The sequence below is a fragment of the Cyprinodon variegatus genome, unplaced genomic scaffold (genome assembly GCF_000732505.1).
Source record: "Cyprinodon variegatus isolate N-32 unplaced genomic scaffold, C_variegatus-1.0 Scaffold234, whole genome shotgun sequence".
NCBI lineage: Eukaryota > Metazoa > Chordata > Actinopteri > Cyprinodontiformes > Cyprinodontidae > Cyprinodon > Cyprinodon variegatus.
This window is the reverse complement of record NW_015150687.1, coordinates 945,721-1,004,507: the sequence shown is the minus strand read 5'-3', so window position 1 is coordinate 1,004,507 and position 58,787 is coordinate 945,721. Positions and strand designations below refer to the sequence as shown.

At 38.7% G+C, this 58,787-nt stretch overlaps 5 protein-coding genes across 8 annotated transcripts in view; 2 read left to right on the top strand and 3 right to left on the bottom strand.

Moving 5' to 3' along the window:
- The first annotated feature begins 3,671 nt into the window (after positions 1 to 3,671).
- sec16a (SEC16 homolog A, endoplasmic reticulum export factor) lies at positions 3,672 to 22,496 on the top strand. Of its 3 annotated transcripts, XM_015381457.1 has the most exons (31): positions 3,672 to 3,746; positions 5,524 to 8,971; positions 9,102 to 9,253; positions 10,966 to 11,054; positions 11,147 to 11,261; positions 11,391 to 11,589; positions 11,685 to 11,865; positions 11,993 to 12,135; positions 12,339 to 12,400; positions 13,292 to 13,430; positions 13,518 to 13,760; positions 13,848 to 13,945; positions 14,028 to 14,109; positions 14,189 to 14,306; positions 14,408 to 14,519; positions 14,610 to 14,715; positions 14,839 to 14,979; positions 15,064 to 15,177; positions 15,388 to 15,589; positions 15,680 to 16,140; positions 16,307 to 16,351; positions 16,914 to 17,075; positions 17,163 to 17,237; positions 17,326 to 17,382; positions 17,458 to 17,578; positions 18,181 to 18,318; positions 18,645 to 18,727; positions 19,201 to 19,272; positions 19,624 to 19,683; positions 20,967 to 21,035; positions 21,131 to 22,495. In XM_015381457.1, exons 2-31 carry the CDS (start codon positions 5,594 to 5,596, stop codon positions 21,197 to 21,199), a joined length of 7,086 nt encoding a protein of 2,361 aa, XP_015236943.1. In that variant the 5' UTR covers positions 3,672 to 3,746; positions 5,524 to 5,593; the 3' UTR covers positions 21,200 to 22,495. The 3 variants fall into 3 exon arrangements, with proteins under 3 accessions (XP_015236943.1, XP_015236945.1, XP_015236942.1); XM_015381459.1 differs by lacking the exon at positions 19,624 to 19,683; XM_015381456.1 differs by lacking the exon at positions 3,672 to 3,746 and having other exon boundaries at positions 5,594 to 8,971; positions 21,131 to 22,496.
- A 1,764-nt stretch (positions 22,497 to 24,260) lies between these two features.
- On the bottom strand, positions 24,261 to 27,321 carry LOC107088958. The gene is made up of 6 exons (XM_015381434.1): positions 26,908 to 27,321; positions 26,659 to 26,773; positions 25,637 to 25,749; positions 24,952 to 25,051; positions 24,704 to 24,825; positions 24,261 to 24,611 (listed from the first exon to the last, which is right to left on the bottom strand). The coding sequence occupies exons 1-6, from the start codon at positions 26,996 to 26,998 to the stop codon at positions 24,502 to 24,504; spliced, it is 651 nt and encodes a 216-aa protein (XP_015236920.1). The 5' UTR covers positions 26,999 to 27,321; the 3' UTR covers positions 24,261 to 24,501.
- A 268-nt stretch (positions 27,322 to 27,589) lies between these two features.
- Positions 27,590 to 30,204, top strand: rpl28 (ribosomal protein L28). The gene is made up of 5 exons (XM_015381438.1): positions 27,590 to 27,635; positions 28,053 to 28,140; positions 29,598 to 29,721; positions 29,873 to 29,991; positions 30,078 to 30,204. The coding sequence occupies exons 2-5, from the start codon at positions 28,060 to 28,062 to the stop codon at positions 30,165 to 30,167; spliced, it is 414 nt and encodes a 137-aa protein (XP_015236924.1). The 5' UTR covers positions 27,590 to 27,635; positions 28,053 to 28,059; the 3' UTR covers positions 30,168 to 30,204.
- Positions 30,205 to 35,221: 5,017 nt separating this feature from the next.
- Positions 35,222 to 39,849, bottom strand: pdcl (phosducin like). 2 transcript variants are annotated; one of them, XM_015381422.1, is made up of 4 exons: positions 39,778 to 39,849; positions 38,909 to 39,096; positions 36,449 to 36,630; positions 35,222 to 36,206 (listed from the first exon to the last, which is right to left on the bottom strand). In XM_015381422.1, the coding sequence occupies exons 2-4, from the start codon at positions 39,081 to 39,083 to the stop codon at positions 35,643 to 35,645; spliced, it is 921 nt and encodes a 306-aa protein (XP_015236908.1). In that variant the 5' UTR covers positions 39,084 to 39,096; positions 39,778 to 39,849; the 3' UTR covers positions 35,222 to 35,642. The 2 variants fall into 2 exon arrangements, with proteins under 2 accessions (XP_015236908.1, XP_015236910.1); XM_015381424.1 differs by having other exon boundaries at positions 38,909 to 39,109; positions 39,778 to 39,845.
- A 1,105-nt stretch (positions 39,850 to 40,954) lies between these two features.
- Positions 40,955 to 58,787, bottom strand: part of LOC107088990 (prostaglandin G/H synthase 1-like) — a 21,536-nt gene continuing 3,703 nt past the window's right edge. Inside the window, exons 3-11 of the mRNA XM_015381489.1 lie at positions 58,213 to 58,329; positions 51,965 to 52,105; positions 51,744 to 51,887; positions 50,355 to 50,536; positions 50,037 to 50,120; positions 49,569 to 49,815; positions 48,173 to 48,459; positions 46,131 to 46,278; positions 40,955 to 42,234 (exon numbers count right to left, since the gene is read on the bottom strand). Of these exons, the coding sequence (XP_015236975.1) occupies positions 41,879 to 42,234; positions 46,131 to 46,278; positions 48,173 to 48,459; positions 49,569 to 49,815; positions 50,037 to 50,120; positions 50,355 to 50,536; positions 51,744 to 51,887; positions 51,965 to 52,105; positions 58,213 to 58,329 (1,706 nt within the window). The 3' untranslated portion in view covers positions 40,955 to 41,878. The remainder of the gene's footprint in view (positions 42,235 to 46,130; positions 46,279 to 48,172; positions 48,460 to 49,568; positions 49,816 to 50,036; positions 50,121 to 50,354; positions 50,537 to 51,743; positions 51,888 to 51,964; positions 52,106 to 58,212; positions 58,330 to 58,787) is intronic.

The following is a 58,787-nucleotide window of genomic DNA, read 5'->3' as shown; positions in this document are numbered from 1 at the left end:
TTAGGGTTAGAGTGAGGGATGCATGGTTAGGTTTAGGGCTAAGGTGTCAATCGGTTAGGGTTAGAGTGAGGGATGCATGGTTAGGTTTAGGGTTAGTTTTGGGGTTAGGGCATAGAAAGGATTGTAAATGACTCAAAGTCAATGGAAGTCAATGGGAGTCAACACATGGTCCTCACTACGATGCCAGAACCAGTATGTTTGTGTGTGTGTTTGTGTCTTGGGGTGTGAGTATAGACTTAGACAGATTTATTTTATCATTTTGTATACAGAACTGTAAACAAAAAGAAATTTCGTGTAGAACAGCTCTCTTGACAATTTCATTTTTTAAAGTGCAGCCTTGATAAGATAAGCAGCAGTTGTTGTTGAGCTGCTGCTACTGCCTCCAGCTCCTGAAGCACTCACTTCTTCTGGCTCAGGGTAGGAAGAGGACGATGATGATGATGCTGTGAGGGTGGTAGTCCCCTGGGTTGGTGCCATCGGCAGATTTAGCATCGACGGCCGATGCTGGAGAAGGTGTGGAAGCCGGAGGGGTCCGGGAGGAGCCAGCTGGGGATGTTTCAGCATTTGGCAGGGAAGCATCCAGAGTGCTCTCCTCATTTTCACCGGCAGAGGACTGTGCTTCCCGTCTAGATGCCGGAGATTGCCTGGAAACAGTCTCAGAGGAGTTTCCATCCATGCAGAGCTATTTGTTTCTATCGGCACAGTGAATCTATGTGTGGGAATTTGTCAGGACCAACCCTGTGACTTGTCTTGCAAAAGTCTTTCTTGAAGCATTGCTCCTCTCAGACATGTCAAAACAGTTTAATGTTAAGATAAGTTCATCAGGAGAAGGACCCGCCATCCCCCTGTTACCACAGCTGTTACCCTGTTACCCACCCCCCTGATTTATTGGTGAAATCTGCATTGTTTTTAAACTCACTTTCCTTGTTTATGAAAAGTAGGCCCAGCTAATCTGCTGAGGTCCTTACAGTATCTCTACCATAACTGTGAGAAATTTGTCCAGCTCCAGCTCAATGTGTGATTCAATCTGCGTTAAATCAGGATCTAATGTGACCATAATAAAAAAATGACACTACTTTTAAATCAAAATCATAGAATATCCCTGTGTGGGATTTTACTTTCCCAAAAAGTGAAAGTATCCAAATTACCTCTCTGTTTACCCTACAGTCTCTTAGCTCATTCCAATAATCTCCATAAAGGCAGAGCTGTTGTGATAAATCATAGTGGACATTAAATAAACCTCAAATCCAAGCCAAAGATCTTTCTTTGTGAATTTTGTATGTTCTCACTGTGCACGAACTGCTTGTATTCTGATTTTCTCCCACACCCTAAAAACATATGTTAATTGGTGTCTCTATATACCCTCAGGGGTCTCTGTTGATGGCCATGATGGCCAGTCCGGGGCGTACTCTTTACCTACAATTTTACGAAAGGGAAGAGCCACTGGTAGAAGAATGCACCTTTTGATAATCTTCAGTAATACCCTGAATTTATTTATCTTTGTTATACATTATTTATCTTCATATACATTTCTGTTTAAACCCTAATTAGCAAGCACCTACTACAAATATAGAATAGAATTCAACTTTATAATCATTACGCTGTCACAAGTCCATAGCAATGAAATAAACTCTCTTCATTAACCTATCCCCTTGGGGAGCAGTGGGCTGCCATTGTTTGGCGCCCGGGGAGCAGTGTGGGGTAGGGGTCTTGCTCAGGGACCCAGAGTGGCAGACTGTGGGAGTGTGGCTTGAACTCAGAACCTCTGGGATCCCAGCACAATGCCCTAACCACTAGGCCACCACTCCCATATGTTCATAAATATTCACATTCAATTATTAATACATTGCATATTTTATTTTTTTTATTACTCCAAGCAATGTTATTTTTCCATCTTTAAGGTGTGTAAATATATATACTACCCGAAAAGCTGAGGAATCAGGGTTGATCGACTGTTAAATGGCACTCTGGCGCCCCCCAGTGGGTATATAAAAATATATGACTACTACACTGAAGTAACTTCCATGTAATCTACGGTAAATACAGTAGTTGCATTCTAGGTTGATCAGATTTTATACCAAAAAAAAAGTTTAGTTGGTCAATTTAAAAGTAAAACTTACATTATAAGAATTCGTTACAGACTTAAAGGCAGAATTAAATTCCTATCTGGAACAAACTGTAGAAGTGCTGAAAGCCTGAGTTCTTTTAACCAAAGTTAAACCCCCATTTGTTTAGAGCTGCCTTTGACTGCTGAAGTTAAACTGTTAATTGAGGTATTATTATTTTAAGGGTGTGATCCAACTGTTTTATTTTCTTCTCTACCTGCTGTTATCATGTTTTTTTTTTTTTCCTTTTTAACTTGCTTTTATTCTGTTTTTTTGTGGTAAATTTTTTTTATTTGTTTAACAAATGTTTTTGTTTTGATTCTGCTTTTATTTTTATTTTATTTTATTATCTAATTCATGTAAAGCACTTTGAATTGTTCATGGACTGAATTGTGCTATACAAAAAAATTTGCATTCGCTCAAGCAAGAAACTTTGAGACAGTAGTAACAAAGGTTCTGATTTCTGAGCTAATATTCACAGATGTTTTTTGCTTCACAATTCTCACTAGTCAGTGATCATGATTGTGTCATATCCATCCTTTTCTAACATTCTTTGTCCTTCCACTCAAGTTTCTGTTAAAATGCTTGAAGATAGCACTATAAATTGCTAGTTTTTTTCAAAAAGAAATTAAATGGCTTAACCCTGCCTCTTGGGCAATCCATGACCGTCTGACAGATGTCAAAGAAAAGAAAAACAAAACAACTTGCATAATAAATAGAATACACTTAGGCTCTAAAAACTGATTATGCATTGAGCTAAGTCAAAACGCATGAAAAGAATTTGTATAAGTAAGCTTTTTTTTTTATTATTTATTTGAGTTGTTAAATGATAGCCAACTTGGAAAACAGTAGTTAAAGCTTATAATTTACACCAAAAGTATATAGAAGACATACATAAAAACAGAATAAATAAACAAGTGTGCTATAAAAAGATTGAGAGATTAAGTAATATGGTTATTTTGGTTGATTTATTGTTCTTTTCTCCTAGTTTTTTTAGCTGTATTCCGAATATGTTTTATACGGAAGAGGATTAGGGCCACTGAGGAAAAAAGAAAAAGTTAACTGATTTTTAAATTTTATTTCAGTTTAATATTGGGAAAAAAGTCAGAATTCTGACTTGAATCTCAAATTCTGACTTTTTTCTCAGACTTCTGATTCTAAGATTAAAGTCAGAATTCTGATTTTTTTTTCTCAGATTTCTGACTTTAATCTTAGGATTCTGAATTTTTTCTCATATTTCTGACTGTAATCTCAGAATTCTTATTTTTTCACAGAATTCTGATTCTTGGATTAAAGTCAGAATTCTGATTTTTTTTTTTTCCGTTAAACTGAAATACAATTTAAAAATCAGTTAACTTTTTTCAGTGGCCTTAATCGTCTTCCGTAGTTTTAAGAACTACTAATTTCAAGTTATATTTATTTCAAAGTTATAAAGGAGGGTGTGTGTTTGAAAAATCATTTTATGTAATGAGTAACCCTTCAGTGTTTGATTTGTTACCAATGCAAGAGCCTGACAAGCCCCGCCCATTTTTGGACGTAACTTTTGTTTGGGCCGTGACGGAGCTTGTACACGTAGCCTAGTAGAATGTGTTCACTGAAGATGGCGGCGGCCCTGTGTGAGACTTGCAGTCCTGCATATTTGTAAGAATCTGTTTTGATTAATTTATGTTTTTGACATCATTTTTAGATTAACCACACAACAAAGTTAGCCAAGTGGTATTATCAAAGTTTTAAAGTGTTGTCATGAAGAGGAGTCTCACTGATAACCTATAGTTAGCACAGGCTAGTTAGCTGGCGGTGCTAACTAAGCGGCGGTGCTAAGGCTAGCTGACCAGGCAGTGAACCTGTTAAATTGCCCTCGGAGATCGCTCAGGGACACGTAACTTAGCCGTGTGTTTTCCTGTCAAGAAAGACTTCCTGTTAAGTCAACATCCCGTCCATCTCCCTAATAGGTTTTGTATGATTTTAGCTCATTTGCAATAGTATTTTCTATGTGTTCCGTTGAGGATATGTAGCTTCCATGCTAGCTGTTGAGCCAAAGCACCCTTTCTGGACCCTTCGATCAAGACGGCTTACATTTTTAACGGTCATTTAATGTCTGGTCTGAATAAGGAGAGCTAGCCTCGGTTATGTAACAGCTGATTCTAGATATTGGTGACAAGTTGCAGATTTATCGCTAACTTTTGGGCTGTTTGTAACTTTGAATCTCGACATAGCTATCGTTAGCATACCGGGTTGTTAGTGGAAAAAAAAGTAATCTGATCGCTTAAAAGATCTTGGGTCACTCTCCTGGCTGACTGAGCTTCTTTACCATCCGTGTGAGCTGTGACTGTTATTGATCCGCTTCCCTAGCATTGCAATTTCATCCAAATCGCATGAGCTACCCATCTGACAGCTGCACAAAAACACAAGTCAAATCTCTTAAGATAATGCATTCTTGCACTGTATTTGATTTGACCGTAAGATAATATAGATTTTGTAATATAAGGGTATTTTTTTGTGATATCGTGATAACTAGTTAGTTCTTTTTACCTTAAAAAAGCCCCAAGAGGTTAAGCAATTGTTTTTATTTTGCATATCTGGTGACTCGGAAGAGGTGATTTAAAGTTTATGGTTTCATTTAAAGATAATAATGGCATATGGCCCTCTGAAATGAATGCTGATTTATTTAAATGAATCAATCATTGTTTCGATTTTTATCTTTATTTTATAATTTATAACACAAAGAAAGTGTTCCTTTGTGTTTTGCTAATCTGATGCCAGTTTTTAATTATAAAATCGACCCTCCCAAAGGAAGCTTCCTCATGCACTTATTTCAGATGACTGAGACCTTAATTTTATTATTTATTAAAATCTTTCTAAAGTTTTTCTCCCTCGTTTTATATTTTGGGCCTCTCAAACTGCTATGTTCTTATAACCCTAGAGATTGCATTGTTGACTTTGATTTACTTACGCTAAAGTATTTTTTCTTCAGTTCACTCATCAAAGCTTAATTTGTGAAATTGTGTTTAAGGAAATTAATATGTGGCTGACCAGCTGTGTTTTCAATCATCATTATATGCATGTTTGTGCTTTAATAAGCAACACCAATTCCAAAATACGTACTCTAGAGGTCTATAAGTGATAACATAATATTTACTTGCCATTGTAAGATGGAAGCATCTTTTTCATATTTGTTTTAAAATTTAAGGAAACTGAAAAGCATAATTAAATATAACTTTTCCCTTTTAAATATCAATTGCATTTTACAAATATGTGAAAAGGGAAATACCGACTGGACATATAAATAGTTAAAGCACTTTCTGATGCAGAAGCTGCCACGTTGTATTTTCTACACAAATAAAGGTGTGGTGATGTCCCATAAATGGAACCTGTGCAGCTTTCATTAACCACTCCCACCTTCTTTTTCTCCTTTCAGCTACGCCTGACTTTGGTTTCTTCAGTAACATCTCTCAAAGTGATCTGGTCCTTGGACTTGCTCTGCAGACATGCAGCCAGCTCCTCGGGGTGGCGTGCCTGGCGTCTCTGCCCCTAGTAGGTCAGGCAGGATAAGGCCTCAAAAGCAGGCAACGTCAGCGACAGCTACCAGGCCTCCTCCTGCTCAGCCCATTACAGACCCTTTTGCTTTTGGCAGAGCTCAACCCCCCATGGCGGCAGGAGGTCATCCTACAATACCTAACAGCAACCCTCCACAAATGCAAACTCAACCTAACGTCATGTACTCTCAGCTTGGCTCTGGACTCCCTCCACAACCGCAAATGCTGGAAAACGTTGGAGCTGCAGGAGCTGGTCCACCCCCACCCTCTCTACCAGGGGTGACTCTCTTCACCCCTCAGAGTGCAGCATCTCCTGGTGGTTTCCCATCGCCAAGTCCCACAGGCTATTCGTCGGCTAACAGCGAACAGGATTATTTCAATTCAAGAGATCCAACATCATCTATGCCTACAGATGCATCCCATACGGTACCAGCACCTAGTAACACACTTTTTAACCAGGACTTTCAGGCCCAACATCTTGGTCATTCTTTACCTTTTCAACCTCTCCCTCTAACATCTTCGTCTTCTCAGTGGGTTCCTGATCACTCTAGCCGCCCTCCCTCAGTTCAGAACTATTTCCAACCTACTACTGATCCACCAGCACGACCCTCTAATATACCACCACAGACCCAGATGTACCCCACCCACAGCCAATCACCCCACCACAATGCCCCTACCCCTTTAGCTCATCCCGCAAATCCCCAGAGTCAAGCCCCTCCTATTCCACTTCAGAACCCTGGACCAGCTGCCAGCTCTCTGTTGCCTGACCCAAATGGACCTCCGCAGCATAATTTAAATTTTCAAACCCAGAGTTATTTCAGTCAGAGTTCTGCGCCCCATGATATATGGTTCAACCAACCTGCACAGGACTCAGGCTACCACCAAATGGGTACTGGCTCAAGCCATCCTCCGCCCCCTACAGACTTCTCTGGATCCCCTCATGTTTCCAACACTGGGTACAGGCCTGCCAGCCAACCCGTGCCGAGTTCTGCCCCTTCCTCTGATGCATACGCTCAGGACTCGGGTACAATCTCAATGTTTTTCAAAGGCAGTGATGTGGAAAATGAAGAAACGCTTGCTGATGAAAGAAATAAGGCGTTAAACGGTGTTGCCACATCATTTCAGCCTAACAGTAACCCACCGGCCCAGAGCAGTCATCCAGATCTCTCTGTGGATTACCAAGGAGTTTCTGTTCTGGATCATTCATGCCTTCCATACATGAATGAAAGCAGTCATCCTTCACAGGGACACAACCAGAAGCCTCCAGAGAGTGACTTTGACCATGTTGAGAATTTGGAGTGTGTTCCAAACCAGGAAGTTCTGCCCAATGAATCCAGCAGCAGTGCTACTGCTGCACCTAACACAGTAGAACAGTTTGAAACAGGACCCAATCTGGAAACTCCAGATTCTATTCCAAGACCAATGAGATCCGCGAGTGTGTCATCCAACTACAGCAATTTAAGCCATGGAAGTGGAACTGGCCCTCGTCGGCACCAGGGAGTCGAAGGAACTTTTATTCAGCAGGAAAGCCCGCGTCTCGTCGATAATCCCAGCGCTCCTCCTGCTGCTGCCGCTGCTGGAGGCTACTTCGAACAGATTGATACATCTCCAGGTGGTGAGGTGGGCATCCACCAGGGTTCGGTAGAGCATATGTGGCACCCAACACCCAGCCCCCCGAAACCAACGGGTATTTTCCAAGCAAGTGCAAATAGCTCATTTGAACCTGTTCGCTCGCACGGAGTTGGAGTACGTCCTGTGGAAGTTGACCGAGCTAAAATGGTCGCTGAAGGAGGTGCTGATTGTACATCTGGTAACTTGGAACAGCCACCAGACAATATGGAAAACATTTTTGGGTCAGGACAAGCTGCAGCCTCTGCTCCTGCAGATGGGTTACCTAATCAAACACACCCAGTGGTGCATTCTTATTCTCGACCTTCCTCTCGTGCTTTTGGGGCCACACGGCCCTGTGAGAGTCCGGCCACTACTCTGTGGGCTCAGAACGATCCTGCAAGCTTGGGTGCTAACATCCTCCTTGCTCCTGCAGCACCGACGGTGTTGGCCCCTTTAAGAGAACCCAGTGCTGATGTTATCCAACCACCAGAAGATAGTCCACTGGACCTGCAGCCCTCTCAGAGAGTTCACACAGCCAGTCAGCAGCACTCAGAGAACCTAGAAAACCCACCAAAGGTGAGTGATGCAGAGCCAGCTGACTCTCAAAGCAGCCTAGGTTATGCATCTCTGCTTGTCTCCGGCTCACCCCACCAACCTGTTTTAATTGCCCCGCCTGTATCCAATTACAGTGTAATTCCTCCCAGTATTCCTACCCAATCGTCAGCTCAGCCTAATCATGGAGATGTGACTCCTGCCGAAAGATCTCTCACCCAGGGGCTGGGTGCTAATGCCTCCCAATCTTCAGCCCCACCTAAACAAAATCCTCTCCTTCCTTCTGGGTCCGGGCCTTTCTGTTCCTCTGCTCCCAGTCAGGCCCCACTCAATCTGACTCGTAATAAATCAGCCGGAGCAACATCAGAAATCCCAACTCCACCACTCTCTCAACAAGTCCATCCTCCTCTTTCACGGGGCCAATCATTGGGGGCGGAAAGCCATTGTAGTGTTAATTCACAACCTACTTCTCTTGCGACTACTTCTGTCTCTAATCATAATTCAACATTAAACTACGAACTGCTTGATTTTTCTATGCACCAATCATACGCCCAAAGCCATGCATATGGCCAGCCGTCTTCTCTGCATGAAGCATCACAGTCTAGTAATGGGTTTTACCTGCAGGTCACCAAAGATGCTCAACAAGGGGTACGAGATGTAGGGAATGCATCTGTCCAGACAACAGTTCCTTCATCCAGCTCACAGGCATCAACAGCACCCACTCAAGCTGCTGCTAACACTCAGCAGATGCAAAATGAACCTCCGAAAACATCTGATTCTCAGGTTGCAATGCAGGGACAGAGGGATGCCCCTCCTGTTCCTGTTAGTGGAACCCAACCTTCTCATGGTCAATATTCAACTTTGGTACAAGATCCTGCTGCAGGAAACACTCCTGCTCCTCCTCCTGCTGCTTCTGCAGCATATCCACCAGTTCCACAGGGACCACTACCTCCAGGGGTTTCTCAGCCAGCTCCAGCTGAGGCACCACGACCTCCTTCCTCTGCAGGCAGCCATCAAGGCTATGTGCATCCACCTCCTCCTGTAGCAGGACAGGCTTATAGTGGCTACTATGGAAATTATGGCGAGTACCCAGACAGCAGAGGACAGTATCCTCCTGGCCATTATCCACCTCCAGCTGGAGATCCTAGAGTGCAGCCATATTATCAAGTAAGTGTTGCAGCCATTTTCTTCCTACACTAAGAAGCTCTACTATAGCCTCTGACCAACTAACATGTTTGCGCATTTGTAGCCATGTGGAGCTCCTTAATTTATCAGCTGTTTTCTGCTTTCTGCTCAGGATACTACCTACCGGGGAAGAGCCGATCCTTGGTATGGCAGATACGACCCACAGAACCCAGGTTACCGTGATCCAAACTACCAATACAGAGAGCCACAATCTGACCGACCCAGTTCTAGGGCCAGTCAGTACTCCGACAGGCCCTCATCCAGGTTAGTAAAACGGCTAGTCTTATTGCAAAGATTATATATTTACACTGTCCTTCGCCACAACGATCTATAATCCTTTGAGAAAAGTTTTATTTTTAATGTTTGTTTTTTTTGGAAACTTGGTCCTAAGTATTGTATCAACATTCAGCTATTCCTAAAGGCCTGTTTTTTTTTTTTTTTGTATTCCAATTTGATATTTGAGTTGCATACAAATGCAGCATGGCAGTCAACTGTTATGAAGGTAATGTCCGGAGAGTACTGATAATTGTATTATAGTTAGGGATGCACTGAGATGAACATTCTTGGCTAAAAACGACAAATTAGCAAACAAAGGCGAAACACAGAAAGAAGTTATCCTGTTAAATAATGAAATCACAGCATTTTGGCTACAATATCTACTAAAAAAACAGACACAGAAGTACCAAAATATTTATTTACTGTTGATGTTTTTTGTTACGCCCTTTACCTTAGCAGAATAACCGGGGAACTTTTTCTGTTTTCAAACACCTCCGCCACATACGGAGTGGGCATGTTTAGTGTCTGCTTCCTTTTCAGTGTCGCATTCTTCTCATATTCAGAATGGTGATAGAGTTATTTGGATTTCTATTGCATTTTCTGAGAGTGCTGTGAGACCAACATGTAGCGTATAAACACCCCTTCATTCAAAATCAATCTGCTGCGCGCTGAACTCCCATCAAATCTGCTGCACTACCTGGGCTCTCTTGCTTTACAGCATGCGTTTGACAACGTTTCTGCATTTTGGCTGTGCTGTTTGTCGCATCAGCACAAGTTTCGGCCACTTTGTTTCTGTAAATGTCTATTGGCCAAAAACAACCCGAAGGTATATAAATATATATATAATTATTACTCTATACCTATACCTTCTGTCTTTTTTTTTTATGTCTCTTGGCCAATTAAGCCCACTGTTTTTTCTTTCAATCCTGTTGTTGGACGCAATGTTGCTCTGGTCCACGTCCAGCCACAGTAAGGCGATACACGCTGGTGCAGCAATAGAAGGTTTTATTGGATACAAAGACAAACAAAAAAACGCTCTTAGTTTTCACAGCTCAGCCGACTGGGAATCCCTCCTAACCTGCTCTCTTCACCCCTGCTGTAAAAGTAGCTCTCTGTCTGCAGGTGGTAATCCATGTGTTCACCTGCCTGCAAGTGTTTAGGGTGAGTCGATGACAATCTGAATGGCGCAGGGTTCATGTTTTCACAGCGCTTTCCTTATGTATATTTACAACTTTCAACATATCCAGCTTTTGTGCTGAAATACAGTTGACGGAGCCCTTTATTGGAATTTAAAATTATTTTTGAAAAATAGTTGAACAAATGGTTCTTAATTTAGATGAATATAATTTATGAAATAAATAGAAGAAGAAAGTATGAAGATTTCCCCTTTATATTCAGTTAGATCATTTTTAATCTTTAGTCTCTGTGATCAGCAATTTACCTTTGGCTTTTCTAAATAAGTACTTCTGAGAGGTTCTGCTCATTATTGGGAAATCAAAGTGCAATATTAATGCTTCCAGTAAACTCTGTGACCTTTTGGAGTTTGGGCACAGTTTGAGTCAGAAATGGGCATCTGTTAGAAATAGTCTGAATGTTGGGCCATATGCACAAATACGTTTTAATGCACATTGGGTTTAATCTGTATATGTTGTAGAAGGTTGGGTTTGTGTGAAATGTTACCTTGTGTTTTTTCTCATTAGGCAAGGCTATCCTGAAGATTACCAACGGGCAAACCGAAGCACCTACAGTGAATATTATGCAGATTACCCCAAACACTATGATTATAGAGGTATATGCTAAACTATTTGCTAATACAATATTGATTTTATATTTATCAAAGAAATTAAACCAATTTAATTTACTTTCTACCTTTATTTTAAGGGTACAGATACGGACAGTATGACCAACGATACGCGGGATACTACGATCAATCCTATTGGTCTTATTACAATGAATCCTACAAAAATGGCTATTATAACCAGCAGTATCCTGCCAGGTATGCTTCATTAAAAAAAGCTTTGTAGATGTTAATCATGTCTAAAGCAGCATCGCTGTGGGTGCTGCTATGAGGTGTCCTCTCTATTGACGCCTTTTGTTTTAATAAGTGCCGTTGGCTCGTTCACAGGAAAGATGGCTATGATGACCAGTGGCAGTACTACCCTGGGTATGATCCCAGCTTTGATGAGGACAACATGCGAGGAAGAGAGGCTTATGGGGATGACTTTGACCGGCGCAGCGTGCACAGTGAGCAGTCGGCACACAGCGTGCACAGTTCTACTAGTCATCACAGCAGACGAAGCAGCTTCAGCTCACGGTCACAGCAGGTAAGATCTTTAACTGTTTAAATGTAAAAAAAAATATATATATATATGTTTTTACTATTCATTGTCTAACTTCAGTTTTGTTCTCAACTTTGCAGAGCCAGGTGTACAGGAGCCAGCCTGACTTGTCTACAGTTTATGATGCAACCCAATCCACTCTGCCTGTTGACTACTCTCATGCGCACTACCCAAATCAAGCGGATGCCTCTCAGAACTACAGCCAGTACATGTATCCCTCAGAATACACTGCAGACAGTACCTGGATTGCCCCAGAGCAACGTAAGAGCACACACCCTCAGCTTTGCTGCAAATTTCTTTTCTAAGGACTATTTTAAGCACTAGTAGAAATGTTTCTTTATCTTAGCTTACTTGGGTACTGATACTATAAGTATTATTTCCCTTCCAGCTCCTCCTCGTCCTGCAACTCCAGAGAAGTATACCATGCCCCACCGTTGTGCTCGCTTTGGACCTGGTGGTCATCTGATCCAAGTCCTGCCTAATCTCCCCTCAGCCGGGCAGCCAGCTCTGGTGGAGATCCACAACATGGAGGTACATTAAAATTGAAATACCTAATCCTTTCTGCAAAAATCTGTTAAGTGGTAGTATTTGTTTACTAAGGTTTTTAAGCAGTAAGACTTTTAATATATTATTTTTCATTATATTCAGAGGCAACTTTGGGTTTCAGTAGTGTTTCAGAAAGCACGTTATGTTTCTAGAACATTTATGGTTTTCTTGTGTTCCTCTACTGTTAGACCATGCTGCAGGACACCTCTGATCAGGCTGAACTGCGTGGGTTCCCTGGACCTCTGATTAAGTAAGTCTAGAGTTTGATTTTTCCCCTTCTCTAATAGTTCTTGGTGAAACTAAACTCATTAAAATAAAACTAAATTAAAAAGCTCCCATTGATGAGAATCTGAGACAATAGCCCCTGTCAGAGTTCGGACCGAGCTTGGATCAGTTAACCATGCGAGCTTGGTTCCTTATGACCATTTACACATCACTCTAGCACCGTTCCTCGCCTCCTAGTGACAATCTACGGTAATACTGCTCTCCAGAGGTAAACAAGCAAATCACAATGGTAGCATCCGTAACATTAAGGAAGTTTGGTTATAATTGTGATTTTTTTTTTGTGGTTTGCTGAGAGTCGGGCGAAGAAGGCAGCCTTTGGGGAATTTACTTTACAGTTGGCTTTTGGGAAGTGGGTACGATAAACGATAGTCTGATCAAGGCTTACAGATGTAGGAAAAAATGACAGATGTTGAGGTTCATCACACTGCTAAGCAGAATCATTACTGGAAATCATGTGGCACCGTAGGGAAGCTTGTATTTTTATGAATGTATGAAATTTCATGATTATGGAGGCTGACTGTAAGGAGATGACGTGGTCTGCTCATGCACTCTTTGTTATCTAAAAACTGTGCCTGAACTGAGCTACGGCAAGCCCTACTGATGAACTAGTACAGGTTTAACGTGGTTCAGTTGTGGTTCGGCACGGTCCGGTGCCATTTACACTCAATAGTTCTCTGGATTACCGTGCTCAGACTGATCTCTGCACGTGTAAATGGGGCTTATGTATAACTATAACAATCTTTATGAAAAAAAAACCCAGACCATTTGTTGTACAAATGGAAAAAAAAAAATCTATTTGTTTCTTTCTTTGTTACTGAAATGCATTACATCCTAACATCTTGTGCTCTGCCATCAGGGAGGAGACCCACAAGGTTGATGTGATCAAATTCTCCCAGAACAAAGCAATGGAATGTTCTCGTGACAACAACCTCCTGGACAGAGACTCTGCTCGCCTGCTCTGGGACTTCATCATGTTGCTTTGTAGACAGAATGGAGTGAGTCAGCGTGCAATTATAAAACTATCAAAAATACTCAGCATTTGATTAGAATTTGGACTTTAATATCGTTTTGCATCTTCTCAGACTGTGGTCGGCACAGACATCGCTGACCTTTTGCTGAAGGAACATCGCTCCGTCTGGCTGCCTGGCAAGAGTCCCAATGAAGCCAACTTGATCGATTTTAACAACGAACCTCTTGCGCGAGCTGAAGAGGAGCCCGGAGCTGGGCCGTTGTCCCTCCTGTCCGACACTTTCATGATCGTCCCGGAGAACATTGGCAAGGAAACAGAACGCTTCAGGGAGCTGCTTCTGTTTGGACGCAAAAAGGTATGAAACAAAATGATCAGCTGTATGGCATGTAATTGTTTATAATTAAATGGATCTCACACATTTTTTTATTGTCTATCCGTACAGGATGCCCTGGAAGCAGCCATGAAGGGAGGCCTTTGGGGTCACGCTCTGCTGTTGGCTAGTAAGATGGACAACAGGACACACGCACGTGTCATGACGAGGTGAAGCACCTGTGGTTTTACATTTTTAAATGGAGTTTTTGGTTTTTCCTCTCATTAGTAAAACTGTTTTCTTCTTGATTAGGTTTGCTAATAGTTTGCCAATGAACGACCCTCTTCAGACTATGTACCAACTGATGTCAGGAAGAATGCCTGCTTCAGCAACTGTACGTCCTCAATCCATCACTTTTTTTTTTTATTGCTATTCTTAAGAATAGTTGATATATATTTTTTTTCTGTATACAGTGCTGTGGAGAGGAGAGGTGGGGTGACTGGCGCCCTCATCTGGCCATGGTGCTCTCAAACCTCACACACAATATGGACCTGGACACCCGTACTATCACCACTATGGGAGACACTCTTGGTAGGGTTATTTTTTAAAGCTACCATCAAGTAGAAGTAATTTAAAGTTAATTTGAAGCAGGTAGCCTCTTAACATTTTTTTTCTTTTCCTGCTTGGTCCAGCTTCTAAGGGTCTAACTGATGCTGCTCATTTCTGCTACCTGATGGCCCAAGTTGGCCTGGGAGTTTACACCAAGAAAAGCACCAAGTTGGTCTTGATTGGCTCCAACCACAGGTTAGCCCAAAATGCACACAGTCTTCCAGAGATCTTTTTTTTTTATTTTTTCCCCGGATAATAAGCTGTAACTATCTGTCTGTTCTTCAGTTTGCCCTTTAATCAATTTGCCACCAATGAAGCCATCCAAAGAACTGAGGCCTATGAGTATGCTCAGTCTCTGGGCTCCCAGCATTGTTCACTGCCCAACTTCCAGGTGAGAGTTTTAACTTTATTTGGTCATTCTAGCATTTAGTATTTAGTTTCACACCTTTTGTTGTAGTTCTAATGTTATATCCAACTATATTATAAGGACTATGCTCTTTCTGTCTTCCTGCAGGTGTTTAAATTGATCTATGCATGCCGACTGGCTGAGGCAGGCCTGTGTGCCCAAGCTTTTCATTACTGTGAAGTGATCTCAAAGACGGTCCTTATGCATCCCTCTTACTACTCCCCTGTGTTCATCAGCCAGATTATACAGGTGTGTAGTCGATTCTTGTTTACTTTTACAATCTTTGTCGTATTTTATTCTGATACATGACATTTTTGATATTCTTGCTTTAAGATGTCAGAAAAGCTGCGGTTCTTTGATCCACAACTTAAGGAAAGACCTGAGCAGGAGCTGTTCATTGAGCCTGAGTGGCTGATCCACCTCAAACAGCTGGATGGACAGATCAAGGTGAGGAAAGGAAGAGATTCTCCTTCACCTTTGATTACTTTGTTGATCTTAGCCAGTAATGGTGGACATTCTAGACATTCAGTTGACTAATATTAAATCATACATTTAATTGAAAATTGTTAAAGTGTTACTTTTGTTTACATTTATTCAAACATATGCTGTAAGTTTCATTTAGGCAAAATGTTTGATGTTTTCTTCTCTCTTGTGAAGACCGGAGTGATTACATATAATGTGGACAGAAGTACTCCAGCACAGTTTGACTGCAGCAGTGAAAGTTCAGACTTGGATCACCAGAGTCCCCCTGAACCTTACAACATGCCACTGGAAGTGGATGGTCAAGCCCCTGAAAACCCACTCATGAGCTCATTAGTGCCTGGGCCTCCTCCACAGGGAGTGCAGTTGATGCCTCCAGGTGTGTGTGAATGTGTTTAAACTTTTGCTCTCTGCTGTATGAATCCCTCTGATTTTTGACATATGATTGAATCTTTTTCACTCCCTTTAGCTCCTGCTTCTATTCTCCAAGACGGGATGGCTCCGCCTCAGCTCTCATCCTCCAGTGACGTTCCCCAGTTCTACCCTGTACCCCCTAATGGGCCGCCAGGCCAAATCCCCATGCCTGGATTTCATCCACAGGATCCTGGCCTTGCCCACCCTCCCTTCCAGCCTCAACATGAGCAACCAAATGCTTATCCTGGAGCTCACCAGCAACATGGTCCTCCTCCACAAGAGGGCCAAATGTCCCCTCACATGCCTACATCACAGGTGCCACATTCACCTGTCCAAATGACCCACCCACCTTTTCAGATGCCCCAGCACATGCCCCCCTCTCCTGGACACATGGCCCCCATGGAGCAGCCACCCCTGTCCCACCCAGAGATGCATCCGTCACATATAATGTCGTCCTCCCCACCCCGGAGCTCCTTCACTCCTCAGATGGACTTATATGACCACATGGCAAATATGGTCAGTATGGAACAGCCTGTATTTCTATCAGCCTAGCACATCTTATTTTACTTACATATTATTTTAACTCAGACCCCATTTCAAAATGTTGCCAATCTGGAACACCAGTATTGGCAAACTGGGGTTCACACAGGAAGTGCATAACCTTTTCTGTTTGGTGCCACAGGGCTCGAGAAGATCAAGGACAACTTCACAGTCTTCAATGCATTTGGTATGTTGATGTAACCTGGCAACATTTTTAAAGCATACATATCGCACCAAGGCTTTTAAGAAGAACATTAAATCAAGACAAATATTACTGACTTAAATTTAGGGAGTTTAAGTCAGTAATAAGCATCTGATACTGAGATTGACATCCAAATCCAGTCTGATAAAAAAAAAAAAAAAAAATGTAATCAGCCTACATTAAAAATCGGATAGAAACATTGTAACCCTTTAATCATTTATATATATGGGTCAGTGGTTCTCATATATGTTGTTGAGTATCGTTCTGACTAATAAAAATTTGTCACAGATTTCAGAAATAGTCTCTGGAAGACTGGGCATGAAAAAGTGTATAGCTTGAAATGTCTTTAGGCTTTAACGTTAGCTTAACTCTTTACGAGCAATGTGAGGCATGCGTGAAAAAACAAAAAAAGATGAATGAGAAGTGTATTTAGTTTTAAGTTGTGATATTTAATTCCTTAAACGTTGGTACGGTAGTCTATAATTGCTAAGGTATACCAGGTACACCTTTTGGTTGAGATAATAAAAGTGAATTTGTTTGTCATCAGCCATCAGGACGCAGCTCTCGCAGAGCCTCTGAGTCATCAACTCACTCCGGAAGAGAGCGGAGCAACTCTGCTGTGAAACAGGCCTCTCCACCGCCGCCCTCTATCCCCGAACAGCCGCGTAAAGAAGAGCCCAAGAAAGCCAAGAAAGATTCTCCAGAAAAGGTTCACTTCTTTCACATATAGCATTTTCAAAGCTGCAGACAAAAGCCATACTCTGTTTAATGTGGCTGTTTCTTTCCTGGCATGCAGAATAAAGGCTGGTCGTTTTGGCCCTTTGGGAAGAGGAAAAATGAGGCTCATTTGCCAGATGACAAAAATCCTTCTGTGAGTTTTATGAACTTCCCTTATTGCCTTCCACCTTACTGATAGATGTTCTAATGTATTATAATTGACCAATGTGTTTATCTGTCAGATTGTTTGGGATGAGAAGAAAAATAGATGGGTTGACTTAAATGAACCTGAAGAAGAGGTCGGTAAATTTAAAATATTTGAATATGCATCTTAAATAAGCCTCTTTCTAATAGGTTTTGTTTTCAATTCTTAGAGTAAGCCCCCTCCTCCACCTCCCACTGGTTTTCCCAAGATGCCTCAAATGCCTGGTCCTGGAGGGCCCCCTGCCCCTCCAGGTACTGGTTCTGCCGTCAATATGTTTTCCAGGAAAGCAGGTAAGAAGCATGTAAGGTTTACATACCCTCATGATCTGCAGTGAGGTTCTGTTAATCATGGATCTTTAAATGATGTGTTTGAACAATACGTTCTATTTTGTTGGAAGGCAGATAGCTTAAAGAACGTCTTCAACAGTATTTAAAAACAAGAATTGGTATTTATTTTCAGTCTAGCTTGGAGCTGGAACTTCTTGGTGGTGTTTGTTGATTCAGCGGTGTGTACTTTAACTAAAGGTTGACCTTTAGTGTAGTTGATTGTTCCTGATGATCTTCAACATTGGTCCTCCTCACAATTTCAAGTTTGATTCAGGTGGACATAATTAGAGGATGTTCATATCTAGTTTCTTCTACAGTTGAGCTGAAATGTTAGTTTTACCCCAAATATAATAGCCCAAAGTTATTAAACATTAAAAGATAGCATACCTATAGCTTATTTATTACTATTGACCTCTTATACAAACTTAAATATTCCATTCATGGCTAAAATATCCAATTTGGCCACAGGTGGAACATTCGACTGCTACTGTAAGCCTTTTCAGTGCAGATATCCTATGGAAATTTGATAATATTGTGGATCCTACATGTGTGTCTTGTCTCCTCAGGCACCAAAAGCAGATATGTGGATGTTCTGAACCCGAGCAGAACATCTAAACCGAGTGGAGCGGCCCCAGCTCCAGTGGACCTATTCGCTCCTTTGGCTCCAATGCCCATGCCTGCTAACCTGTTTGTGCCTAGTTCAGGTGTGTGTTATGATGCAACAATGAGCTAAAGAAGAACTTAGAATAAAAAACCCTGAGATGAGTGAATATCTTTTGCTTTGCTGCTTTACATTTCAGCATTGTAAGATGCTTAATACTTATAACTTCTTTAGAACTAGATACATTCATAGGATATGTAGCATCTGAAAGCTTTTTGTTGCCACTATACAAGGCAACAAGAGGAAGCTTTTCTTTTAAGTTATTTTGTTAAAGTTAGTTTAGTGCTTATGCAGTTTTTGTTTAGTTTTGGAAAACAAAGCAGAATACCATGGGCAAAATTTGATCAAATATTTTCTTTGCATGTGAAGCGCCTAATGACCAACAACCCCTGGAAGGCAGTGAAGGTGGAAATCAAGAGCAGAATTCACCAAGCAGCAGCGCTGCTCCACAGGTCTCTGTGCTTTTTGGTTAATAAATGTTTGCAGAATATTCAGGGCAGGACAGTATAGAATTTGTTTGAAATGATTTTCCAGGTATGGATAAATCTGGAAAAAATCAGAGGGGAGTATGGTGAAAATAATTGTATTTCTAGATTTTATTGTCCAATTGTCAAAATTCTATTAAATTCCCTGTTTGTATTTATTTAAGGCTTATTCTCTTTAAAAATCTTTAGTCTATATTAGATAGTGAACTTTAAAAATAGGCTCACAATTTGGTTCCCTGTAATTATATTCTAGAAAAGTTTGGGGTATTTTTTTCTGTGTTTAATTATATGAATATTTTCATAATTTAGATTTGCAGGTTTTAAGGAAAACCCTTTACCTTTTGCTGGCTGTCACTCAGCATGTTGGATATTGTGACCTTTCATTAAAGCTCTGACTTTACTCATTCCTAATCTTTTATTTTGCTGTTTGACGTCTGTAGGTGTTTAACCCAACACTGTTACCGCCAGCCCCAGAAGGACCTCCTGTTCCAGATGGTTTGCAATCAGGCGAGGTGAGATCCATCTTTCTCTGCTTTGTGGCTTTATTGCATAATGACATAAGGCTTGACTGCAAATGTCATTATGAATAGTTTGCTTCTTTTAAGTTATTGTAAGAGAAGTACTTGATGCATGCATGTCAACCTTAACTCTGTCTCATGCTGAATGCCATTCCACGTTTCTCTGTGATATAATTCCATCCATGTTATTTTGTTCTAGAAAGGCAGTTATTTAATGGACATTTAATTAGTTGCACTCATAACTTGGTTGTTAAAATTGATCTAATCAAATGCATGAACTGATCATTAATATTGGGTGATGGGTTTTTTTGTCTGCTTTCTTCCCTTCCTACTTGTTTTCTTTAGCTGTCACGTTCTAGCTCAATGAGTTCTTTATCACGTGAAGTGAGTCAGCATTTAAACCAGGTACTACTAGTCTGTCTTTAAATAATCCCCTCTCCATATCCTCCTGTCTGTCTTATAGTAGCTCAACATTATTAAAACCCCAGTTCCCTCATTTCCACCCAGTGCTTTGCTGCGCGTCGTTCCCAGAATGTCCCCATGTTGTTTCCACCTGCTGCCTCCAGCAATGACAGTTAGGACTCTGTACAGAGTTAAGAAAACACAACCCTAAAGAAAGGAAATAATTGTAATAGTGGCTGGTTTATGGTTAATTATTACACGGTCAAAAGATTTCTTGGATATAAAGAACGACCCAGTTTTCTCTAATCTAAACTTCTTGCATTTTGTCCCATTGCAATCACATGCTTGTCCAATTTGATTTTATAAGCAGTTCATGTGATAGTCCAGCACAAACTTGCACATAAATGTGTTGAGGAAGGAAAAAGATGCAGGGGTTATTAAATATAAATGAAAATCAGAAAAGTGCTATATCCATTTATCCCAGCTTTGCACATTTAGCTGTTCTTCTGGTGAAAAAGCTCCAGCTCAGTCAGATTGGCTGGAAAGCATCTATGAGCATTTATATCCAAATTTTACAGCAGACTGTTGGATTAAAATTAAAGTCTGGACTATTTTATTGCATGAATATCATCACATTTTCTTCTCGCTAAATATTTTTTTTTCTGTTAGAAGTAGTCATGGGTCAAAAAAAAAATTGACTGACTGAATGAATTAAATCACATTTGTGTCACCGTAGCTTCCGTACAGTAACTTTCACCACCTGGCTGGTCAGTTAAGCTTGGCAGCCATGTCTTAGTGGAGCTATGGAGCTCATGTCCTGTTTGGTCCCCTTAATACTGTAACATGTAATGTGATCACTAAAGAAATAGAAGAATATCTTAAAAAAAAAAAAAAAAAAAAAGAAGCTACCTCACAGTTGTGTTTTGTGTTAGTTTATCACTTATAACCCCACCGAAATACATCAGTGGTGGCAATGTGAAAATGAAAATGCAAGGGTTTGAATACTTGTGACCTTATAGAAAATGCTCAATTATATATCTGTGCTAAAATGTATGATAAAAGGGTGTTACACGATGAATCGTGCTGGAGACTGCATTTGTCCTTTTAGAGTTGTTCTAACCCTGCCGTCCAACTTGCACAGCTACTAAAACAAGTGCTAACAGCACGTGTAATGCTTCATCACTATAGATCCATTCTACATTTCCTGCCTTATTTGGGCATAGCTTTTAGATTTTCTCTCTGTCAACATGAAAGTAATAAACTGTTATCTGCTTCTTCCCGGACAGAGTCATCCTGCCCAGGGTACTGCACCCACCGGAGGTGTCACTTTTTATAACCCTGCTCAGTTTGCACAGGTGAGGCTTTTAAAACGGCACACATGGTCACTTATGACTTATTATCTGTTTGTTCACATTTTCTCTTTTCCGTCTTATTTCATTTTATTCCCCAGACAAGTGCGCCATCAGGAGGTGGACCACGGTCTAGTCGGTTGAGCCAGCGCTATCCAGTTTCGAAGTAAAGGAACATCCAAGAGAGACTAAATAACTGAACTAAATGGACAAAATGTGATTCTACCTTGAAGTAAATGAAGCACACGGACATACTGCTCTCTGTCTTAAAGAACTCCTCCTCTTGCCTTCATTTAAAAGCTTGATCTCATTATGTGGGTTTTCGTCCAAACAGCTTAACCAGTTTTTCATTTTGTTTTTTTACCATCAGCCCAGTAGGTTTCACTGGTGTGTTTGTCACAAACGAGAGTTTCCATGAAGGGCTTATTCCTGAAACCAAAACGGGGGTTAGAAAGTGATTTGCATCATGAATACATTCTTAAACAAACTGTGCTATCATGTTGGCATAAATAGTCTACAATAAATGCCTCGCTAAACTAAAGCTGCCAGATGTAACACTATTAGCAGCATGATCATCCAGTGTCCCATTTTACACTCGTTTTTTTTGTCCGAGCTCCATGTCAGGGTGGTTGTGTGAAGGATAAGAAGCAACTGGCACCTTTTTTTTAAATTTCATACAGGAGATTTCTAAAAGCAGCATCTGTGTTGAAGGTGGCATCTTGTGATCATTTTGCTTGTTTGTCTTGCTGTGTAGACATTTCCTTTAGGTCCATTGAAAGAACCCTGAAGAAACGTATGCAGTGATTGGTCGCTGCTTCTTTCAGGTATTTATTGAACCGCGGTCCCTCCCCAATTAGTTATTAAACTAGGGGGTCTTTTTGTCCAACTTCCTCTCCAAATTCGGAGCTGTCCACTTCAAATTGAGGGACGATTGTTGGAATAGCAAGAGCCGGAATTCAAAATGGATTTTAAATATTGCAGAAAATGAATCTATCCAAATATTTGTATATCAGATCGATTGTATTTATGACCTGTAGACAAAAGGTGAGTGCGTGTGTGTGTGTGTGAGAGAATATTAATTTTTTTTCCAAATAGTCTTTGACCAGATGCATTATTGATTAAAGAAATTACAACAATCGTAATCTATTGGTTTGTATTGGCTGCTTCTGCATAAAAATAAACTGTGAGCTAGCCACACCCTAAATACGTTGTCATTTTAGTTTACAAATGTAAACCCTAAATCTGACAGGTGTCTCAAATGTTACTTGTTCGTTTATTTCGTCAACGTCAGTTTGAGCTTCTAAAAGCTGGAGGCGAGGATGTTTCCCATTGTCCTGGAATTTCAACTGTGAAATCAACGAAAAAATCAATACAAATAATGGAAACAAATGGTAATAAAGTTATTTTTGCGCTCTGTAGCACTTTGATAGAGATGTCTAATGGTGTCATTTACTATATAAAAACTAACTTTGAATCAAGTTTGCCGTCTTTTATTTCTGCAAAAGGAAGGCTAAGGTTACCAATGTGAGCTGTAAAATTGGCCAATGTAATGTAGGAATTTACCAATTTATACAAATTATTTAAAACATGTCAGGCTTTATACCATTTAAAGGGTTAAAATATGTGAATATGTTTTGTTAATCCACCATAAAGCTGTTTTAGCATTATGCTTTGAGTCATTGTCTTGCTGGAAGATGGCCCTCTGACCCATCTCAATATAAAGGCATGTTTTGTCCCTGAATATCCCTATGGAAGAGGATAAGGGCCACTGAGAAAATTTAAAAAGTTAACAAATTTTTACATTTTATTTCAGTTTAATGTGGGAAAAAAGTCAGAATTCCAAGAAAAATGTCTGAATTCTGAAAGTCGGAATTCCGAGAAAGTCGGAATTTTGAGATTAAAGTCGGAATTCTGACTTTTTTCCTATATTAAACTGAAATAAAATTTAAAAATCTGTTACGTTTTTTTTTTTTTTTCAGTGGCCCTAATCCGCTTCCATATATCCCTGTATTTAGCAACATCCACTGTTTTCTTAACTGAGCAGTTTTCAATTCCCTGTTGCTGATAAGCATCCCTAAAACATGGTGCTGCCTCCACAGGTTTCACTGTGGGAATGGTGTTCTGGGGCTGAGTTTGCACCAAACATGTTTTCCTTGGTAGGAGCTCGATTTTAGTCTGAACAAAACTTTTTTTTTTTTTTCCTTCCTCCATACATGAGGGGAGTCACTTACATGCTTTTTGATAAACTCAAGATTCCTATGGGGTGGTAAGGATACTTCTGTCCCTGCTGTGGAACTCTGTGCCATTTGATTATTGTCCCCTTGGTGAGCTTTGAGGGTTGGCCTTCTCTTGACGGGATTGTTGTGGTGCCATCTGCTCTACATATGATCTTAAATTTCATGTTGCTCCAGGATAACTATAAACATTTAGAATTTTCCTATAACTCCACCCCGGATTTGTTTTTATAAGCAACTTTATCAGAGCCATCCTTGGTCTTGATGGTGTGATACATCTGTGGCTTTTCAGAAAAGGTGTTTAATCTGACAGATTGTACAAAAAAAAAAAAAAAAAAGTGGAATTTATTTTTGACTTTAGATCATTGGTTGAACCAGAACTCTTTAGGGACTTCATAGCTCTGTCATCCTTTTTGAAACATGACTCAAACAAGATCTGAATACATTTATCAATGAGTGAGCCATTAGGTCCAAAAAAAAAAAAATATATAACTTTTTATTTCACACGGTGGAAAAACTCTTTCCAAAGAACAGACTTTTGGAAGATGGAAGTTCTACTTGTCCAAAAGCGTACAACACATTTAATAAGTAATAGGCTGGTTTAACAGAATGGATCCAAAGGGCTATTCTATGTCAGTACCAACTGTTACCAGCTTGACGTCTCCTTCCTCGATAGTACAGCAGCAAGTCATGTTTTAAATAACATGAATGTATAACTACAACAAATTAGCATATATTTTCTTAACTCTGAAATGTTTATGGACTTGGAAGCACACACATTATTAGATCAGGCTAAAACTTTAAAAATTTTAAATTATCTGCTGCTGTGCGAAAGAATAAAAAATAGTAATAACAAACCTCTATATAATCAGTGTGGTATTTCTATTACAAATATACATATAACAACATTCTTACGGTTACATAATTAAATATGATTTATATTAAAATCGGCTGGATTTCAAAGAAGCTGAACTACTTTTTTTTTTTTTTGCTGTAATACAAACTAATTAAAGCAGCATATTAAACTTTTATGTAAGTTCTCAACAGCAAGAATCCTATTATTCAGCAATGTAAACAATTTGATCAAAAAAAAAAAAAGTTAACAGTTCAGCAGCAAAGGGAAGCAGAAGGGATGGATCACTTTTTCAGTAGACACTGATGGGAAAATGTTAAAAAGAAATTAGAAAAGCACTAAATAAGGTCCTTCAGAATTCGCACAGTTTTTAATCAAATTCAGCTTAGCTCACAGCATCCAGAACTGCTTGTGCTTTTTGAACTGCAGCTTCCAGCTTTGCCGGGTCACTGAGCAGCTGTTGGATAGAAGCCGAGTCCATCTCCAGGAGCATACCTTGAAAACAGAAATATGTGGATGTTTATCAGAACTGTGTGACATCAAGAAAAGGTGAAAGCTGAATGATTAATAAATCAGTGTCACTTCACCTGTGATATCATTTGCATGCAGTGAATCCATCTGCTCAACCAATGAGAAGAGCTTCTCTCCTAGCCTGTCTGTCTCATCGGCTTCTGAAGCGTCACTGAGATCTGTCTCCTCTATATTTTGCCTGAAGAAGAAGGCAGAAATTATAAGTCATTTCAAAAGACATGCCCTAAATGGTAAATCGCAGAATGGGCTCCAAAAAGAGAAACTTGTTTCATGAAAAGCCTGTCCAGAGTAGAAAACCACAAACTCTTTTAGTGTCTTCAGAGCGATGTTCACATGCTCTTCAAGCAGTTTGGGGTCTGACAAAAGCTGTAAAACGGCCTCTTTGTGCTGCTCCAACAACATTCCTATGGACAAAATAAAATACTTTTTTACTGCACAAGAAGATACATCACTAATGTTGCATCATGGAATTATTAACAGAAATGACATGATATTCAAACTGACAGTCGTTTTCATATTTTACAGTATGAATTTAGCAAACAGCTTAATGTGTTACAAAGCACTTATACTCCAAATGTTGAAAGAGAATAAATCAGCCTTTATAAACACATGCAAGCTATACACCTGCTATACATGCTGTGTTATCAATGAAACCCTGTTTAATCAGACTCTAAAAAATGCTTCTATGCTCAACTAATGTTGGGGTATTTTTTGTTTGTCAGTAGCCAAAACATTCTAGAACCACTGCTTCCAGGTACAAATGGTTTGCATAACATCCATTCACCCCAGTTCAATTAAATGGCTGCTTTTATTTTAAAAGAATAATATTTAGTTAGATTCACCACAAATGAGATAATAGCAAAAGGAACCTTAATTGCAAATATGATTGAAGACTGAAGGTCAAGTGGAGAAACTATTTAATAAATAAAAAGATGTACACTGAAATGTCATCTCGCTAGGTTTCTATAAAGTAAGAATATTTAACTTACCCGTTATTTTCTGAGAGTAGCCAGTGTTGTAAATATCCACCAACTCAAACAGCTGTTCTCCCAGAGAGTCAGAGGACTCGGACACATCATCATCGTCGTTATGTGTTACCTCACTGTAAACAATCACAGTAACAGGAGAATAAACTATCTGAGATGGAATGTGACACGCGGACAAATCCTGAGACATATTTTTAAGAACCTGCAGTATTAGTCTGCTGATTTATTAGTAAAATATGAGTGATTAAAAGTCAATAAAATGTTGATTTAAAAAAAAAAAACACAAAAAAAACGGATTATATGCCTCCCACACTGCTACAGCTGCCATGTAGAACAAAAGCGTCCTCCCTGGTATCGAAGCTGCTAAAAATGTACACCATAGCATTCTAATTGTTCAGACATTTTAAGGTTATTCATCTATGATTTTCTTCAGCTGGTTGCAACACAGAGTAGCACAAGGCTGCCCCTCCCCTACCTACTGCTGTGCTCTACCTTAAAGAAGGCTACTACACTTGTTTAAACAGCTTTGAGTATAGAACAATGTACTTGGTCTTAAAAACCCTGACCATATGGTTTGGAAACTTAATGAGTCTCATCTTTCAATAGGGGTAAGAATATTTTACAGCTCCGTTTGCAGGCTACAGGCAAAAATTATAAACCCTGCATATAAAGTAGGAATATTTAACTTACCTGTTATTTTCTGAGAGTAGCCAGTGTTGTAAATATCCACCAACTCAAACAGCTGTTCTTCCAGAGAGTCAAAAACTTCATTGCCATTGTTATGCGTTATATCATAAATACTGATCATGCTCTGTACTATAATATGAAAATATTTAATAAAAAGCTTATGCCAAGCTATGTAAGAAAAAAATCGTTTATTGCATTTGAGTCTAATGCAGTTAAACAGGTATCAAAGCATGCTGGTTCCTCATCTAACCTTGTTAACCTGCTTAGAATCTATCAGCCTTAAAAAATAAAAATGAAAAATAAAAGGAATCATTACTCTATTCTCTAGCCTGTTGTACCTGGACTTTGGTGCCGCCTGCAGAGCTTTTAGGGCTTTCTCCAAAGCTGCTGTCAGTATGGCCTCATCCTGCAGCATCTGGCTGAGAACAGCCTTAGGAAGCTCAAGCAACATACCTAAAACACAACAAAAACAGTTTTTAAGGCAAATAACACTTTCCTTGAGATTTTAAGTTATGTTATTTGCATATTTAAACCATCACTTTTTATATCTAGCAATTTTACTCTTTTGCACAGTCCAATAAGCTCACCTGTTAGTTTTCCAGCACTCTCCTTGTGTTTGGGGTAAATCATAGAATAAAGCTGTTCACCAAGTGTCTCCAAATCTTCTTCTTTGTCCATACTCGACCGTTCCCATTAAGACTTAGCTTTTACCCGCCATAATGAACTGTAGAAAATCCTTGGGATAATAGATTTCCAGAATAGTTGTAGGTGCTGGAACTTTAAGTTTCACGTTATCCAATAAGAACAATAAAAAAAACATCTGTCAAAAACTGATGGCAAATACAGTCAAATAATGCAGATAATTCTTATAATAAACGCCCTTTCAATACTTCAAATCCACCACGCTATTAATAAGCCTTAATATAGGATGACACTCTGTCATTATGCATTAAAATAAGTTGTTATTTAGAGCTCATTTCTAACTGTAAACATGCGACGCACAATAATGACGTAATTTACAAAAGGAGTATTGAATTTGTCCCTCCGCTGTCGTCGTTAGGAACTAGTTTTTCATAAAACGCCAATAAATAGTGCTGGTAGGCAAATAACGTTTAATTTGTTCATCTTTGTTTTATAAATATGTCGTTTTATTAATTTTTAGATACAGAAATCTGGCTCACCTCACAACATATTTATAAAACTGTGTTTTTTCGTGCGCATGGATCTAAGAAAAGGATGCTTGACGCGATTTCCGCTCTCTCTGGTCCTTTTCCTCCGCTAAAAGGTAACGTGGTCGCTTGGCTGCTAATACCCGGTAAATAAAATAGATATGTTATCAGTCCGTGGTTATTTTTTCACTAATAAAGCTCGATAGCCTGACATAGTTTAATGTTGCATACCTTATTTGACTGTAAACGGTCCTGTTCTATTTATAAAGCTAAGGATAAACGTGCCTGTATGTTGGCTAACTTAGGCCTCACCGTCAACTGATGAGTGAGTGAAGCTAACGCTAGCGGGTTTCGCTAGACGTTAATGTGTAAAATAGAACGGTAATATAAAGTTCCCTGACTAAATATTTATCCATACCTTGTTTAAATCAAAGTTCGAAACGGAATGATTGGCTTTACTTTGCTTAATAAGCTGTTAATAGTTTCTAGAGTTTAAGAATCTTAAGTGGATAGCGATCAGATGCTGGTCAGTGTTTCTCACATAGCCATACACTGTTTTTCAGGTTCATCATGTCGTCCCATTTGCAGTGGATGGTCATCAGGAACTGCTCCAGCTTCCTCCTCAAGAGGAATGGACAGACCTACAGCACTGTAAGTACACTCAGAGCTCCTAGCTACCAAAAAGCCTGCATCTGTGTAGAAGGATGAGAACCAACCTTAATGTTGTGGTATTCCAAAGGAAAATACGATTTTAACACCCTTTTCATTTTATTTCATTAAGCAGTAGTGTCAAAAGTACACACATTTGTTACTTAAGTAGAAGCATAGATACTGCAGTTTAAAAACACTCTGGTAAAAGTTGAAGTGTCAACTTGACCACTTTACTCAAGTAAAAGTTAGAAAATATGTGGTCCAAAAACAAAAAAGATAAAGTAATCTTAAAAAAAAAAAAAAGCCAGATGCCACTATATGAATTGAAAGCTCAAATTTTCGACTATTTCAGAAAATTCTTTGAGATGGGGCCAAGGGTGAGGGGGGGTTTTGTTGGTCTCCATCTCCCAATACTTTCTCATCTGTCCGACCTTTCAGACATTTCAACATCTTTTTCTGAATCCAACATCGTAGCATGGCATAGACAATTCATGTTTGCAGTTTGAAGAACACCTTCTGATGATTTCCTTTAGCTAACAAATGAGTATGTTATGACTCATCCAAGTATACTAGTTTTCACTAGATGTGGATGGTGCCAATTATCATTGGATGGCGAATATGATGTGAAATCAATATTTATAAACATTAAACCGAAGCCAAGAGTAACGAGTAACATTTGTTTTAAAAATGTAAGGAATGGAAAATACAGATACTTGTGTGAAAATGTAATGAGTAGAAGACAGAAGTAGGAAGAAAAATAAGTAATGGAGTGCTATGTTAGAATGACGATGTCTGTGGTTAAAACTTTAAACTGCTGTCAGTTTCTTATATTAGCAGTTGAAACATTTGGGTGTTAAAGTTGCCTAATAAAACTGAGATATTCAAAAAGTTTTCTACATTTTAAATCCAGGATTTTACACAGAGGGCTCAAAGCAATAAGATAAAGAAACATTAAAGTTTTATGTTCTTTCCTGTAATTAAATCTTGATCACTTGTTACAAGTAACACTATAACCCACACCATCTTTTTTGGGTCTCTCTTCAAATGGCTTAATGGAGATATTTAGCTTTCTCCATTTTACTTTACTTGTCCCTCTTGTGCCAATGTCTTGGAAAGGGCTCTGAGTAGCAATCTTTCAGCACCTCTACAGTCTTTAATACTTTAGTTGACCTCAAAAAGATGGGATTTTTGATTGTGGCACTAGAAAACACCAGTCAAGTTAAAAAATGTTGGAGGTTTTTGTTCCACAGTCGGCAGTTTCTTTGTCAACAAAATAATTTCTCATGTTGTTTAGGGCCAACACTTTTTTTTAAATTGCTCTAGGTTCCATAAATTATATTTTGTAGGGAGCAGTTGAACGAAGATTGCTCTTTATTTGTTCATTATTATTTTACTGCAGACAGCATTAATAAGCCTGAAGGTTTATGATTGTTTTTCTGTTTTGTGTTTCATTACAGGAGCCAAACAATCTGAAGTCCAGGAACTCTTTCCGCTTCAATGGTTTGGTGCACAAGAAAACTGTCGGTGTTGAGCCAGCAGCTGATGGCAAGGGTGTTGTTGTGGTGCTGAAGAGACGTGCAGGTAAAAATACAATATTCCCCTTTTAGTATAGCTCATGTTGCATAAAGGCTCCCCTGCAGCCTTGTGTACATTTTAGATGCTTTATGATGATTTAAGAAAAGTGTTAACTCTGTCATGACTGATGTAAAAACTTTTTTCTTTTTTTGCATAGGCCAGCACAAGCCTGCCGCATCTTACGTAAAGGTCACCATCAACAAGAACTCCCGTGCCACCCTCAACAGCCTGAGGCACATTATTCGCAAGAACAACTACAGGAAGGACCTGCGCATGGTGAGTTTTATCTTTGTTTTGCTTCATAGTGTCTAAGAAAGCATTGACTATTTCAAGATTATGATTTGTTGTGTTTTTCTTCCCAGGCTGCCCTGCGTCGTGCCAGTGCCATTCTGAAGAGCCAGAAGCCTGTTGTGGTGAAAAAGAAGCGCACCAGGGCTGTCAAGACAGCATAAACAAATACACATGAAAAATAAATAAAAGCTTGTTTGGAAAAAAAAAACATGACGTATTTCTGTGTCTTTAATAATAAATTTAGTTAATCTAGTTTTTTAAAATATTTCACTGGAGGTCTTTACTAGTATGCTCATGAGACGATACATTAAGAGTAAAGTACCAATATGTGTGTAGAAATGTGAACATTTAACTATTTAAGTTCCAACCTGTTGATCAAACTTAAGTTTCTAGTTTATTTAAAACCTGACCGGCCTTTAACGTGATGCATGAACCAGTAAGATCAAAGTAAAAGCTTGGGTGGCACAACAAAAAAAAACTTTTTTTAGACGCATCTTTTCTCTAACACACCTGAATCTAAAGGCTGTATTCCCTCACGTAGCTCAGCAGTGGCATGGTAAAAAGCCACTCATTTGATTCAGGTGTGTTTAAAACAGGGTGCATCAAAAAGATGCAGGATAACTTTTGTGGACTGAACCTGTGCAGCCCTGTCCAGGACCTACAGAAAAATATAGAACCAACTAGATTTCTTTAAGTGCTAGCTACTTTTAGCAGGTTGCTAGAAGTGCAACTTTTACCATAACAGTTGCTGTTTTAAAACTTGATTGTGACTTGTGTGTTTTATTCATCACAGTTCTTGATATGATCAGATATATTTCCAAACTACTGATAGTCCTAAAAGTGAGGAAGTAACCTTTCAGTTAGCAATGTGCAGCAACAGGTGGGGTAGGGGCCGTGCTGCATTAAACAATGCCTCAAATGAGCAAACATTAGCTGTTTGCTAATGCTAAATAGGTGGCTATAGGGCTTCAAATCAAAGACAAAATGACTGCTGTTTTAGAAATAAGTTTTTAAAAGCTTTATACTTTGGCCAACATGGTAGAAATAACCTAGAAAAAAAAAAAAAAAAATTTGGACCTTTTCTTCACCTAGAGTGACTTTGCAGCAGCTACAAATGGGTCAGAGAGGACCATCGGTTTAACTGACCTAATTTTATTCAGAGCAAATTGTCTGACATCACTGACCAGAACTCATTATCTTTAGCTTATATAGGTGATGTTATTAAATATGAATGAAGCAATAGTTTATTTGTCAGGATTTAATTTGCCATTAGGAGATTCACCAGACAACAATGGCTGTATTTAACTTCCCAATTAAGAATACTTTAGGAAGATTGATCACCTATTTCTCCTATAGTCCTGAAAGTGCTAAGTTTGCTTCTGAACCTGTACCTGGACTAGTCTGGTATTTAATCAGTACATCATTTTCATGCCATGATTCTGCAGCTAACAGGCTTTGTGCTGCTGTGCTCACTGATGTAGAATAATTTGATAGATTTTTAAGCAGCCCGCTGGCAGCTTTCCACTCATGGCTTTGGAATTAAAGATCAAACTCCTACCACCCCCACCCACCCATTTAAGCTCATAAAACCTCCCACACCAATCACCAGGGGATACAGATGCACAAAATGGAAACAACGTCCATCTGTCAGTGAAGAAATGTAGAGGCCTCTGTGTGGTGGTCATTATGACAGGATTGAAACCAGTGATTTTCTTCTTGCTGCTGATGCTGCTGGAGCTGGAAGGTCAAGGCTTTGAGCTCCAGGATACAATCCATGCCCTAATAGAGGAGAACATTCACCTCCATGATCAACTGGAAAACCTTACGCAAGCCCTCGGAGAGCTGAAACGAATGCTGTGGCATCACACTAATGGTATGAGATTGTTGCTTTTTTTTAATCTATGCTGTGCAAACAGAAAATAAAAGACAAGACTATGATAGTAGCAAAATGTAAGATGCCCCTTATATTTGAATTTCTTCAATTCAGTTTATATTCAATTCACAACACATGTCATCTAAAGGTACTTCACAGAGACAATTCAACCAGATCATACAGTCAGATTGTTTCAGAGTTTTCTATCTAAGAAAAAACAGCTGACTGTATCGATTTATTGACTCAAAGGAAATCCCTCACACCAAACATGCTTGTTACGACAGTGGAGAGGAAAAACTCCCTTTTAACAGGAAGAAACCTCAAGCAGAATCATGCTCAGTGTCAGGAGCCATCTGTCAAGAGCGACTGGGGTTCAAGGAGTCAGAAGCAGACATACAGAAAGAAGCAGAGATACAAAGGGCAACTCCGATATCAGGCTGGGATTTGGACTCAAGACCAAATCCCACCTCAAGAGAGAGATCCGGTTTTTAACTATCGGCACACCATCCAAATCAGATTTTTATTTCCTGCTTTGATGATTTCTGATGATACACCAGAGTAACCAAGGCTGTCTTGACTGCTGCCTCTAGTTAAAATTGGTTTGCAGTTTTGCATAAATCTTTTTTGCCTGTTTGATCTGTTGAACAGTTCTCCACAAAATGAGCAGTGAATATCATTTCATAACCTCTCCACAACTGGGCACTACAGAAATGTTTCTAAAAACAAGAAAATGCCAAGGGAAAGATATTCACTCCAAGTGAAATTATCTGTGCATTTAGTGAAATAATTTCACTTAAGTAACACTTCTTAATATACATCAATATATTTATAATATACCTTAATCTTGGAACCAAATAATTTGCAGTGTGCACTTAACATGTCTTGTGTGACTGCTAATGTTGACAGATTGACTCTAGTTGCCAATTAGGGTCCTTCTGAAGACATAAGCAAAAAAGAAACAAAAAAAAAGCTACTTTTTACTCTAGAAACTGACAAATAAAACACAAATAAAAGTGCATAAATTACTTAACTTTTTCTTTGTAAAAAAAAAACAAAAAACACACAGTAGGTATAGCTATAGTGTATTTTTCCTTAGCTATATATATATATATATATATATATATATATATATAGCTTTAAAGTAAAGCTAAAAAAGCTGCTGTGTTTCACATGCAGATCCGGATCATTATGAACACCACAGGCATCGTAATGAAGACGTTCAGCACCTGTGGGAGGAATGGTCACAACACGGTGTGTAGCGCTAAGGACTACTGAGATATAATAGTGGATTTACTGGGTTTGGTAGCAGCACTATTTACAGCTGCAGCTGCAGAGAGCCAGTAAACCTACAGTATTAGCTTTTCCTACTTAGATCCAGTACAGGATAATGAGAGTGTGCTTCTCCCTCTGTAACAGGCATCAGTGCTGAAACTCATCTGCTGCTGGAGAACGCCTTCTGTGGACATGATGTGAACAGCTCAGCAGCCCCTTTCTATGAGGAAGCAATCCCCCTGCTCCTGTTGCTGCCCTGTCTCACAGTGCTTTACAGCTGCCTGTAGACTCAATTAACCTGTTTTCTTTGCCACACAGTTGTCTTATTGTTGGACTCAGAATCTCTTGGCATGATGGGATTAATCTGGGAACCAAACAGTGATTTAATCAAGCGGTGAGTTTTGTTGCCATCTCAGGGATAATCACTCCCCAGATTCATCCATCTGAGAGCGATTATTCCCAGGATGGATGAGTTCACCTTTAACTCTGAATTAGCCATATTTTGCAAACTGGTTTATATTCTTTCATTTCTATAAATCAAACCCACAAATATATGTGTATTTTATTAGGATTTTATGTAACAAACCACCTTATAGTTATGAGTCAATTTGTGCCACACAACCATAAAGGCCAATAAAATAAATAATATTTTGCTGGCGTAATTTGAAATATAAAAAAGTCACAATAACAGATTTTAAATGCTTTGGTTACCTATAAATAAAAAACTAACAATGAAACTGCATTTTGTTTTATTTGCATTTTTATTGTATTAAGTCCAATTATTAACCTTTCCACACCGTAATTTTCTTTTTTGTTTTTTCTAAATCCATTGGCATGATAAAAAAAATAAATAAATAAATAAATAAATAAGGGTGAACAATTTTGCATAGATTTCAAGCACACCTACAGTTTCCAGGAAAACAGCAGATAACCATATGGTGTTTAATGCCATAATAACATAACGGCCTGAAGAGATTAAATACTGGATTTTCTTTTTATTACATTTTTCAGGGTGACTCTAAAGGCAAATGGTTTAGATTTTCATTGCTATTTTGACAAGATAGAGCTACAGATGATGGTGCTTTTTTGGGATAAAGTTTGAATTGAAAAATTTTGCTCAAAACAAGAAAAAGTATCATAAAATGATTTCTCTTTTTGTCTCAACAGAGACTTACATTCAAGGGAATCACGGGGGAAAGCTTTAGATCCAGTTGCAGTATCTGATATTAATGGAGCAGAGAAGGAGAATGATTTTTTTCTACAAGTTCTGATTGCACTGGTGGATTTATGAAGGAGATCAAGTCCTGTGAGCGTAGCCTTTGGCGAGATGTTTAAGTGAAAGATATGAGGAAAAGTAGGGTGGAAGATAAATATTTAAATAAAGCAAGTGTTTAAAATTGCTAGGGAAATAGAAGTAAAACATTTAAGTTTCATGGTGTAGAGATTCGCAAAGGCCACATATTCTCATGCAAGGTTGTTCATATATTTGCAAAGACTAACTCTAGTAAAATAGAAATAACCTTCTCTAATGTGAGACGATATCTTTTGGTGACAGGGGAAGCGTTGGAGTCGTGTTTGGTTTGGAGATGGAGACTGGGCTTCAAACCTGCAAGAAAGAGCTGCAGCTGTTAATGTTTATCTTGGGATAGCAGGCTAGATTCTATATAGTCGCAAGCAGGCCTATATTTTTTGGTTAAAACTAACAACACCCATCTGCATTTTGATTTATTCAACCTCAAACCTATACATTCTGCATTCTTTCTGAGTCTTTTTTTTTTTTTAAGAGTGTTTCTTACCCTGCTGCTCAGGGCTATTTTTTTTTTTTTTTTTTTAAGAGTGTTTCTTACCCTGCTGCTCAGGGCTAATTGTTTTAGTTGTGTCTCCCCTCCAGCATACCTGATTGAACAGATACCATTACTTCCTCCTCAGCAGGCATCAAATGCTGCAGATGCCTGTCAACGAGCCGTTCAAACAAGTCTGTTCTGTGGCAGCTTGTTAACACTTAAAACGAGCAGGATAGTGAGCCCTAATGGCCATTCTTTAAAAAAGAAAAAAAATATTTCATTTTGAAACACGCTGCAGTTTATTTCAGGTTACAGCACATAGAAAAGTTACAAAACTAATAAAATGTCAGTCTGGAATTAAAGGTTCAACTTTGTCAAGAGTGAAACATTTCATAGAGCTGACAAGTTAGGAAACAATGCAGAGGAATGAATGAACACAGAAGATAGAGGTTAACCATGAGAGCTTCAAGGAATAAATGAACTGTACATACAGCCATATTACTCTCTCTGTGTTTCAAATATGATCATGTCCAAATATTCAGAATGGAATGATATGAAGTCATTTACTTCTTCTGCTTTGGCTCTGGTGCTGTAAGATGAGAGCAGGACCTCTACAAGGGGTTCTCAGAAATAAATATGATATACAGTCCATGCTAACGGGGTGTGCAGGTTTACCAAATGAAATGTACATACTGGATAATAGAGAACTAGTCTATGTCAAGGTCTGAGTCTTCATCGCTCACGTTGCTCTGAATGATGGCTCCGTTACGAAGTGTTTTTGGGACGATAGGGGGCTTCTCCGGCAGCAGGCCGTACTCCTGTAGAAGCGCCTCCAGGTCTACGGCGAAGAAATCCTCCCCAAGCTGGTCGGTGAGCCGCACAAAGTTGCCTATCAGGTCTCCTGCTTTGTAGACGAGCAGAGCGGGCAGGGCGCTCTCTCTGAACAGCTCGCTGGTGCTGATGGCTGAGCTGCGCACGCTGCAGAACTTCACCAGAGGGTATTCCTGTGCCAAGCACATCAGGCAGCCGCTCATGGCGTCGCAGCCGGGGATATCTGGCTCATAGATGTGGATCATTATCAGTGTACTCTTGTCCTCGTTGTCCAAAGCCTCCAGGAACTCCTCCCCGCTATTGAGCTCATGAACGCGCTCAAAGCGTTTTCCACGGCAGAGCTGGCGCCGCATCTGTTCGATGCGCTGCATGCGGTACTGCTGCAGGAAGTCTTCATCGTCCTCTTCCTCCTGGAGCATGTTGTACTCCTGCATAGTCATCTGTGGAACAAGAGAAAAACAAGAAAGTCACCTAATGTTCAGGAGAATTTGTTAGATCAGATCACAATGAATTCTGTAAAAAGTGAATAGATATCTATGAAAATAAATTGTGTTCATTAGTCATTATAATTGTGTTACTAGTAAGGTCATAAAAAAGATAACATTGACAGCTAGTTTGTAGATTCCTAAGTTTAGGCTCCTACATAGTTTTTCTTAGTGATTCCCAATTCCTTCCTGCTTACTTTGCTTTTAATTTTGTCCTGAAGCTTCTTCTCCTCCTCTTTGTCTTTTTTCAGGTCAAGGTCTGAGCGGCATGTCATCGACAGCTTCTTTATCAGTCTTTCCATTTCCCTTTTCTGCTCCTGCCTCTGTTCCACTTCCAGCTGCTTGTACTTCCTCCAATCATTGATGACTCCCTTTGGACCTGAAAGGGAACATTCAAAATCCATGCTTCCATTTATTATTAATGATCAAAAGGCCGAAAGCTTGCAAAAGTGTTCACATACCTCAGAATTCATCACAATTTGTTACAGCAAAACCAAATTCTAATGCTTTTGTTAGGATTTTAGGGGATATATTACCACTAAGCAGTCAATAAATGTGAAAGAAACATGATAAAAATTATCAAATTTGTCTTTACAAATAATAATCTGAAAAGTGTGGCATAAATGTGTATGTATCTTTATTGTATGTATGTATGTGACTTTATTTGTGATCAGATATGAAAATAAATAATAGATTTATTTATGCTTTTGTTATTTTTCCTATAGAGTAGGTTAAGGTTAAAAACACATAACAAATTGCAATTTTCAAGACACTCAATGATGGTCGGATTACATTTAACAAGACCTAGAGACTAATTTTCCCCCACTCTAGTCATTTAATTAAATTAAATTCAGTTTATTTCTATAGCAACAATTCACAACATTTCATCTCAAGGCACTTTAAAGTTCACCAGATCAGAAATTTACTTCCAGCCAGTCATGCAAGTAGAAGTGAGAACTTTTCCAAACAAAATTTACGGTAAAGTCCTGCAACAATGGACTCTGGACAAAAAAGCTTTCAAGGCCATAAAAGAGCTGAAACCAGGGAGTGACACATTTACATGTTTGTGGTTAGTGCAAAGGAAATTTAAATAAAATTTTAATATTTGTTGAAAATAATCACAATTTAGATTTTTGGCTAAATGGATCCTAATTCAGAATGAGAAATTATAAGCAAACAACTGTTGAACTTTAAAGAGTCTTTTATTTGCGAGTGCCAAGATGAAAGTCTAAGGAGGTCAGTTTCAGTTAGGCATAATCTATGACGGAACACAGCAAACCTGGGGAAAAAGGTGCTTTTAGTCAGGTTATTTATAAAATGTTGCTTTCCATCCAACAGTAAATATGCTTTTTGAGGTGGAAAACTAATACACTACATAATCCTGAATGCACCTTCCCTAGGGTAAAGCATGGTGGTAGCAGCATTATGCTGTGGGATGTTTACATCTACACGGTAGCTGGTTTAGTGATTGAAGAAAATTCCCAGAGAAAAACTGACTTTAGACTTTATATCAGGGGTATTAAACTCCACTCCTGAAGGGCTGGTGTTCTTCAGCATTTAAAAGAAAAACATACAGCTAGAATTACTACTGATTTGTCTGTGTCTGCCGAAGTATGTTTAACGGCTGAAAACTCAAAAGTCCAGAACTACCAGTAACTCCAACTGACAATCTATGGCAAGACTTAAGCCGGGCTTACACTGTACGATTTTTCGCCCTTATTGGGCCAACTTTCCAGTCGTGTGAGAATTTTTTGATCGTGTAGTGTACAGGGGGTAAAGAGGGGAGATCAGCCTCTTACAACCAACCTTACGATCAGGAATCGTAAGGTTGAGATAACATCAAACATGTTGGCCGTCGTGGGCAAATCGCTCAGTGGGCATGCTAAAAAAAAAAAAAAAAGATTTTTCTTCTTCTTCCTCTCAGATGAAAACAAAAGCATGGCAGGGGTGCAAATGAAATGGAGTTCTTACTGTAAAATTGACAGACCGTAGTAGCCAGGTTTGCTCAGCCATGTCTTTGTCCTAATACGTCGTCGACTCTTCTTTTTAGGGCTTTTAGCACAAAATTGCACAAATTGTCAAGGCAGCGCGTTTCACTCCAGTGAGGTTCATATTCCTCTTCTACTCATTTGGCTTCCAGATAGACGAGTCAGAGTAGCGCCATCTCACTGTGGAGCAGAGTCCGATGTGGTTTTTGGACTTACAATGTGAGCATGTAGATCGCATCAGAGCGTCAGGTCGCACAAGGTGAGAAAATACATTGTGAGCTGTAGCTGCGTGCAACAATTGAAAATAAAAATAAAAAAATAAAAATCGCACAGTGTATGCCCGGCTTTAAGTTTTTAAATTTGAGAACAGCATAAAAAAAAAATAAAATAATAATCAAAAAACCTGGGGCTGTATCCAGATCAGAGCAATTCTTTTCTTGGAATATTCTCACAACCATTCATTCCCACCAAGCTGTGCAAAATTTTGACCTGGGCTGAGTAAAAACAAACACTTCAAGAAGCTTGAATATTGCAGCAAAAGCAATACTTTGGGACTGATCGATATGGGACACTCACACCCATCGATGTGAATTTTGCATCCACGTTTTAATTCCCTCACAAAGCAATACAACATATAAATAAACTCATTAAGGATTCGCTCTGTGTTACCTGTGTTAACAGCACTTCCATCTGCACTGTAGTCTATCTCTGGCTCAGAGGCACTTGCATCACGGATAGTCTTTTTCTCCCCATCTTCATCTTCATTGTCACTGCCTTCATCCTCACTGCTGCTGTAGTAGTACTGCAGCTTCTCGCCCAGCAACTTGTCATCCAGAGTCGTCATGGCAGCGGCCCAGCTGTGGAAACAAACTAGGAAATATCAGACTATAGCTCTATAATCGCTGTCTGATTGATCACACTCCTCATATAAACTCACGTGTATTTAAGCTCTACTATAATCCACACTACAGACACCCAAACGTTCATTAAGACAAAGAGAAAAAGCCTATTTGGAAAATAGGACATCAGCTGATTAAACTTAAGCTGAAAGGCCTGTTGGGTGGGTTGCTCTGATCAGTGTAATATGACACTGGAAGCCAAATAGACCAGAAGGCAGTCACTGTAAACATCTATCTTAGCTTTCCTTTTTCTTAAACACTCAATTAATATGATAAAATTACAATGAAGGTCAGTATAGACACTTTTAACATCTCTGTAGTTATTATAGGGTATGTGCGATTAATGAAAGCTAACAGGCCTTTAATAAACCTGGCGATGTTAATCCATTGCAACGTACTCCAGGATTTTAGTCAGTATTTTCTCTGTGTATAACAAAAAGTTAATACTGATTAAAAAACTCTGGAAAATTCCTAACACACCGTTTTAATATAAAGTGGGTATAGCCACATTAGCATTAGCTAAGGGGCTAGCTAGCTCTCATTCTAGACTTAAATGGCACAAGTCGACGAATTTATTTTGTGTCACAAAAACTAAAACTAAAAAACAACCATTAGACTAACAAATTTATAACTACTTACTTTAGAAAACACACAGTAACCGCTTTACAGTAGCGCCTCGCTTAGCCAGCCCTCTGTTTAGCTTGGTTCGCACAAACCACGCCCCTTGCCAATGACGCATTTAAAGAAACTCTGTAAATATGAATTACAAGCTTAAACGCAACCAACACTTTTCCTTTGTTTTTGAAATTTTTTATCTAACGTTTTTATTTATTATTATTATTTATTTATTTTATTTTTACCAACGGCAATGCTTTGTTGTTGTGGGGCTTCCAAACGGAAATAAAACTTGCCTGAGGATTGAAAGGGTGAAACAGAAGTTCTGCTGAAGAAAAGACTGTCAATAGAAGAGGGAGCAGGAATTGATTTTGTTGTAAGATATATTTACATTTTAAAGTAAAATCAACAGATAAAAAGCAATTAACCTCTACTGATCATCCACATTCCCTTGTGACATTTTTAAATGTTTTTCACAGTAAAACATTTATATTTATATTTGTCTATCTCTTTAGGAGCAACAGATGCGACCAGAAGTAGATTCCAGAGATCAATGGAAAGAGACAGAGTTAAAGTCTGCTGGCCTATAGGATGAGAATTAGAAAGTATAGTGCAAAGTAATCAGAAGCTCAAATGAAGAGTATGATGCCGCCACACACAATTATTCTCTTTTCTGTACATTATGATCAGTGTCTTAGCATTGATCTGATTTCAGTATTAGATTGTTCTTTTCTTTTTTTGATGATTCCACCTATTTATGGTGATATTTTCCTATGTTTACATAAATTTCTCCACTGTGAGATCAATAAAGTCAATCAATCAATCAATCAATTTACAACTAATTTTCATGTTATACTTAATCCCTCCACCAATTCGCTGCATATTACATCAGTCCTTTACTTGAAGGCCCTGAATGCAACAACATGACGTCAAAGGGTTAAACTCTGCTGCAGACGTTACATGTAATTAGAAACAATTCCACTAGAGGGCGACGTGACCCTGAAACGCGGAATAAATAGTTTTTTGTTACAAAAGTTGGAACTGCGTTTGGCTAAACCACGCAAATGTTTAGCGTAGCTTTATAAAATATATTTCTGTAGAGGCCTAGAATTAAACAAAAAGAAAACGAGAATAGAATAAAAAAGGACAAAGGAATAGATTAACACAAAAGGAAGAAATGGAAAAAAAAGAACATAGAAAAGTAAAAACAAAAGAACTCAAGAAAGGAAGAAATGACTGGATTATAGAGAAATTAAAGACTAAAAGCAGACAATAAAAGTAGGAAGCCATGACGCAAGACATGACATTTAATTAGATAGATACATATTCTGGGAACTCATGCATCAAATTCCATCTTCCGTGCAGTTTCCTGCACAGGGAAACTGCAGCTTGCAACAAATATGCATTTTTATTCGGGCAGTGATTTCCTTTACATGTTCTACAAAACGCTTTGGGGTGCCAGCACTGTTATAAAACAAAACAATGTAGCTTTAATCATCTAAAAGAAACAGGCTGAAAAAATATTGCCTGAATATTTGAATGAATGTATTTCTCCAAAAGGGGTTACTTATCTGTTATCTATCCCAAATGCTTTCCTGAAATTTCTCTGAGTTTTCTATCTTTTTGTGTTTCAACACTTTAATGCTGGTGGGTAATGGATTTATTACGCCCACGCTTCCATATTATTGTTTGATTTTCCGTTCCCGTCAGGGTTGAAGTGCAGGCCAAAATAAATACAGGTTCAGAGATTTCAGTTCATGGGGCAGACACCCTTGAGATATAAAGAACAATAGATGTTACCTGCCAATTTTTATTAATCCTTTACAGCATATTCTGCAGCTAAAATGTACTCAATAAAACTATTTACCAACAAATACACATCTTTATTCTCTGACAGTGCAAAAATTACAAATTTTCAGTCTTTAGGAATTTATTAAAAAACAGATGTTTTACTCCTCACTGCACTGATGTGTTTGTTCAAGTGTAGGACAGCCTGCAAGATGGCAATGGGAGAGTTGGAATTCTTGCAGAACAGACTGTTTAATCATTTGCTTGTTTTTTGCAGTCACTCCGAAACCCTCAGGCTGAAGAGTAGAAAACATAAACCTCCTGGGTCTGCACATGGTCATAGCTCATTGCTTCGTTCTCTCCCATCGTTCCTATCTGGTTTCTCCTCTGCTGGAACTCTGAACGCCACATAGGGGCACGTCCTGGAGTTCAGGCACACCAGCTTCTTCAGAGTGGCAGAGTTTACGATGTCGAAGCCGACTTTGCCTCCAAATGTGCTGGGCTTCCAGTATTCTGGAGAACATATGGGGTTTCCCAGGAGGCCTTTGAGGGAAAACGGAGCACCCATTTCCACCATGCTTTGTCCAAAGATGGCCCCCGGTCGAGTCTTCTCCAGCAGTAACCCAGGATAAAATTCAAGAGCGTCAATATCACCATAAAGCTCTTCAAGAGTGCTGGCTATCTCCTCGTTATCTGGAAAGAAATAACCAAACGTATCACTACACACATACAATGACATTACAATGTTATGTGACAGATCCAAACAATATCTAAGGTATCTGAAAAATAAACATGCGAGTAGCAATACTATAAGGTGGATCGTAGACTGCTTGGGATTTCTAAACTTCGGAATACTACAGTGAGCACTGTCAGGGCCATAGTCCGGAAGTTGAAAGAATATTATTTCACCATAAACCGACAATGACCAGGTCTGACCAGGATTTAATATAATTATCAGAACAGTTGTCAAAGAGCCAAAGACCACTTGTGGAGAGTTTTAGAAAGACCTAGAATTAGCAGGTACAATTGTTTCAAAGAAAACAATAAGTAGTGCTTTCAAACATGGCCTGTATGCAGCATGCACAATCACCATGCAAGAGTCCATTGCTGAAAAAAAAAAGCATGTTGAAGCTTGTTTAAATGTTCCTGCTCAGCATTTTGCACAGTCTCCCAGTATTTTACAGACAAACCTGTGTAATACTGGGAGAGTATAGTCTGGTCAGACCTTTGGATGTTTAGAGGTGGGAACATCATAGTGTGGGACTGTTTTCAGCTTATGGTACTGCAAACTTCAAATAATTAAAAGACGGATGAAAGGAAAAATGTAGAGACATTCTTGATAAAAATCTGCTGCCATCTACCAAGATGATGAAGATGAAACATGGGTGGACATTTCAGTAAGACAGTGATCCAAAATACTCAGCCAAGGAAACTCAATAGTTTCAAAGAAATAAAATAAAGCTGCTAGATTGGCTCAGCCAATGGCCTGACTTGAATCCAATAGAAAATCTATGGAAAGAACTAAAGATCAGAGTTCATAGAAGAGGCCCAAGAAACCCTTCAAGATTTGAAGACTGTTTGTGTGGAAGAATGGGCCAAATCCCACCTGAGCAATGCATGCAACTAATTTCTCCATACAGCAGAAATCTTGGAGCTGTCATTGTCAACAAAGCATTTTGTACAAAGTATAAAATAATTTCAGTAAGTGTGTTCAAAACTCCTTCGGTAGCACCTGTAGAAATATAATAACTAAAAAAATGGTGACGTGTTCAATACTTATTTCACCAGCTGTATCATAGACATTACTGGAAATGCATTCATAAGTCTTGAACTTTTTCACACTTTTTTCAGGACAGAACCAGAGACTTTAGAGTATATGGGGATTCCATGTGTTGGCAGAGCCAAAAAAGGGTCATAATGATGAACTGAAGGAAGGAAATGAAGTGTTTCATCACCCAGGAAAATATCTAGTCATAGGAAAGCCCATCTGGCATTTAAAGCTCACTGAGAACATGTGGAAGAAAGCGTACTGTCTAGATAAAAGCAACATGTAACCTTCGTTTCTTCATGCAAAAGCTTTTGTCTTGGAGAAGACATACTGCACATCACACTTAATTAGGGTTGGCCCGATAAAACGTTTTAATTTAGGATATGCTATAACAATATTGCAGCTTTGAGAATTGTCCGATATTAGCATGAATCCTATCAGCTGTTATTACTTAATTTATTCTGTAGGATGTTAAAAAAGGCTTGATCGATCAATTTTACTAAAACTAAAGAAAAGGAACTAAAGTCAACAACAAAAGGTATGAAAACAACTGCCCTATGTAAAATTAACCCATGAGTTACAGAATCTTTTAACAGAAGCAGAGTGTTTCTATCATCATTAAAATATCTGAGATTTTAGATGATAAAATCTGATAGTTTTTTTTGTCTAACATCGGGCCGACATCTGATATCAGTGTCCGATTGGGATATCCCTACCCTGAACACACTGTGTAACACTGTTGTGGCAGCTTTTTGCTGTGGAGATGCCCCATTTCAGTTGAGTTAAAGTAATGGGTGGAGATAAAAAGAGGAGCATTCATAAAGAAAATCTGTGAGGAGCAGTGAAGTACTTCAGACCAGACTTGAAGCCCATCTTCTAACAGGAAAAAGATCCTAAATGTTCAACCATAGCTACAATTAAATGGTTCAGATGAAGCCCATTTGTGTTTCAGCGGCTCTGTCAAAGTTTCCATCTAAATCCAAATAATCTAAATCTTATTTAATTTGAGTAAACTTGAGCTATTATGCAAAGAACTAGCGAAAATTTAATCCTACAGATATACAAAGACGATACATACATAAATAGATTGCAGACTAAATGTTGTTTGCAAATAATCAAAAAGAAAGCAGAACTTTCCTCCCATATCATGTATAGATAAAATTGGATTTTAATGATTAAGATTCCCATTAAAATAAGCTTAAATGCAAGGTTTTGATGGGTGAAATTGAAAATAGTTTTTTAAAGTGTTAAATCATTCACACAGCTAATCTTTTCTGATCCTCCCCTAAAACTGCTGTAAGAAAAAAGCTAAAATCTTGTCTTTTTTTTTGTGTGTGGCCTAACTAACCAACAGGTTATTTACCTTATTTTACATGTTATTCCTCTGAGAATATAGTGTCACTGGCCCTCTGAGCTTTCAAGGAATCTTTCAAAAATGAACCGATGAGCATTGCTGGTTTAGGTCAAACCCTTTCTGGCCTCGTAAAGTGAGCAATGCCGTTTTAAACACTCTCAAATATTTTGGACCCTTACTGTGGTGGCTGCAGTTTCTTTGGCCAAAAGTCTTTCCTGTTTGCAGAACTATTGGACATAGATCACATCCCAAAGCATCAATAAAAAGTGCATATTTCACTTACATAATCGGAGCATTAGAATTACTGACACAGTCATTAAGATGGTTTCATTGGAAGATGTTAAATCTATGCTTTCGCCATAAAGTAGATGCCTAAATGATTAGATTATGTGTATCTAATTAGGGAAAGTCAGAAGGTCAGATGGTGATGAGGCTGAAATAGAGAAAAAAAGCAGAGGTTTCTTTGACAGCTGTCGGAGACCCTCTGGTGGAGCTAAACTCGTTATTCTAAGGAGGAAACGTAGGTGTTGTGTAAGTACAAGAGTTGTTAGAAAATAATGAATCATATCTTATTAAGGAGATGGAAGCTGACAGCCAGTCATGGGTGACTACCCTTGAAACAAACTATCTGAATATATCCATCCCCTAAACCAGTGTTTTCTAAAAGAAGATCAGTGAACTACGAGCTTTATCCAGCTGTGGGTCTCTAGTGTTGATTCCCTCAACACCTCAGGCTCAGCCAATATGTAGCTGCTAAATGCAACTCCACTGAAGGGATGTGTTTTCTCCCTGTCTTTAATATCTAAACTCCTGCATCAAAAACTCTCTCAGCCTCAGTAATATTGAAGATTGGGTTAGAAAGATTAATACATGAATCCAACCATTTCTCTGCTGCTGAATTAAACTGCTCCTGTTCCAGCCAACCTCTGTAATTAAAGAGCCTAAATAAGATGAATTTAGAAGTTATGAGCATTCAATTTTAGATTCATTGTCATTTTGCCTTAGACTGGGCAACTACAAATGAATTAAAACAGCATCCCTGGTATTTACGTCTTTGTCACTAAAACTGTTTCTGCCTGATACTAATATCAAAGTTGTCATTAGAGTCTGGGGCTGCTGGTAACAGGTGTGACTGTGTTATCTAGCTGGCTCTAGGGCTGCTTAGCCTTTCAGCTGAAACAGGGCGTGATGCTGGAATGTAGGTAGTTAATGGTTCGACAAATCCCACCCGAAACCAGCTTAAACAGGCTGCACAGGGGTTCTGCTTCAGGAAGACTCATCATGCCCAGGAGGAAAACTTGTTTGAGCACAACCTTTGCAAGAGTGCAAGAGGGTGGGTTATGTAGGTTTACAGGGGGCAATAAGCAGTCCTTGACTCAACAAATAAGCCAGACATTCTCACAGAAAGCTGGAAATTCCATTCTTAATGTTCTGAGTCAGACCTGCGACAGCAGTGGTTTTTCTCACCGGTGAAGTCTCTGAACGACGTGTACGGCTCCAGGTTAAAACGCTTCCTGTACTCATTAAAAGGCTGGACCCGAAGCTGGCGCGACTCCTTTATTGTTCGCACGGCAACATTGGTGACAACAGAGTTCATGTTGTAGCCTCCACCGATCTGCAGGGAAAACATTTAAAGATGATGAGGCAATGTTTAAGACAAATGGTTTATTTAATTTAACAGAATCCGTTTCTGTTTGCATTTTTTGACACTCATGCCACATCTGCAGTAGCTACATCTATATGCTTGTTTTTCACCTTAAAGACTCAAAATACCTAAATTGAAAACATTTAGCAGCAAAATTTATTTTATTAATTTACATCAAAATCATTTACTTTTATAGAAACAGTTAATTTTTAAATTAGGAAAAAAAAGGGACTCCATTATCTTATTTCAAGTGCATATCTAATTATCCTATATTTACATGCTCAAATTAAGGGCAGTTGTTCTAAGAAATCTCCACTTAACTTTAGATAAGTTTTTGTAGTGCAGATCTAAATTGAAGGTAGAATGGGAGATGCATGTGCAGCTGATTAATGCTGAGCTCCTGAATGATCCTGTCCTGTCAATATATATAAGTCTCTGAAGATTTTATCAGACCATTTATTGAGCAAATAATTGAGGTAGTTCTGATAAAAAAAAGGTGGTCTAAATTGGTTTTTGCATCTTTTTTGCCCAAAATATTCACTCCCCGATCCAAATATTTAAAACCAACTTTTGGATCACTTCCATGGAGACCGGTGTATAAAATAAAGCACCAAGGCAAGCAGACAGTTTCCACTAACATTTGAGTGACACTTGATCCCTCTTAGGAGCCCAGTGAACTCCAACAGGAGGTGTAAGGATGCAACCTGTGCAACAGGTCTTGTGATAAAAATTCCTCTGTCCTCAATATCCACCGTGAATCATCTGCAGTATTATGAGAAGATGGAAGCAACTTAGCCACAAATCAGTGGGCAACGTAATCTGATTGAGCATGGCAAGCAGATGCTGTGGTTGATATAGATCAAGGACTTTTTGCAACTTCAATCTCTACAGACCTCTAAAGTTCCCAGCTAAGAGAAAAGCATAGAGAGTCTCATGGAAGAAGTTTCAACGGTGGAGCAGATGTATCCACAACATACATGAACAAATTTAATACATAGCACTGTGTGAGGTGGTGAAAGGCAAGCTGCCATGGGTTTCTAGAGCAGAACTCATAGCAAGAGATTTTGAACAATTCAATGCTCCCCACTTTCTGGAAACAGTTTAGACCTTGCCTTTTCCACTTTCTTCATGGCTGTGCAAACATCCATGAGGCATGGATAAGAAAGTTTGGTGTGAATGAGCCTGACTGGCCAGCAAAGAAATCTGACCTCAACCTCATAGAAAAACTTTGGGATAAACTAGAGCAGAAATTGAGAGCCAGGCCCTCTAACCAGAAATCAGTCTATGACATCACAAATGTGCTCCTGGGAGAACGGTCCAAAATTCCTCTTGTGAACAGCTTTTTCAGAAGAGTTCAAGTGGTTACAGCTGCAAAAGCAGGACCAATGTCATATTAGGAACTATGGGATATCACTTAAGTTCATTTGTGAGTCAAAGGGAGAGAAACCACTTAGCAATATACTGCTGCTGTACCTAGTAAAGAGTTCAGTGAAAGTTAAAAAAAGATCAATCAGAAATTATTTGCGAAAACTTTGCTCTTCTTATGCAATAAAACCTCCTAGAATCCACAAGCACGTACTTGGGCTTCCTCTTGTGTACTCAGATGCTTACTTAGGGCGTTGTCCTACATTAAGCGCCAGAATATCTTTCAACCATTTTTTTCCCTTTTACTTCCCTTGTTAAAATGTTATCATCTTTAAAGGACAATGCAGCAAAAAAGGGAAATGCAACACATCACTGGCTTGTGACCTTCCCACAATTGGAGATAAACTATAAGATTAGACATTTGTTACAACCATAACAGGCCTAAATCACCAAGATAATTGGCCCTCAGAGCTTCGGCATGTTAGTTGTAGATTGATACCTGGCCAGCAGGTTGCCGTGAGAAGGCATCCACCAGCTTCTCCACGCCATAGTGTGTGAGGACAGATGTGTTGAAGAGGAACTGCGAGTACGACAGTTCGTCCCCGTTAATGTGGAAGCTGTCAGGCATCAGGGGGTGCCAGTGATAGAGCTGGCTGAATTCCAGCGAGATCCGGTTCCCGTACTGAAACTGGGACTGAAACAGCAGGGAGGGATCAAACTTGAGCTTCAGTAGGTAGCCGCTGAGGTGCTGCACGTAATCCTCTATGACGATTCGTATGGTCTCACCTGGAAGACAGGGAGAGAAAACAACAACAGGGATAACATGAGGGTAAACTCATGCAGCAGGATGCTGAGTTAACATCAAATGAACGAACATAAACATTAAATATACAAACGTGACAAAAATTAGCTACTAGTAGAAAAACGTACGAAAATTAACCAAAACGTGAACGATTAAAAAGAAGACAAGGATGGTTTGATCATTTCTGCCATGGCTTTATCAGCTGAATAATTAGTCTTATGTTCTATACGTACATTTACTATATTAACTTAAAAAAATTATATTTGCAAACAAAGTAGATCCAATTAAAAAACAAGCCTGCTTGAATCTTACCCAGGAGCAGTAAAGCTTTCAAGACATCAGCTATTAACCCAGAGAGCTGCTTACAGCCACAAATTTGTCCATATAAAGACTGTGGAAGAAAGGCAGACTCATCTATTCCCAGCAAACCATTTTTTTTTAATTAATACAATTTCTTCATACTGGTTTGAAGGGCTCATCGTGCCTGAAAACTAGTCTGAAAACAAATGCTTTCTAGCCCAGAAGTGACCTTTAGCATGCTATGTTTATGCTGTAATATATTACACTGGTTCACCACTCTGCTTGCACACAACCCTGTGAACCGCATTCTGGTTCTTTTTGATCACTCTAATTAAATCACACCAAAATCTTTAGGTCTTTCTGCTTAGTCTATTTCCTACACATAGATGCTGTTTGCATCAGAGCTGTGGCCATTATAACAACGTTCTTCTTTCTCCTAGTAGTTTGTTCAGTAGGGGCAATTTGGAGGTGTTTGTCCTTCCCCCGAGCTGGTAACCCTATTTCTATCGGAGTGTAGGCGATATAAGTTGCTAGTCCAGTGCTAACATAATTAAGTTGTTGAACTGGCATTAGGGGTCTGCCGTACTTTTAAATCTCTCAAGACTAAACGCGCTACTTGTCACCACCAGGACGTTCCCAGGTGCAATTTAAAGACCTCTCCCAGGTCGTGCTGAAGCGATACCCATTTTGGCTTATTTTCTAATGTTAGAGTGAAATAATATTCTAGTGTAAAGGGAGGCTTAGCTGTTGAGCTAACTGAAGACCAGACATCAGCACAGAATGTCCAGCTCACCTATGATGATGAGGCGGGTGGTCTGGAAGAGCTGCTCGTCATCCCAGGTTGGGTGCTCTGCTTTCAGGACGTCACAGACTCTGTTATGCTCTCTAAGCCACAGCGTGGCATACAACCCCAAACCAGGGAGGAGCCCGAACACCTCCTGACCAATGGCCATCTGTCTCTCTGCAGGGATCCCAGGAGGGTAGCTCATCTTCACAGGAGCATCAGCTATGGTGGGGGGGTACATTTCTCCATTGATTATCTGGTGGAAAACAATAACATATTGTGAGACAAGATATATTTGGTTAATTAACTATGCTCTCTTATTTATGACAGTATATCCATTTAAAGAAGCCTGTTCAGCAGATTTCAAATGATATTGCTAAAAATTAGGATAAATAATAGGAAAACACCATTCCCTAGATTTAAAAAAAAGAAATCTATTTTGTTCTGTTTCATATGTAAAAGCAAAGAATGTTTCACCTGATATTTCATTTTTCCATCTTTAAAAAGCCTGAGCTTGTGCTGACGTCGCAAGTTGTCTCCATAAATGTGCCCCGCGTCGACCTGCGTGAATCACAGAACACAAAATAAAACAAAACAAAATTAAAATCCAAATGGAAGCAATTTTAACAAATGCCAGGCATTATCTGATTCACTTTATAAGTTACTAAACTTTCCAATGTGTTTGCTACTCCTGACAAGGCTCTCTAAAACGTATCTGATGCCAATGAAATTATATATTTTCTGTTTTTTCCTTCTCTACAAAGTTTTATTTTTATATTTTTTTGTTGGACTAACCCCATGCGATAAAGCCTTAGTGAAGCCCACACCCATGCTATTGTATGTCTTGAAGAACTGGTGGGTGAAGTGCTGAGCGAAGAAAGCAAACATAAGATTGGAGCCCTGAGGGTCGGGTCTGAATGTCCTTCTTTTCAGCAGCCTCTCAACCAACACCTCGGGGTCAGGGAGCCCATTTCTGCCTTGGCAAAATAAAAAAAAAAAATAAAAACACATTACTCACAGCCTAAACATGCATTTCCCCATAATGAATTATGTCACCAGTAGCAATTAAAAAAAAAGCCTCAGCTACATTCATTTTACAGTTTAAGGGGTACCAATAACTGATCCTTCTGTTATTAACAAGATAGTAATACTGTGGACTTTTCAGGGAAAGGAATTATTATCCTCTTAATAAATATGCTCAAATTAAAGCTTTTTCTTTTTACAGAATATCAGTCTGAGTTTATACTATATAGTAAAAGATGCATTATTTCTTGGCTTTTGCAAATCTTTACAAAAAACTGCAAGGGCAGAAAAGACATTATTATCATCCTTATATTAGTATCTTATTCAAGAAAACTAATATAGGTTCTGCAATACATATTATGATTCAATATACACTTTAACCCTTATAATATATAGTTTAGATATTAATAAAAAGATAATCTTAAATTTTTTTGTATTTGATTTTTATGTATTAAATCTGCTTTATTTGAGGTACATAAAAATATTTTATTTGACCTTATTTAATTTTACTTTAGTTGTTCTTTTAATAAAGTGCATTTAAATTAACACTGCATGCAAAATATAATTTTTCCGTAAAAAGATTTTACAAAGGGCATGCTTCGGCCCATGTACCGAGGCCTTAGTCCTCGAAGTGGGAGACCCAGGTCCGGGTCGCCCTTTTCTGCATGTCTCTCCCCCTTTCTCATACCCCCTTTCCTGTCAGCCTACTGTCGAAAAAAAAACAAACCACTAGTGCCGTAAATAAAAATAAAAAAATTTACAAAAACTTAATTAATTTTCAGTATAAGAGGCTAAGCATGAAATGGGATCAGTCGCATTGGAACAAATGTTGTGTGAGGTAATTTGTTGCCTATATTTTATTTTGAATTGAACAGTAACGTAAATATTGCTGTGATTATATTCTGTATATTGTTCAAGCTGTTTGTTTAAATTGCTAAAATTTGAATAAATATATTTTGGGGAAAAAAAACCTAAAGTAGACAAAAACTGTGATGGCTCACTATATGGTGATTCCACAACACTTTTTACAACAAATAATCAGCATTTGGGTAAATCATTGTGGGCAGAAGAGGAAATTACATTCCCAAACACATCAACAGATAAAGGAAAGTACAGGTATGAATACCAATAAGACTATTTTTGACAATCCTTATTGCCTACCTTTGACGCCCAGAGGCGTGGGGCAGTCCTCAGGAACAGGCGGCAGGATCCTGGTGTAGTAGCTGAGGTTGTAGTAGGACTCCCAGCTGAGGTAGCCATATTTTGAATTGAAAGTGGGAGGACTGGGAATCAAGTTGGACCTCACTATTTATAGAAGGAAAAGGGTTGGTTGAAAAAAAAAAAAATGACTGTGAAGGAATTTGTTTCAACTAGCTTCTGACCTGTTAGAACCAGACGCATGAGGGTGTCCCGTAAGAACGTGTTGTTGATAATGTCCCAGAGCCAGTGGAAGTGGGTGAGAATGTAGTGCACTACATCTGGACTAGGCTTGAGGAACTGACGCACCCGGGTCCATAATTCCGCTTTAATGGGGGGAGTTAGAAAGGGAGAAAAAGGAAGAAAAAACACTTTAGACTTGAATTCAGAACAATTGGGACTGAAGGGTGGAAATGTACTCCACATGGCCTAGTCATTATGACACAATCCACTGTGGTCTTTTACTAAACCTTAATGGCGGAGCCCACCCACATTTCTTTATTCACTGAGTTCAAGAACCGGTTAAACAATATGGCAGTTCATTGTCATTTCCGAACCACAAATCCTAAACCCTGCCTCAAAGAGCTTCAACTTACTTCCAACTCAGTAAAAATCCCAAACATAGTGTTTAAGTTCTTTAGATTTTGATCTAATTGGGGAAGGGCAATTAATTGCATTAGCATAATAATCGCAGTTTAAATAAATTCAATTTTCAAATTGTAGTGGCACGTTTTTTTTTTTTTCAGTTTTGGTCACATTACTTTTAACAAGTGTAAGACAGTAAATACATGTCTCCAGGTCTTTAGGTGGTGAGAATTACTTAAAGGGGGTTTGCTTCCTCTCAGAAGGAATAAGAGAGCTGCAGGCTGACCCATGCATGCAAGTACAGGTAAGCACTTTTCACCCAACAGTAACAGTAAAGTCCTGAACAATGGACAAAGCAAGCTTTAAGGGTCATGAGAAAACTGTAACCCTCGAATGAAATATATGCATGTTTGTGGTTAGTGGAAAGGAAGATCAAATTAAAACCAAAATAGTGGTTAAAAATAATTGCATTTCATATTTTTGGCAAAATTATTCAGCCCTAATTTAATTTCAGGAGAGTCTCTACTTTTGTGTAACTGTACCTGTGCTTAGTATACTGAACTCCATTGTTCCAGGGAAAACAATTCCAGAACAATACCTGAACCATGATTGAATGTGACAACTGGTACTTCAAAGTGCAAGCTAACTAGCTGATATGTAAGACGGAGCATGTTATGGTCTTTCCCGATACTCTAAGGAAGAGTTCTGAAGAGAAGCAGAATGCTTTTAATCTGACAAGCTAAACATCTTCCAAACCTTGTGGTAGATAACACTTATAAACCTAATGTCCTTTTTAAGGAGTGGAAATTCTGTTATGAAAAGAACATTTCTGATAACGCAGACATATGCCTTCTGCAGTGATGTGATCATCTATAAACCATAACTCTACGTCAGGAGCCTTGAAATTTAAGCTTCTCTAACATCACTTACTGAGAATAGTTATTTTCCTGCAGCTTTTTAAAAAATCTAATTAGTTAAAGATCAATTTTACTCAAGCATAAGTAGAAATATGCTTTAATAAATTTTCTTATTTTTAATCTAATATGTGTGGGGTACCTCAAGGCCCCATTCTGTTTTCTTTAGATATGCTTTCTTTGAAATTAACAAGAATAAAACGTAAATCGTTATATCTGAATGATCATATCTCCTAACCTGCAGCTGATTCATTTTGCACTTTTCCATTTACAAAACTCAGCTTCGATAGGCAGATCTGCTCAGAAGTAAAGAGCTTTTTGCTGCTAAGGACCACATTCCATCCATGTACTTTAGAAAAACAAATCCCTGCTTTGATTACATCTTGGCTGGATCCAAGCGCATCTCTATTTGTTGGTTTTGATAAATCATCTATATATCAGATGATACTTGTACAGATAGATCACACTTCTGCTGGCCTGTCTGCCCTCGCTTTCTGTTCATTTTTAGAATCCAAGTTAGGATTTGAATTTAAGGCTATGGGAAAATATTTTCATCTAACCTGTGTCACCATTATGCCCCAGTAAGAACTCTAGGGTCCAGAAGTCAACCACTGGTGCAGAGCATTTTTTTTTTTTTAAATACAAGTGTCAAAACAGAGGAACTACCTGCCTTCAACTATCACAGCTATAAACACTGATGATTTATGAGACTGTTGATCATTTCATGGCTAATTAAAAAACCCACCTCTATTTTCTTTATTTTAGTTTTAGTTAAAAATAACATCTTTCGCTTAACTTTATAGATGTGCATTTGTGTCATTTTTGTGTAAAAGAACTAAAGTATCACAGCTTTATTACAGGATCAGTAAAGGTGGTCCCTGACTAAACTCACAAACCCCTTCCTGTTATTGTCATACTATCTCCATGTTTTGCACGTCATCTTTTAAAAATCAAAGTTTAATATTGTGAGCACGACCTGAAAAAACGTTATTAGAGCGTGTCCACTGATTCCTTTTATTTCATAAGGGATCATTTCAGTCCTCTCAAGCTGTTCATCCTGTGCAGTCATGCTGTCTATTTCAAATGACCTGCTGTATTTTTCTGAGCAATGCATAAGTGTGTTGTTTTGGTGAGATACACAAACCATGGCCATAGTTATTGAAGTCTAAATAATCCATAAACTTGTTTGCAACTAATTTGAACAGCAATAAATAGTTTTATGAGTAAAATGATAAAAAAAAAATCCTAATTACTGCATTACATAGGTTTAACACTGCAATGCATGTGTCAAGGAAAGTACAAACAAATTATGATTTGGTGCAGTATTTTTGAGATATAATAGCAGCTTTCTTAGTCAAGTTCTCCACTACCAAATGAAAAAGGTAGTAAGGTGGGAAGGTGGTATAGCATCAGGACTAGCCATTGGTCAGCAGATTAGGAGCTTAAGATAGTTGAACCTCAATATTTACGTGCTGTTTAAAGAAATAACATAATTTTTTTTTAATTGTTAGCGTTTGCTCAAACTGTTTTTTTCCCTTACTTATATCAGTTATAATTGTGAGCTCTGCCATAATGACCATCATTAGATTTAAAGCTAAAGGGGGATCCCCAAAGTATGGGGTCTGGTGCACTTCAGAAAAGAAAAGCTGTCATGAAAAAACATGTGGAAATAATAATGAGAAATCTCAACACATCAGCCAGGATGGTAAAGCTTTGCCGAAAATTACTCTTCCAACAAGAGGGCAGCCAAAAGCAAACCTCCAAGTTAGTGGCAAAGTCAATGTAAGTAAATGACCCTCACTGCTCTAATCTCAACCTCACAGAATATTTGTGGGCACAGCTAGAAACCAGTGTTGGAGACCAAGGTCTCCTACAAACTTATTTCAATTTTAACTGTTTTTTCTTTTTTTTTTTTTTGAAGAAGAAGAAGAACTGAGCTGAAATTTTTGTCAAACTTGTCAAAAGATATCCATATCCACACATTTAGCACCACCCCTCTCATGTAGAACTTCTTTAATCTTTTATTCCTTATTGTCATGGTTTTGGTTCTGTTCAAATTTTATCTCAGAGTTTTCACTTGTCTTATTTCCATTCTTGTGTTGTGGTTATTTTTGATTGTATTTGAGTTCTTAGATATTTCTTGTTTGTGTCAGTCTCTTTCCCTAGCTCCCTTCTGGCCTCTATTCATACCTACTCCCAATCTACTAATTATCCTGGTCTTTGTTTCTCTCTCTCATATATTCACCTCCTGTTCAGTCACTCTTTGCTGGTTTGTCCTCATTTCTTTTTCCCATGCAAAGTTAAAGGTAATTTTTACACATGGTATATACATCAGGTCTGATTGGTGACCACAGCGGATGGGTGTTTTGCAGTAATGAGAAGCAGACCAGTTCAAAGCAGCTGAGTAGAAACCTCTGGAGAAGAAATCAACAGACAAACCTATGATCCAGCTGCTCTTCTGCTGGGTGTTCCAAAAGTTTTTCAAAATATTTGGTCTAGACAAGGAACCTTAACTCTGTAAGCCAAAAGCTTTGTCACAATATTACAAGAATCCATTGTTATTTTTTTAAGGGTCCTTTTGAGAAAGGAAGGCTTCAAATTCCTTAGAAGTGTAATAATACAAGAGGAAATGAGAGAGTTAGGATGTCTTTAAGGATGAGGGGACTCACGGATTGTGCAGTTTTGTCCGTAGTAGCCAGTGTGAGTGCAGTCACATTCGTACTTGTCCTGGCCGTGGCGCACACAAACACTCCAGTGTTGACAGGGCAGATAACAGCATGGGTTCACTGTGGAAACGGAAGGAAAACGTCTAAAAAAAACAACCTCTGGTCGAATAGTGAAAGTGGATCAAACCAAGATTATAAACAGATTTTCTACACACTCTCATCACATCACACCACCATCATGTGCTGTTAGAAATATTTAGCTTTAACAAAAAAATAAATCTGTTCAAGGAAAAGATGTATGAAAAATCAAGTGCAAACGGGTCGAATATGTGGTTGATACTTTACTGAACCACCCTTTGAATCCAATCCAACTTTTAGTCCTCTTGTTTACATGAATACCATCAACTTTAGAGAATCAAATTCTCAGGAAATAAGGTCCAGCTGTCCTTGTAGGATTTTTCCAGTAATTTTTTTTTTTGTTGCATTAGGTGAAGCCATAATTTTCATAATTGTGGTAACAGCTCTACTCCCTATTTTTCGTATATATATATATATATATATATATATATATATATATANAGGGGGGCGAAAACCAGACTGGAAAGGCTCGTAAAGACTGTTGAGGGCAAGAAAGGTGTGGAGTTGAGCAGACACAGTTTTTTCAAGTATTTTAGAGATAAAGGGAAGATTAGAAATGGGACGAAGATTATTAAAGTTAGCGGGATCAGAACCAGTTTTGAAAAGTGAAGGAACAATACCAGAAGAGAGTGAGGAATGAATAATGGAAGTAATGTAGGGGAGGAGGGAGGTAAGACAGGTTTTGACCAGAGCTGTGGGGAGGGGGTCAAGAGAACAAGTAGAGGACTTGGATTTTCGAATGAGGTCAGAAATTTCAGTAGTGGGCAGTAGGAAGGAGGAGAATGACTGGCTGTGGGGGAGGGGCGGAGAGGAAGTGGGAGGCAAGGCGGTCATATGTAAATGTGTAAATATTAATTAGAAATCTCAACACATTAGCCGGGAAGGTAAAGCTTAACTGAAAATTAATTATCCAACAAGAGCCAAAAGTGTACTTCCAAGTTAGTGTCAACGTCAAATGACCCTCACAGCTCTGATCTCAGCCTCACAGAATATTTGTGGACACAGCTGGAAACCAGTGTTGGAGACCAAGGTCTCCTACAAACTTATTTCAATTTTAACTGTTTTTTCTTTTTTTTTTAAGAAGAAGAAGAAGAAGAAATGAGCTGAAATTTTTGCAAACTTGTCAAAAGATATCCATAAAAGAAGAAGAAGAAGAAGAAATGAGCTGAAATTTTTGCAAACTTGTCAAAAGATATCCATAAAGTTGGCCATTAAAAGGCTGTGTTCACACATTTAGCACCACCCCTCTCATGCAGAACTTCTATAATCTTTTATTCCTTATTGTCATGGTTTTGGTTCTGATTAAATTTTATCTGAGAGTTTTCATTTGTCTTATTTCCATTCTTGTGTTGTGGTTATTTTTGATTGTATTTGAGTTCTTAGATATTTCTTGTTTGTCCTCTTGTGTCAGTCTCTTTCCCTAGCACCCTTCTGGCCTCTGTTCACACCTGCTCCCAATCTACTAATTATCCTGGTCTTTGTTTCTCTCTCTCATATATTCTCCTCCTGTTCAGTCACTCTTTGCTGGTTTGTCCTCATTTCTTTGCCCCCCCCCCCTTGTTGTAAGTATTCCTGGTTCTCTATTTTTGTGGATTCTGAGGATTTATATTTTTTGATTTTTGCTTCTTTTAACCTTTTGTTATTAAACCTTCAAGTAACCAACTCAAGCTTTTGTGTCTGCATCAGGGTCCTGTCAAACCTCCACCCCCACTGTGACACTCATCTTCCCTCCATTCTGTCCTCCATTTTTTCCCATGCAAAGTTAAAGGTAATTTTTACACATGGTATATACATCAGGTCTGATTGGAGACCACAGCGGATGGGTGTTTTGCAGTAATGAGAAGCAGACCAGTTCAAAGCAGCTGAGTAGAAACCTCTGGAGAAGAAATCAACAGACAAACCTATGATCCAGCTGCTCTTCTGCTGGGTGTTCCAAAAGTTTTTCAAAATATTTGGTCTAGACAAGGAACCTTAACTCTGTAAGCCAAAAGCTTTGTCATAATATTACAAGAATCCATTGTTATTTTTTAAGGGTCCTTTTGAGAAAGGAAGGCTTCAAATTCCTGAGAAGTGTAATAATACAAGAGGAAATGAGAGAGTTAGGATGTCTTTAAGGATGAGGGGACTCACGGATTGTGCAGTTTTGTCCGTAGTAGCCAGTGTGAGTGCAGTCACATTCGTACTTGTCCTGGCCGTGGCGCACACAAACACTCCAGTGTTGACAGGGCAGATAACAGCATGGGTTCACTGTGGAAACGGAAGGAAAACGTCTAAAAAAAACAACCTCTGGTCGAATAGTGAAAGTGGATCAAACCAAGATTATAAACAGATTTTCTACACACTCTCATCACATCACACCACCATCATGTGCTGTTAGAAATATTTAGCTTTAACAAAAAAATAAATCTGTTCAAGGAAAAGATGTATGAAAAATCAAGTGCAAACGGGTCGAATATGTGGTTGATACTTTACTGAACCACCCTTTGAATCCAATCCAACTTTTAGTCCTCTTGTTTACATGAATACCATCAACTTTAGAGAATCAAATTCTCAGGAAATAAGGTCCAGCTGTCCTTGTAGGATTTTTCCAGTAATTTTTTTTTTTGTTGCATTAGGTGAAGCCATAATTTTCATAATTGTGGTAACAGCTCTACTCCCTATTTTTCGTATATATATATATATATATATATATATATATATATATA

Bases quoted from the DNA above. Each gene is read 5' to 3' on its own strand.
- sec16a (XM_015381456.1), top strand. From the start codon at position 5,594: ATGCAGCCAGCTCCTCGGGGTGGCGTGCCTGGCGTCTCTGCCCCTAGT. The intron at 9,254-10,965 runs GTTAGTAAAACG...TTTTCTCATTAG, and splicing joins TCCGACAGGCCCTCATCCAG to GCAAGGCTATCCTGAAGATT. The intron at 18,728-19,200 runs GTCTCTGTGCTT...TGACGTCTGTAG, and splicing joins GCAGCAGCGCTGCTCCACAG to GTGTTTAACCCAACACTGTT.
- LOC107088958 (XM_015381434.1), bottom strand. From the start codon at position 26,998: ATGGACAAAGAAGAAGATTTGGAGACACTTGGTGAACAGCTTTATTCT. The intron at 26,774-26,907 runs GTGAGCTTATTG...GTTGTGTTTTAG, and splicing joins GAGTGCTGGAAAACTAACAG to GTATGTTGCTTGAGCTTCCT. The intron at 25,750-26,658 runs GTACAACAGGCT...GATTGTTTACAG, and splicing joins CAGGCGGCACCAAAGTCCAG to TGAGGTAACACATAACGACG.
- rpl28 (XM_015381438.1), top strand. From the start codon at position 28,060: ATGTCGTCCCATTTGCAGTGGATGGTCATCAGGAACTGCTCCAGCTTC. The intron at 28,141-29,597 runs GTAAGTACACTC...GTTTCATTACAG, and splicing joins ATGGACAGACCTACAGCACT to GAGCCAAACAATCTGAAGTC. The intron at 29,992-30,077 runs GTGAGTTTTATC...TTTTCTTCCCAG, and splicing joins ACAGGAAGGACCTGCGCATG to GCTGCCCTGCGTCGTGCCAG.
- pdcl (XM_015381422.1), bottom strand. From the start codon at position 39,083: ATGACGACTCTGGATGACAAGTTGCTGGGCGAGAAGCTGCAGTACTAC. The intron at 36,631-38,908 runs GTAACACAGAGC...GTTCCCTTTCAG, and splicing joins TGGAAGTGCTGTTAACACAG to GTCCAAAGGGAGTCATCAAT. The intron at 36,207-36,448 runs GTAAGCAGGAAG...CTTGTTCCACAG, and splicing joins AGGACAAAATTAAAAGCAAA to ATGACTATGCAGGAGTACAA.